The sequence below is a fragment of the Paramacrobiotus metropolitanus genome, unplaced genomic scaffold (genome assembly GCF_019649055.1).
Source record: "Paramacrobiotus metropolitanus isolate TYO unplaced genomic scaffold, Prichtersi_v1.0 Parri_scaffold0000027, whole genome shotgun sequence".
Classification (NCBI taxonomy): Eukaryota; Metazoa; Tardigrada; class Eutardigrada; order Parachela; family Macrobiotidae; genus Paramacrobiotus; species Paramacrobiotus metropolitanus.
The window spans coordinates 275,090-347,178 of NW_026570247.1; the positions used below are offsets into that span (position 1 = coordinate 275,090).

General features: G+C 48.2%; 1 protein-coding gene across 1 annotated transcript; it reads left to right on the forward strand.

The window, feature by feature from the left end:
• Window positions 1-20,336: 20,336 nt before the first annotated feature.
• On the forward strand, window positions 20,337-23,839 carry LOC129587942 (uncharacterized). The gene is made up of 2 exons (XM_055481919.1): window positions 20,337-22,713; window positions 22,790-23,839. Exons 1-2 carry the CDS (start codon window positions 21,051-21,053, stop codon window positions 23,749-23,751), a joined length of 2,625 nt encoding a protein of 874 aa, XP_055337894.1. The 5' UTR covers window positions 20,337-21,050; the 3' UTR covers window positions 23,752-23,839.
• Window positions 23,840-72,089: the final 48,250 nt, after the last annotated feature.

A 72,089-nucleotide genomic window follows, 5' to 3' on the forward strand; every position in this document is an offset into this window, starting at 1 on the left:
AGGTTCCTAATTGCTTAGTCAGGCGTTCGCTGTGAACCGAGCGTCGATATGCGCTTATTTTTCCAGTAAAGTCGTTTATGTAAAGTGCCGCTGCTGGAGCTGCGTCTCGACGTCCGACCACTGGGGTATGTTCACCCGAAAAGGTCGTTATACAATCCGCGCATGGGAGTCTGTTGCCCTGCGGAGTTCAGTTTTTCTGCACTGTTGGCAATCCCTGGTATACGCTTCCTTTCGCGGCTGTTAAAAAAAAAGTTAAACGACCCGTTTCTCGGATTTGTTTTATTCCGTTATTCCTATACGTTTACACTCTATAATTACTACGGTCGGGCCAGTTCGGTTCTTTAGCTGGTCCAAGGCACTTATGTGGTGCCTGTTGAGGTAGATGAGGACATTCTGTTGTGTCCATGGAAGAGGTCGGTGGTACTTATGCGGTACCTATGGAGGAAATAGGTTCTGCAACTTCTCCGATGCATTAAGCGTCTCCTCATTCCCGGGTGTTCGTGACCGTCGATTCCACTTGGTTAACCTGGAGAGAGTGGGTCGGCTCCCTTTGTTGCCCCGAGGTCGGTGCATGCTTCGGTAAGTGTCCGTATCGATGTGTTTGACGGATTAAAGGTCTCGAATCGTTCGCCTTCGCGAATCTTGTTGATGGCGAATCGTTTCTGGAAAAATCCCCTATTCAGGAAAAAGTCGAGGTCGTCACCGATTTGGTATACTTTTCCTTTCCATGACTTGGGGTCCCATTTGGGCATGTGCTTCGGATGGGTCAGCTGCGGTTGTTTGGCTGTCCATCTAAACTCGAACCGAGCCATGAATTGGTGTTGAATTTCTCCACGGGTCAGTCCTTTTGGATGCCACGTTATTAACGTACACGATTCAATGGCATGACCCAACTTTCGTAGGTTGTAGGGGCCGGATCTCGTTTCTCCGGTGGAAATTCGTAATACATCCGCTTGGTGCTGGTGTAAGTCCGTATAATTATACTCTCGTTGTATCCAAGGTTACAGTACCGTGCAACGTTGCTCTGGCTGAGTTATGTCCATCTTCCGCGGATATTCGCCTATCTTCCAATGTTTGAGAAGCTTAAATGCGATCTTCGGTGTGGCGAAATTCGGTCCACAAGTCGCAAGTGCCTTGAGGGCGGCGTATGTATACATCAAGCTTGGGTCGTATTCCGATACGTGGGGAGGTGGGTTCTGAGCCCGCATGATGGCTACCGTCGGGTATTTGACGTGTACCATCGGTAATCTCGGAATCTCATTCGGTAAGAGTTCCTGGGTGTACTCGTTCCATTCCGTAAGGAGTTGATTCGGGTCGGGATCACGTGTTATCCGTACTTGTTGACGGCACTATTGAGGGATGTAGACATCACCATTATCCTCTTCCATCGGTTCGTCAGCATCGTTGCTGTCCGTCTGTGGTCATTCTGACTATCAGATATCTCCGGTTCACCCTGCTGTTGTGGTGCCGAAGACGGTGGAGGTTGGCTACCGTCATCGTCATCATCCTCCGACCCCTCTCCTGGTGTCTGATAGTCCTCATCATCGTCATCTTCGTCTTCATCATCCACGTCCTCCTCCTCGGAGGGCGTTTTTTCTTTGTTCGGTGCCCGAGGTTCGGTTAGTCGGTAGTCGTTTCTGTGCATTTAAACCAGGTCGGAGGTCAGCCCCCACTTGGGACTGTACCGGCAACGACCACGCAAGTCGCAATGCCGTGACCTCCGCCGCTACAGCCAGCTCGAGTTCCTTTACCGACCGCCAGCCACCAAGAATCAGCGACGTCGGCGGAACTATACCGACTCAACGACATAGCCCGTACCAAAGTCAGCAACATGACACATGAACTGTCGGAGCTCTTACCAACGACTCCGCAGTACCAGCAACGGAGGCTGGCGCACTTGGATCATATCGCGGGCCTGCACAATTTTATGAATGACAATATCCAGATACTCAGCAAAAGGAAGAAGCAGACGGCCCAACCGATGACCGTCCCTTCAGCCCAACCGCCAACGGGAAACACATTAACAACGACCACACAAGTCGTAAGGTCAGTGCTAATGGCACTTGGACCGGTTTCACCGGCCTCGTCAACCACACTAACTGGTAGTCGGACACCGTATCCGGAGGTCGTGGAACGCAGAAGGCGAAGACAAGCTGAGTTAAAGCAAGCCAAACTGGACGAACTTAGACAGTGGCGGGACGACGCATGGAATCAGACGGTTGAATTGAGACAGAGACTACATAAGCTGTTTTTCGAACAACCGGACAACCGTACGGAATGGAACGCTGTCATGGATGAGCTGATGGGTTGGGACAACTACATGAGGGACATGGACGACCAGTTCCAGGCAGAAGAAACCCTGCCTACCCACCCTGCAGTCGTCCCGCTGACTCAGCCTATACAACCGGCTCAGCAGAACCTGAATTTACCAGTAACGGTCCCAAGTCTGCAACCAGTCAACGGATCCGACCCCGCAGGAGTTACAATATCTCCAGCGGGTGGCCGAAATCATGATAGCTCGAATCGACGCGATCGAACTTGACCGAAGACTCGAACATGACGAGGCGATTCGACTCGACAGAGACCGATGGACCATTAAAACGGCCAATGTCCAGATGAAAAAGGCGGAACCGGAAGGCCTACCGACAGAGCAAATGCCACTCCGGATATTCCGACGGCAGATGGCCGATCTTAAACGTCAAATATCCAGAACTAAGCCAGAACTTTGAAGCGGCAGAAGGGTTGTCCGGACGAATACGGAAACTCGACCCAGTCCTGGTCGCCTCCGCTCTTGCCGACGGAAGACGGCTTTGGAACATATGGACCATGGCTAACGTGACGGACATGGGTGACACGTTAGTTAATGGATAAAGGCTCACAGATCTTGGTAGAGCTCTCCACTCGGGAGAACGCCTTAGTGCACGTGGGCGAGCTGTTACGAATGACGAAGCCCAACGGCTCACTAAAATCGTAGAGCGGATCCAACAGATGGTCCGAGATGAACCCGCGATGTCGGAACAACAAGTCCCCCAACCAAAGACCACAGAATATTGCGCAATGGCGCTTCAAACCGAGGAAACCAAGCGAATCGACGAAGCTTGGAGAACCATCCTCGAGGGTAAAGAGACGCTTCGGTCGGGCTTATATACATTCAACGCCTACGGATTCGAACGTGATCAACGCGGCTCGTAAGAAGATCGACACCTGGGCTGCTCACTTAAAGCAGCCCCCGGAACTGTTTGATAAAGACGAGCCTAATGACATCGACAACTTAGGTCGGTTATTGACCGGATCACGCACATCCTCGACTCAAACCGTCACGTACACGGATCGCCAGGCCACCACCACCACGCAGGTCAACACCGACTACCACAGCGGTGATGACGTTGATACGGACGACACCGATATCAAACAGGCTGGGGCATACTGATACTATCAACCAGGCCATAGAGATGCAACGGTTTAGCCGAGGCCGGCCAAGACGGTTGGAAAATTTGGTCAGCCCCTCTAGCCGGCTGAGACTTCCAGCCGCGTTAAGTTAGCTGGCTAAATCCTTCTGCCGGCCGTCAGCTGAAAGGTCAGCCGTTTAGCCGGCCGTTGCCATCTATACCATGCCGGTTAAGATTTGGCCGAAATCTACAACTACCAGCTAGGTCGACCGATGTCACCAACGAAAGTGACCGACCTCGAACGAACTGATCGGGATCGAGCTGGGTTTCGCTGAAACACTTTGCGAATGGGAACTCCCACCACACGGCCTGAACCGAGTACGGTTGGAGGAAGCTCTTCGGTCGATAATTGACCATGTCAAAAAATACCAGCCGGTACCTACACAGGCACCAGCTGGAGAGGCAACGCCACATAAAACCGGAACCATCTCCAATCCCATCACCGGGACCTGACGCAGGGCTTGAATTCGCCGAAGACGCCAGAGACCAACAAGAGGTCAACCTGGACGAGATCAAAAATCAATATCAAGAAGCAGTTGATGTGCAGGAGAACCCAGCCAAACAGCTTCGCGACCTCAACCCTGCTGAAAAATCCGAAGAACGTCCAAGAGCACCATTGGAACATTGAAAGACCAGCTCAGGATCTACCAGATACGCGCCTCTGACCTCCGCAACAAAATCGACAAATTACGTCGACATGGCCTCCCGGAGATTATAGCGAAACAGCAACCGACCTCCACGAAAGAGGTGGTTCAGTCGAAACCACCAGTAGCTGGACCAGTCCAACCAAACATGGTCACGCTGCAGAGAGCCTTAACCTGTGCGGAGGAGATTGCTGTCAACCTGACGATACGGCTTGCCGGCATGGACGACAATGATCCAGCCATTCGGAAGGTCACCGAAGATCAATTGAAATCTTCGCAACAGCGCGGCCGCGCCATACGAGTGGAAATCGATTCCTTCCAGAGCCAAAAAGCTGCACCAACCTTGACGTCGCAACAACCGATGAACACGAGTCAGCCGACCTCAACGGTAGGACCGACCCAGCCAAAGCCAATGGACATTAGCGAACGACATATGTCCCGGATAACTTAAGCTCGGATAATGGCTGTTATACTTGATCCACGAACGATGCCAACAAGTGCACCGATCCACTTGGTTACCCTAGTAAACAGGTGACGGAACTCATCTCAGCAATGAGAGCCCGTCGAACCTTTTGCGAATCTAACAGCCAACTGGCGTACGACTTGGACCGTGATATTTTGGCCTTGGGAAACAGTGAAGTTCCTCCGCCGATTAGACCATCCAGACGCCCCGAAGACGCCCAGTATTGGACGACACATAATCGTTACCTCGTCAAGGTTAGAGACATGGGTCAGAGATTACATCGAGGAGCGGGACCGTAATCAACAAATCGGGAATACAAGCCAGTGTAGTACAACGGACCTCGGCTACTGACCGTCGATCTCGGATTACACAAATCCAGTCGACACGCAACCAGTTTGATCCCCTGATCCGACCTCCACATCCGTCGACATCGGCTTACCAGGACCCTTTCGCAGTCCCACAGTCTATACCGGGTGACGAAATCTAGCAGACCTTGCAGACTGCGGATCGATTAATTGGTGAAATCTACCAATTACGGGATTCAACCGACCCAAAGACACCGCAGTACTGCCAAACTGACATTAACCTGGGCCGCTTGGAGAAAAATGCCAAGGAGGTCCGGTTCAACCTAACAGAGAGACTTAAGAAGGGAACCTTGTCCACTGACGAGCAACAAGCACTCGGTCAGCGGACGTACGCCCTCACTCAGGACAGGGATAAGGCTTTACGCCGACTGATGTTTCTGAGGTGCGGAAGACAAGCGTTACGACAGCTTCCTTTAGATGCGGCTATCATAAAGCTAGTCCAACTTCTCCGACATTCTCGCATCAACCCGGCCGCTTACACTCTGGAAATCGCTCCTCAACAAGGACAGCCAGTCACTGACAAGATTTCGATGATTATGTCGGACGGCAGTGACGAGTCGAACCATGACTATAAAAAAGGCTCCCAGATCGAAGACGATCCGACCTACGATGACGATTCAACATGGCAGACCACCCTGCTAATAGACGCACGAACTAGCTCTAGGTCATCATATGGATCAAGACCGGCGGAAACAACGCCGAGACGGAGTAGATCACCTGTCAAACAGATTTCACCGAACCGGGCAACATCTCAACCGGCAACGATGCCGAGTCGACCTGCTAAGGAACACCCACGTAGGTTTACGCCCCGGAATACTCCGACTAACCCGAAACAGACTCCGGAGGAGATGAACACGACGTCTCCGACGGAAGCTTGAATGGGATCACATGCTAAATCGACCGCGGAATCTGTCAATTTGGTCATTGACGAAGCTTGAACAAACGAACCGCCAACAGCACCGGGCAAGAGAAGTAAGCAAAAGCAACAGCCGACTGACGACGTCTCACGCGAGTTCCACAATGATCCAGCCCTAAAGCATGTCCAAACCTGACTCGGTCGCAACAGAACGTAAGCGTTGACATCGCGTTTCCAGAGGACAAAGAGCTCTAGACCTCACTGAAGACACGTTGTGCCAACCTTGTTGGGAATACGGAAGAAGTCCGTAAGGAACATGAACGCCTTACCCAACGGATGGCAGAGGTCATGAAACGAATGGGAGAACGATATTGGGCGGAAAAGAACCGGCCAGCAGTACAACAGCAGGCGACGCCTAAGCCACCGGCCAAGCAATCGAAACCCTCGACGTCCAAAAAAACAGTCGAACAAGGAATCCGAACAACCTTCCGAACCCGACGATGAAATCTCCGACCACGGAGAAGCCGATCCATACGAAGGATTTAAGGGCGACCGTGAAGAAGAGTGGAGCCACGGACCAGACACGGATGCGTCCGAATGGCCAGCTCCTGACGACGTACGTCAGCGGTTACCCGATGCTCAACCTGACGATCGACCAGTCGGATTTCACACAGTACGACTCCACGTCGAACTGGTCCGGAGCATCAGAAACGCCCGAACGGAGCGCAGGGACGTCTATCAGTCCTTGGTGCGCGACTTGTCGACCAACCTACAAATCGCAGGTCGGACCACACCATGGTTAATACAGAAGCTGATGATGGCAATAGTGGCATGGGCCTTGGACTTCGGATTAGCCGTAGCTGTCCACCGACAATGGGGACGGATAGCCGAGCGGATTTCACCCAATATAATCCAGAAGCTCAAACGTGCCACGGCCAGGGCCCAAGACGACCTCCCAACGAGGGTGGTAAGATGCATCGGATACGCACGGAACCCCCTCGGATCTTCCCTACTTCACATTGCCCGTATATACAACGTTATGTACGAGAACAGCCAGGGAAATATCGATGCCATAATGAATGTCTTACAACCCGTCATCGACGCGATGGTTGCGGAATACACTCTCCACACGACCAACGCGGAACGTGTCTTACCACTTCGGTAAACTGTACCCAGGTTTATATCGGAGCATCAACGACGCGAATTTAACCTCCGGATATCCTTAGAAGATCCAAAACTAACACCAGAAACAGATAGGGCATCGGGAATACAACGGACAGATACTACGTACAGGGAATAAATACTACGTAGCAAATAAACGCTAGAACTTCAATGTAGAAAATTAATACCGGTAAAGTTGCAGCTCATAGTTGGCTAAGTTTGCTCACTGCGACTGGTCCCACATGCTGGCCCATGTTAACGAATTCTCCGGCCTTTAACTGCCAACCCATTTCGGAAGGCTATCCAAGCAGTAGCTTTGTTAACAGTTTTTCATTTCAGAAAGTATAACGTTGAGACTTCTGGTACTTAGTGGACTAAATTAAAGTTGCACTTTCCGGTTGAAAATATTTGTCCATCTTGATCAGGCAAAAATTATGCACCACGCAGCCACACTGATATTTTCCTCGAGGTCATTTTCAGGTTGCAGTCACTAAAATTGTTCCCAATAAAATGGTCCGTTAATTTTAATATTATAGCTATATTATAGCTATAGCTACTGACTGAACTGTGCTAATTGCTTAGTGTAAGCTTTTGTTCAAATCCGAGAAAATGTAGAGAAAATGCCAAACGCCATTTGGCTAGATTGTTAATCAGCATTTTCTCTGAGTGACCCAACGATTCCCAGAATTACGGTGCATCGACGTTACATTAATTACAAACTTAAGACAATCTGTTGAGGAATTTGCAGAGAAACTGAAAAGCATGTAGTAACTCGTACAAGATCGAAACGGCGAAGGTAGCACACCAATCCAATCACGGCGTACACACATATTCCAGGTCTGGTTATCCAGCCGTTATAGTTCGTAATCAAGGTAAAATTAAGCTCTATCGTAATCCGATTTATTGCCAGTCCATATGCCTGCCAGCTACCCGTCCCCTTCTCGTCAAGTGTAGCGGGCGTAGTTAGCCAGGCGGGCGCGCTGTTTCCCCGCAAAAGCCGGTTGTGTGGCCAGGAGAGCGCCCCAGCTGGCGGAGCGAAACGCGGATGTAGGCGCCGGTGGGGTCACCGTCTTCGTCACCGGCTGACTCAGGCGGGGCAGGTGGCGGAACATGGCGCGCAGACCCGGCTGGGGCGTCAGGAAGGCCATGAATCTCTATGCCAGCCAACACATGGCATTCAACATATGCTTACATTTCTGTGAAGTATGTAGAAAGTACGTAATAATAATATGTAGCTTTAATAAAACATGTTCACTGCAGCTTGGCCAACAGGATGAGTGAATGAGGAATAGGAACATCCGTACGTAGTAGGTAGTATTGCAACAAGAAGTGCTAGATTGTAAACAACAACGTACGAAGTACAACAATATCAGTAATCACGAGAATTCGTAAGTACACCACAATTTCCTATACAGCCACCGCAGTTTTCACTGTCGCGCACTGTTTTCTGGGAGGGGTTCCGTTGTCGTTCCAGCTAAACTATAGTACTATACATTTGCCTAAAAACTGTTTGTGCGCGGAATACCAACTTAAACTCGGGCGCATATATGTAATATGTATTTTACGATTTTCCATAAAAACGTAATAATATGTATCTTACGATGTATGTAATATGTAATATGTATCTTACGTTTTTATGTAATATGTATCTTACGATTTTCTACTGGGATAACCTAGGATTTAACCCGAATTACACGGAGGACCTATTCAGCCGGTCATTATGATAAAGTTTCCACTGACCTTCTTTGGCGGCTCAACGATCTCGCCAGACTCCTCAACATCTTTGCCACGCAGCGCCGCCATGGGTGCCGTGGCTGGCAACAGATCGTCCGCATCATTCCCACCGGGAAAATTCCATCCGGAATCTAACATCCCCATCGCGATGGAGTCACCTTCTCCAGCGGTCGCAGACCGGCAGTATGCCGTCACACACAACAGCCAAATTATAAAAAGGGACTTCATTGCACATTTGCCAAGGATAAGGAAACGGTTGGGAAGCGGCAGAAAGCGCAGATTCAGTGCCGTGATAAACGGAGACTCTGCATACTTGAGAGGCACTTGAGCACAGCGCCAGAAAAGCGGTGCAAATGCCGCTGGCGCGGGATTACGATGTCATGTGGCTGATGTGGGATCAGCCAACCGGTGACATGCTGTTAATGGACCTCTGACGCTCTTGTCAATGTCTCCGTGGCCATGATGCACCCGGCGGCGGCTGATGGGATGGTTCATGTGCAGGCACCGTTTGTGCGAAGTGAGTCATTTCCGAATAGCTACTTCTGCGCATAGCGCATAATTATAATACACAGACAGACAGATATTGCAAACCCATCTGCGGTAATTTTTGTAGCTTTTTCATCATGCACATTTAACATGCTCATTCATTTTTTGTAGTAGTTAGCGAAAGGAAATCCTAAAAACGTTTGGATAATCAAAGAGTTTTGCGGAGAACGGGAAATTAAAAAGAAGACAAATGTAGACAATATCGGACCCTAGAAAAATGACCCAGAAAAATGCAGTGTAACGGAATGTTCAGGACGAAACCCAGTAACTGCTAAGAACGTGTCAGATGGAACTGCGTAATCGCCGCTTCGCGGCAGCTTCCGCCTGCTAGTTTGGTGGGGAAAGGTTGTAAGGTCAGTGCGCACCAGTCTAGCTTTTATTGATTAACCGGAGCGGATATCTTGCACAAGAAATTGTGGATACTCAGAGTCAATAACAAAGCGTAACACGCTCTATATGAGTACAAGTAACCAGCAATATTGCTTGGTACCGCACCTATTTAGCGGCACCGTATCTCCAAATTTATTTATGTACAACGTATCCCGTGGCAGTATGTTCTGTGTTTCGTTATCGTTGCATTGTTTTGTCGAATATTTTTGTGCAACCAGCCAGCCACCCTCGGTAAGTGATTGGAGGGATGCATAACTGCATAAGTGACTGGCGCGGACAGCGCTACCGCCGGCCTCGATCGAGCCTGTTCACTGTTCAGCCGACCATTAAGTTCGTGCATTACGGTACCAGAGTAGTAATCGCTCGTTCGTGGTAACAGCATTGGAAAATTAATGGTATTTTGTTTCATATGTGTAGAGGGCAGAGAAAGGTTTGCGAGCTACTGTTTTACAAGCGAAAACCCGGCCAGCACTTTATTTCGGGTTCTTAAGCGATTGCCGCCACCGCGCACCACAAGGTGCGACGATCACAACGGGAACAGAGGATCATGGCGTCCTTAGCAGCGTTGCCGCCATTCCGAAGAATGTTGACTGCGGCGGATGGGCGCTCCTTTGGCTACCAGAACACGGTGGTGGTGCGGACTGACAGCGACGCTAAAACCTATTGGCTGGGATACATTCAGGACATCTCCGACGAGAGTGATTGTATTCTGGTTAACTTTGACTCCAAGCTGATGAATGCGCGTTGGATAGCAGCCAGTCGTGTGTGGCTGGCGTTGACGGCCGCCGGATTGTCCTCCGATGACAGCGTGGATCTGGAGGTGCCGGTACAAGTGGCGCTGCGGGGCGTGGATGAAGGACCCTTTCGCTTCAGAGCGGCGCTGGTCAAGGGCGTGGCCTGGGACAACCGCAGCCCTACTGGCATGTACTTTGTCCAGGCGCCACCTGCGGCGGTTAGCGACGGGGCAGCCGTTGACGGAGGATTCGAAGTGGTCGACCGTTGCCAGGTCATCCCGGAACTCCCATCGACCCACACACCTTGCGCCACCGCCAGCACTGTCTTGCATTATGTTAAGCACGTTATTTTTTTCCCCGGAGCGCCGTTCGTGCTGCAAGATGCCGCCGACCGATGCCGTTTCGTCCGGGATTTGCGTGCTGCTTTAAGGGATGACGCCCAGCTGAGGGAACTGAGTGACAGCTGTCGCTTCCACCTGTGCATCGGGACGGACAGCTGCACATTCATCGTGCTAAGCGCCCCGACGGAGGTGATGCCGGCGGAGTGGACCAACGACACGTTGTGGCAAGTATTGCGACACCATACCGCCGAACGGACGGAGAACAAGTCAATGCTGCGTATTTCACCGATGCCTTCAGGAATAGCTTGTGTATCGGCCGAACAAACGACCGGCATCGCTTGGCTGCCGTCCTTGCTGTTAACCGAGATCCTTCTGCAAATGGACCTGCAGGCGCAGGCAAGCGCCAAAAGGTCCGTTAGCACTTACTGGTCGATAAGCAAGCACCAGGAAATTAGTCAGTAATTTTTCCATGCTGGATAGGGTGTGTGTCTTGTGGCAGCAGATCCTCAGCGACCCGCGCAACACGCAGCACCTGATCTTCCGTTGCCAGTCCTGCGGAAACGGCGCCGCCCAGTGCAGTCTCTCCCGCGACCACGCCCTGCTGCTGCTGCTCTCCCGCGCCATCCGCGCCACAACGAAGAGCCTAACGATCGTCGGCCCGCGTAATAGCTGCCACGTGACATACGTGTGCTGCAAATTGTTCTGGGCCCGGAAGCCGCGTCTGCCGCTGCTGATTCTGCGCGACCACGATCTGACTTTCGGCGGCTGTCTCAGCGAACACTCTTACGCCATACAGGTGACCGTCTTTGGCGACTCCGCCCAGCGCATCATCGTCCGCAACTGGAGGCTCTGCGAGCTGTTCGGCCTCGCCATGCGCGCGTTGCTGGGCGAACTGCCGGTGGCGGAGAAGCAGCTAATGGTCTCATCAGGCTCCACGCTGGCCATCGACCGCATCCAAGTCCGTTTGGGCAACGTGGTTTTCCAGGGCGATATGGGCGAAGACGCTATCGCCAGCCATTTTATGTGGGCCGTCAACGCCCACTTTCCGCTGGTCAGCGACGACTTGTACGCCAAAGTGGCGGTTATCCACCAGCGCTGGGTACGCAGTCTGGCATATCCCGGGGAATGGGACGGAATTCGGGAGTATCTCAATGTGTAAGTACAGTTTGCTGTTCGTGAATCCAGCTGGCAGCTGCACGATAACCTTTAATCAACCCTTTAAAATCGACAGGTTTAGCCCATTTTTTGGCGACGGGAGAGCAGGATGGTGGGATAACGTGGACTTGCGGACGGTGGATGTTTATCAACTGAGCAAACTGGCGGTCCTGGGCATCAGCGAGGTCTTCCGCGTCTGATAGAAGAGTGGATCGGTACGGCAAGCGCGACTGCCTTTTCACTTTGACCGAAGTTGTACAGTATATTTATATATCTGTCCTAGCAAGTTAGCAACTGTCGAGCGAAGTATAACTGCGGACAAATTCGGGCATGTTCGTGTTTAACTGTTTGGTTATTCCACTTAACATCTACCACATTCAGGATATGCAGCATATGCTCCTGGACATGATGGAAGACGACCACGTTCGAAAATCGTTGCCTTTGTGTGTGCCTTAACAATCATGCTAAAAATGGGATCATATACATGATGGATGCTTAGACAATATATGATTATATCTAGTTGCATATTCATCGAACCTACTGTATGTTCTCTCGAGTCGATACGATGCGTTTCACGGATTAAACGGCCGTATTTCTCTTTGGCTGTCTTTTCAGCCTACTTAAAAAAACACCCTCAAGCGAAAAATATTGATTTCTCTAGCAGTGTTTTGAGAAAATTGACAGATTTGGACAGTATGATGCACTTGGCAAATGGCCAAGAAAATACAGTACAACCGCATAAGAAGAAGGACATAGACAAAGAGTACAATACTTCATAATTATGTAGTAACGTTATTAGAATAAAGAGGGTGATGCTGTTTCAGTGGCTAGAAAATCGTTTGTAGTTAAACGGCTATCCAGCGCGCTGAGGAATCTTCTAATTGGGGGGGATTGGAAAAGGTAAGGTCACCAATACTGGCTTTTAATTGGCAGTAAACGGCCCAGGAATCTTGCAGGACGAATGTACGTGATCACTACTGGTCAGAGTTTCATATCGAAGTGGATTTCATACGTTACGAGTACCGGAAGAATATCATAGAGCGATTTTGAGTTCTATAGTTAGGCATAAGTGATAAGATCTGAATTGAGAGATTTCTAGTCTTCTCTGTATCTCTTGGTACGCCGTTTTAATGTTTTTAGTGAGCGATCTAAGGCTTTGAAAGTTTCTTAATGTGGATGCTTATCCGATCGTAGGGCTATATAATCGCCAAGCTTGCAAATTTTAGATTGTCCTTTCTGATTTAGTCCACTGGAAGTCATCTAGCAGTCGCTTGAATTGTGTTTCGTAAATAAAGTCTCAAAATTCACTTCGAAATATCTAAGTTAGACTAGCTACGTACAGTGCTTGCGGCAGCACACTACGCTAGTGGAGTTATTAACGCAATACAGCAGACGGAAAAAATAGGGAGACCTTTTCGCTGCGGTAGGAGAGCGTGAGACTTCTCGTAATAAAGCGGACGGAGCGGGTCAGCCGCTACTGCGTGGCGTGGTCGTACCGAATGCGACTTTGTGGGCGCCATTGCTGCAGTCTGGGCTGTGCTGCGTATGGCGCGGGTGTCTAAAAACAGTTACCACAGTGCACATACTCTGCAGATGCGAAAGTCCATCCGCTATTGTACAGGCCGGCAGCGACTCGGGACCAGTGACCTTTTGGCGATGGTCTGCATGTGGGGATACAAGTGAAGGAGGATCGCGGTCCACATGGGAGGCGGCAGACAACGGATAACCGCACCCGCCTGACAGTAGAAAACAAGAAGTACCCGGAGAAATGGACGCTACTCACGCTAGTCAGCGTACTGGTGACAGGAATGGTTGCTCGAACTTGTTCCACCACCCTTTAATACCGTCTGTTTATACTTACTTTTATGTACCTTCTTACCTTTTATGTATGCACCTTTTATGTACCTGTACCTTTACCATTTATGTACGTGCAAATGATACGATCCCGAAAACCCTAACACCAATGCAAGACGAATATAAGGTATCATACCATTAGAATAATCCAAAACATTCGAAGCGGGACGTAGTACCTCGTATAACCCCATAACAATCGAACCAGTGCAGCAGCTTAATATACGTACGACTGGTGCGAGTTTTGATGGCAAAGCCCACTAAACTGTACATAGGTGGCCAATCTTTACAGTATACGGAATCTTTGATTTCTCCAGTGCCAACCTGAGTGCAGCCAACGCCCTCGTACGTTTAGACAACACCAAACATGAGTGGGCCCACGATGCACCACGTTATACTCCGAATACCGCGTCGATTCCGTAGATGGCCGCTCTGCTTAATGTCGCGACATTCACCAGTCGCAGATCAGCCGCGACCCACGTTTGTGGTGGGCCGTCGGGATCAAATGGGCTGAACCTGCGGATATCATACGGTTGCAGGGTTTCACAATTTGCACCACAGCACCATATGAAAACACTCAAAACCAGAGGACAGAGACGTATCGAAATACTTACAGTAGCAGATAATTGCGAATGGTCCGCCATTGATCCGGATAGTTTACAGTGCGCATCCAACGGGCATACACCGCCGTGACATTGTCTAGCATGTCGGTCGGGACCGGCGGGAAGTTGTCGTTCAAGGCCGACATGACGCGGCTGGCCATGCGCGCCCAGTGATCGACGTCCTCGCCACAGCGCAGCAACAGCCGCGGAATAGTGATTCGCAGTGTATCGATGGGCAGTTCTGGCGACTTTGTGAGATCCCTCATGAATGCCTGCTCATGAGCGGTAGCATATAAGCATCGCTGTTCCAGTATACACGACGCGTAAATACGATGCGCATTATGTCGCCAAAGAGATGGTCAACACTCCAGTTATGGAGTAGGAGCGAGTTGCAACTCCTTCGGTATAGTATCGCAACATAAGCGGCCGGATGTTGCGAATACGACTGCCTCTCGAACATGCGGTTTATCCGTCCGGGATCCGTGACAGTATGGTCCTTGACAACGATTAAGGGTAGTTTATTACGCAGGGGTGACAACAGGTAAGGTACGAAGTAAGGGTGATATGGATGGGATTCTCCCAGTAGGGTGAGACTTTTGCTCATGGAGCTGATGGTGCGACTTAGGAGGGTCGCCATGCGGAAGCAGTTATTACTATCGGAATGAATCCCGGAGCAGCTGTCCAAGGAGACACTGATGTGCTCGGTCAGGCGGTAATGGCTCAGCAGCAGCTGCCACAATGCACACACCTTGTCAAAGCAGCAAAACGTTCGGAAAGCCAGTAGAATACCAAGCCCATCCAGAATCACAGAAAGTACTATGTACAGCCTAGCACAAAAACATTTAGAAATTCGCCAGCCTGTCCATGGTTTAGACATTAACTGAATACTCGTACCAAAATATACCGTGTTCAACAGGAGCATATTTTAATGCACACAAACTGCCAGCACTGGGTTCAAACGGAGAATGCTACGTAATGACAAGATAGACAACGTGTACAACAGTCATTCGTACATCGACACCGTACATCGGCGTTGATGTATCCGGAAGTGTTCGGCACAACCCAATAATACTACTATACAGTAGCCGTCGTGTTCAACTGGCAGGCTGCCATTGGATAGTCTTTTAACGCTGCGCACAGTTTGCTCATATTTGCACAAACCGCTGTTGCGCAATCGGGGTACTTTGTTAGCTTGTACTCATTAAGATTGCCGGCACTCATCAAATCGAGCATGAAACAGCGCATATGGAGAGCCGGAAGGTTATGTTATTTAGCTAAGCTTCCGGAGATCAAGCACCGGTGACAGTAACTGCTGCCCTGGCGCGCTATCGAATTTTGTCAAACGGTGCATTGGTGGCTGTATTTGCATTTTGGTGATTTCACCGAAATGCATCAGCGCATTGGTTGTCTTACCGTTTGGCCCGCATTTGCGAATGTAGGTCCATGTGGGGAAATATCTCGCTGAAGAGCTCTGGTGGCAGATGACACAGACGAACAGCCGCGGAACATACCTTGATTTCCGCATCTAAAAAACAACGAAAGTCTCAGTCTAGGATTGCTACGATTGTAGGAATGCGTCCTCAATCCTGATAATGTGGCTCTACAGTGTCTCAGACCTCCTGCGAGCCGATTCCGCACAAAAATCACTGGCAGATGAACCCGGTTGGTCAGATGTGTCTCCAGCACCTGCAGCAACGCCGCTGCCCAGTGCTTCACTATCTCGGCATCCATTGCCAGACTCATGACAATAAACACACATTCCTCCCGTTCCATGCGCAGGTGAAAGCGACAGCAGTCAAACATGCGATAAAACACGCGAAAAAGCGCCCTATCCGAATATTTCCTTTGAAATTCCTGGCGATAGTGCGTGATGATGCGGAATGGATCCGCGGTATCACGGAGAACCATGTGAGCTCGCGGAAACGGTAGGACAAATTTGGTGCAGTGCAGACGTTGATTAGCGCTGCTGGCGTCCAGTAAGGGTAATTCGAGCAGTGAGGAGCCAATTGGCGGTAACTGCTGGCTAATCTGACAGTGGTGCACTAATGCGCGAGGCCCACTGCGTCGCCCGTAGTCTGTGGCGGCCGTATCGGTTAGGACCGGGAAGTTGACACACTGTTCACAGCCGCGTATCATTCCAATCGGGTGTGTCACCGGTCGGAAGCGAAACGGCCCGTCGTCTTCGTCACGGAGTGCGCATAGATGGGCCGACCGTCGGTATCCCGGGGTACCCAGTCGTCCCGGAGGAGGGGCAGCGGCCAGACGCGTCCCTTGTGGACCCAACGGTCCGTGACCTTTTTGGCGTCGAAGTGGATGAAGACCCGGTCGGCGTCCATATCCTGAATGTATCCCAACCACCAACTGTCGTCATCGTTGCGGACCGCCACCGTGTTCTGGTAACTCATCTGGTTGGCTGCGACCAAGAGCGGCCGGAACTGTGGCATCAGCAATGGCGCAAACTCCATGTTCTACTAGTGTTGCCAGATACTCTGAATGTTTTGTTGGGATGACCGTGCAGGCACCTAATTAATCCAGGCAAACTTAGCTTGGAGTAGATGTATGGTATCCCCGCGTCAGTAATCTGTGAAACTGATAAGCAGATTGCTCTATTTTTCCTTCTTGTTGTAGTAACTAACGATGCCAAGCTCTGACCATGAGATGCCCAATGTTCAGTACAAAAAACTGGGTGTGGTTGGCAACTTGATTCTGCAATAGAATCGCGTCAGAGAAGGTTTTGCTGAGTCAATATGCAGTAAAAATGCAGCGACAGATGCTATGACCTATGAGTCGCCTTTGCTTACCTGTTAAGAAGAAATCCTGTCGTTCAGTTTGTTCATCTTGCTCTGGGTATTCACTATTCGATCCGTTATTATTTTTATCCGCCTTTCTTGGCTTAGTATATCCTAATGGCTTTGGATTAATGCATTGCTGAGTATCTAAACCGAGCTGTTTTTGAAACAACTAGCCGAATAAAGCGATTGCAAAGTATGGCTGGGTTTTAGGCGCCGTACGGATCTACCGCCTTTCCTCTATTAATTTCTCTGCAGCATGCGAGTGTTAGAGCTGCCCTACTAACTAGCATAGCCAGCCTGCCCTATTCTGCGACGGCCTGCCGGTCTCCTAACGATTTCGTGGAGGACGGCGTACTTTCCTCGATTGCATTCGCGCAGAGAGCAAATCAGACGGGTGTTGAGATTTGTGTCTAGCATTTTGCCTTTAACACGCGGATCAGTATTAACAAGTTGTTCATTGACTGCTGAGTGTGACCTGCCGTGTTGTCGAATTGCATCGATATCGTTTATTAAAAAAAAACGTAATGCAAATGCAACGATTAGATCAGGTACGTTAGAAGTATCCGCGAAGTTACAACCCGACTGAATCCACCAGAATGAAATGCTAGCGATAAAATAACAATCTGCTGTTGTTGCGTACTAGGTCACAATGAACTCTGGGCTAATGCCTCCTTATGAGCGGCTGCTGGTGGATGCCGACCAACTGAGCTACCAGAGCACCGTGGCGGTGAGCAACGAGGACGGAGCATACTGGCTGGGCCACCTTCAGGACATCGTGGGGGACCGCGCTTTCATCCACTTTGCCTGCGGAAAGGTCCCCGCCAGTTGGATTCATGCGGGACGGGTATGGCCGTTAGAGTTCCCTGGGTATATCGGTAGGCTCGGTACGCCAGCACTAGCAGCGCTGCGCGACGAGCACGACGGGCCATTCCGCTTTTGCCCGGTCATTATACTGAATTTTATTGCCCATGACGTGCTGGTGGCGCACGACGCCAGAACGGCTACTCCCGACGCCCGGGCTGAGTCTCCCAGGACGCGGACTGAACTGGTGGATCGATGCCAAGTTGTCGCGCCGCACGCCTTTGCCGAGCCGGCGCTGTTGTACCGCCAGAGCCGGTGGATGTTCCGTAAGTATTTTGTCCCGTTTGCCAGGGCACGAGAACTTCTACGCGACGCCGCCGATAAGTGGCGTATCATCAAGCACTTTTACGGCGTTTTTCATGCGCTGCTCGGAACACAACATCTGCACAGTGACCGCTTCCATTGTCGCATTGAAGCGGACGGATGTTCCTTCGTCGTCAGCAGCAGCGGGGCAGATGAGCAGCAAACGGTGGCAGCACTGTTAAAAATGCTGCAGGCACATTTGGACTCCCGGGCTGATCTACTGCCGGTCGGTTTCGCCGATCTGTGCGACAGCAGCGCACCCTATGGTAAATGTCTGTAGGCGTTGTTCAAAACCAACTTGCTGAAATCGAAATCTAGCTAGTGCTAAAGCTGTCAGAGCATTAGTACTTGTGGACTCCGGCTGATTCCTATCTGTCTTTTTCAGATGTACAAATATACCCACCGTTTGATGCCACTGTGATTAGTCACCTGCCGCTTTCACTACTGTGCGAGATCTTTACGCATCTGGACCTGCATACGTGTATGAAACTTAAACGGTAATAACGAGTCTTAACAAAAGTTTGACTTATTTATATTGATGATTTTGGTGATTTTGGCATGTGCCTTCTGCGCAGAGTGTGTGCATTATGGGTGTTGCTGCTGGAGCGTCCTCAGGTGACTGAGCATGTCAGCATTTGCTTGACAACCTGCTCTCGTGGCAAGCAGTCACCCAATCCGAACATCTATAAAGCCGCGTCCCTCCTCAGCCGCACGGTCAACGCCGCCACCAAAAGCCTCACGATACTGCACCACTCCGACTTCCACTCCGATTTGTGCCGTCTTCTGGTAGCCATGGGAATCACGGTGCCGATGATCATCTTTAAAGACTACACGGTTACCGGCGGGTATGCTCCCGGTCCGATTCTGTACGAGGAGCCGTTTCGCTTTAACTGCACACTGGCCGAGCTGCCGGCTATCTTCAGCGACTGCTGTCAGCGTGTGGTGCTGTACAACTGGACAGTGTCCAAGATATTCGGCAGTGCCGCTTATGAGCTGCTGTTTTGTTCGCCGAACCTGAACACACTGTGGGAGTTTACGGCTCTGCCTCGCGGTGAAAAGAAGTGGATGACACGTTTGACGTACGAGTCGAAGACCAGCGTTCTCGCCGCTGATGCTCTGCATATCACGATTCCGCTGCTGATGCTGCACAGCCGTGATGGGCGACACCACATGATGCGGCGATTTATGTGGGGTTTGGACAAGAACTTCCCGCCCGTCACGGACGACATGTTGACCAAGGTCAAGGCCGTGCACGCTCGCTGGATACGCATTCTGCAGTATCCGCATCAATGGGATACGATTCGTGCTTATCTGACAGTGTAAGTGGTTGCGCTGGAGACTCCGCTAGCGTTATGTGTTGACGGTACTTAGCTGAATCTTGCGTAGAAATTCCCAACTGGATTTTGAGACTCTGGTTAACAAAACACCCTTTCAACGACTGCCTGATATAGACACGTACTGATAAACGCAACCACATTAAGTAGCTTCTTAAAACGTGGTATAAAGACCACTGGAAAAGTTTCCCAAAAGTGCAGAACAAATGGAAGTATAATTCCTCTGCGAAGGAGAAAAAGATATGGCCCTTCAACCAGCTGTGATTGGTCTCGTTATTGTCATTTAATGCTGAAAGCATTAAATGTCGTTAACGCAGAGCTCTCGTAATGCTTGGCAACCAGTGATATTTGTTAAGGTCACAAGCAGAGCGAGTATTAATACGTCGTATGAAGTACAGCAATATTATAATTTTAAGACCTTTAACCATTTTGCGCACTAAAAATGGGTCCTACAACGCGTTCTTCAACCAAACCTAAAAAGAAACGTGTTGGGGTGACAAAAAAGAAGCCATCCGAAGAAGTCAACCGAACCTCTCCCGATTCTCTCCATCTTGCTGCTATGGAGCAAACGATTTCCCAGTTGCAAAGTCAACTGGCTGCCTTAACAGTGCCCATGGCTTCGCCCACAGCAGGGACGAGTGTCGCTGATCTTCCTCGCCGGTCAATACAACCCCCTTTCATTGACCTATCCCAGCCATCAGGTGGGTCACAGCGTCCTCCGTCATATATGGGCTTGCCCGCACTGGATCCGACTCTATCCAAGCAGCTGGCTGATCGTCGCTCGTTTATCCAGTTGCATAAACTGCAGCCTATGCATCGTGGTATCGATACATCATCGGAACCCAGCACTTATATTGCTGATTCGGAGGGCAAGCTTATTCCTGCAGCTTCAACCGCCAGCCGCAGAAAAATCGACAGCTTCAGTTCCTGGCTGGAGGCATTTTTAATTTTCATCCGTTATCGCATCTTCCATCATCCAGACTTGGCCCCGGGTTTTCTGGCTTACATTGATATCATTAGAGGTTTAGCATTAACACGACCTTTATTGATTTGGTTAGATTACGACCGCCGGTTTCGTGAAAGGATGACCTTCCCTGATGTGAATGAAACAGCTTGGTTTTCCGAAGATTCGTCCATCATGGCGGATGTGTTGCGTTCCATCCCTACTTTTCCCGCGGTTTAACAGCCACCTCCGCAGAACTTAAGTTTTACCTCATCACTTCAATTGCCGCCGCATCCCAATGCCGCTTTTAATCCATCTGCAAAGCCGCCCTACGGATGCTTCGTCTGCCGCGATCCGAATCATTACGCGACCTTTTGTCCTCAACGTGCAAAGCCTGTTATGTCAAACGCTCCATCTCAGCCATCCGCCTCTCGTTTAACGCAGCCCTTTCGCGGGCCCCGCGTTGCCGTATGCAGGGACTACAACGCGGGAAAGTGCCAGTCCCCATGCCCCCATCGAAGAATACATGTGTGCGACCAGTGCTTCGAAACCAGTCATACTCGCGAGCACCATACCGGTCCCAGTAGCAGCTAACCCATTTACGCCACTCCGCCCTTTTAAGTTCCTGGGTTATTTGCGTGAGTATCCTAATCGGGCAGCAGTAAACAGTTTCATTGCAGGATTGTTGTACGGTTTCGTCATCGGGTTTACCGGTTCTCAGCACTCGCGTTACACTCCCAATGCCCTGACAGCTCGCAACCATCCTGAGATTGTACGAAAGTACCTTGCCAAAGAAATCAGTCTGCGTCATACGCTAGGACCTTTCGATTACATTCCGCTGCCACATTTCGTCATTTCTTCTCTCGGAGTCCGACCTAAAAAGACCGGCGGAGCGAGACTAATCATGGATCTGTCTCGTCCTTTCGGCGACTCTGTGAACGATTCGATTTGTCAAAAAACCTGTTCAATGAAATTCTGTTCTGTAGACGACGCTGTGAGAATCGTTACGCGGCTCGGCAAAGGCGCGTTAATGGCAAAGATGGACCTCAAGCACGCCTTCCGTTTAATCCCGGTACACCCGGATGATTGGCATCTCCTGGGGTATTCTTTCGACAATAAATACTACTTTGATGTTGTTTTGCCTTTTGGCTGCCGTTCGTCTCCGGCGATATTCGATCGCATGGCTTCGCTTGTGCACTGGATTATCGTTCACGTGGGAAAGTTTGCAGATGTTTTACACTACATGGACGATTTCTTCTTTGCTGGTGTTTCTAACTCTCCGATGTGTAGACTCGCCACGGAACTGATGGCCATTCTGTGTCAGGATCTCGGTGTTCCTTTAGCCCCGGAAAAGACGGAAGGTCCGTCTGCCCAGTTGACCTTTCTGGGCATTTGCATTGACTCCGAATCTCAAACGCTCTCGATTCCTGCATCAAAAGTCCAAGAGCTCCAAAACGAGTTCGTAGTTTTCTCGGCCAAAACATCCTGCTGTAAGCGTGACCTTTTGAGTCTGATCGGAAAACTCAGTTTTGCAACAAAATGTATACCTGCCGGGAGAATTTTTCTACGTCGAATGATCGACACTTCGCTGTCCGTTAAAGATCTGCGTCAACATGTAACTCTTTCCCGTGAATTCCACGCAGATCTTCAGTGGTGGATTCGGTTCTTACCTCTGTGGAATGGTACAACTTCTTTTATCGAACCAAATTGGACTGACTGTGCTTCTCTGCAGATATTCACCGATGCATGTGGCTCTGGCTGTGGTGCAATTTTCGGTTGCCGGTGGTTTTATATCTCTTGGCCGGACAGCATCTTATGCGTCCAGCCGCATATAACCTGGTTGGAAATGGCGCCGATATTCTTTGCTTGTTCTAACTGGGGATCGCAGTGGCATGGCAAGCGGTTGACCTTTTTCACCGACAACCAGGCAGTGTCTCAAGTCTGGGCAAAGCTTTCTTGTAAGCATTCGGGGGTGATGGATCTCGTTCGTGCGATTCATTTTGAAGCTGCTCGCCATAATTTTCACATACGAATTAAATACCTTCCTGGGTGCGAGAATTTAGCGGCCGATGCATTATCCCGGCATGAGATGGTCAAGTTTTTTGAAGCACATAAGACAGCTTCTGCAGAACCGGACATGTTTACGCCTGATTTCTCAGCATTTCTTCCTACCTTGATCGGTTCTCAACGTTCACGCCGAAAGTAGTACTCAGAGCGCATAACCATTGGTTGGGTTCACAACTAGTAATCAATATTATGTTGCAGGATGCCCGTTGATGAATCAAGCGCAGTTTAACTGCACTATTACTTCGCTACTGCACGCTCATTTAGCCCCCTCAAGCCGTCAGGCATACGGATCTGCACTACGTTGCTTCAACAGCTTTTGTTCTACTTTCAAGTACATACAGATGCCCACGGATTCTCATGTCCTTCAGAATTTTGTAGCATTCTTGTACCAGAAAGGTCTTTCGTGTGCAACTGCACGGGTATACCTTTCTGCCGTTATCACTCATCATCTTTTAAACGGCCATCGCGATCCCTTGCCGGATAAGCGGTTTGTGGCATTCATGTTTTCTGGATGGACGAGAATCCGTGGGCAATCTGTCCGTAAACGCGATGGAATTACTTTGGACAAACTAGTCTTTCTCCTTCGTTTTATTTCTTCTCTCCCCATTCCTTCTTACACTATTGCAATGCTTCGGGCTGCCGTTACTGTATCTTTCTATGGTTTTCTTCGTGTTTCCGAGTTCTGTGCTCCCAAACAGACAGCCATTTCCCTGTCAACTCTTCTCAGATCTGATGTGGCTGTTTCAGCGCATGGTCTTCTTCTGACTCTAAAAATTTCGAAGTCTTCTCAGTTTGCTCCTGTAACAGTTCTGCTTCCTCCTCTGCGCAGTGAAACTTGTCCAGTTCTTAACTTTCGTAATTACTTAATATTCCGAGATCGCTTTCATACTTCCGTGTCTCCTTTGTTTATGTTTCATGATGGAGTTTTCCTAACGCGTCAGTATCTGACTACATTATTCAAGAGATGCCTCGGTCCTGAATACTCATGCCATTCCATTCGAATTGGCGCTGCAACTACAGCTGCCATCGCCGGAATCCCAGCGGATCAGATTCGAATGCTTGGCCGTTGGTCAAGCGATGCAGTTAATCGTTACATTCAGTCTGACACTCTCCTTATTTCAAAATTGCTTACTAATATGTCATCTGTACTGGCGGTTTAGTTTTTTTCAGTAAAATTGCCGTTTGTGTTTGGTTCCGCTCCGGGTTGGGGGTTGCGTTCCGCTTTGGGGGTGTCCGGCGCGGTTTGTGTTTATTTGCCAAGCGACCTGCGGTTGCCTTCCGTCGTCAGTGCACCGCACGGACATCGTGCGGCATAGACTACAAGCCCTGGCATCCTTTAAGCGGCAAAAGATGTCACTTCCGAGAACTCGATAAGCGTTAAATTTCTTTTAACGGTCGACCATCCCTCTTTTGCGCAGACTGTGGTAGGTCACCGTAGGTGGCTTGTATGTTGGATGTACTACAATTTGTTTATGGAATGTTTTGCTACTGACTCTCAGACGCTTTGTGTATAAGTGCCGCCGGGAAGATGGAGATACTGATGAATCGACTTTAAAATTAATAGCAGCCATGTGTGTTGTGCGCCTCACAAAGTTAAATTGGGCAGGTGTTCTCCGTTATCCACGTTGACGGCTGTTCATTGCAGATTTAGCGGGTTCCATGCCGATGGGACACCAAAAGCATGGGACGAGGACGCGGTGGATCTGCGAATGGAGGATGTGCGTACGTGGAGTCGCATGGCGCTGTATGGGCTGAACGATTTATTTCGCATCTGACCAATGCTGTCCTGTTAAAGAATGGCGGTTTACGGGTGCCTCATTCTGTTCTTTTATTGGCGTTTCATGCTTAAATTGCAGTTGTTTGCTTAATTTCTATACGCGCACATTTCTTTGGAAACTATTGACACCAAGTTTGTGCTGTATTGTAGCGATAGAAGTTGTACAACCATAAGACCACCCAGTTATGATTCATCATTGCGTTATGAATTTCTGTCCATTTTACCGGTTAGCTGTTCTTCTTTACAATTTCTACAATTCATTCTTGTCTCAGCTTGCTACAACTTGCGTCAGCTTGTTCTGCTTGTTAAACTCTTGCCTAAACGTTGCACCTTGTCTTGAATTGTTCTTGTCATTAAACATGCCGTGAACGTCCGTTGTTACGTTCAGTAATTATGTTACGTCAGTAAGAGCGTACACGACCGCGCCGTTGCTGGTCGTGCCAACCTTTCATCCCAACAGCCCACACAACATCGTGGTACGGTCAACACGCCAACCCACTAGAACAGCAGCCAGATCGGCAACTGTTACAGTATCACGGACTGTGCTGTGTATGTGTCTTACGTGTGCTGCTTACTGTGCTGTGCTGGCAGTGCTGCGTAAGATTTGTTCACAATACAATATTATAGAACAATAGAACATTATTTTCAGTGAATTTAAAGTTTCTAGTTAATTTTACTGATTGAACGTGTGCCAGCTGCTCAGTGTAAGTTGTACACGTAGGTTATAACTGGGAAAATGCAGCAGAAAATGCCAACCGCCATCTTCCTAGATAGGTTCTGTGTTAGCATTTTTCTCTGAGTGACCCAACGTTAGAAGAAAGGACCATTCCGTGGAGGAAGGGTGTCCGAGAAAATAGCGGTGCCTGTTGTCCGTAACTCTGGCGTAGTGTACAGCTACAGTGCCGCTTGCGCCGAGTTTTGTAATACAGCGAAGTGACCGTGTGCGCACAGTTTTCCCTTTTCTTTGATTCGCTTTTCCCCTCCCTTTTTTTATTTTTTAAAATTTCCCCAATTTACTGTATATATTGCGAATTGTATAAAAACTACTGTATGATTTGTACAAGTTGTATAACCATAGCAGGTGAAACACAAACAGCGATCTCATCATCAAAGTTTATAAAAGTAATTGTCTCACTACTCATAGTTAAAAATGGGTCAACAGATATTTCTAGTCGTCTGCGAGTGTAGATGGTTTCCGAATCTTTTTCATTGACGGTATCGTACCATTGCAAGCGATCCATCCATTTCAAAATTCCAGATCATCTCCTCCAGCGTAATCCCATGATGCTTTGCAAACTGCAGACCGTGTTCGTCAATTGTTGGAGAATTATCTACAATCAATAGTTTTCGAACCGTGTAATACCAAAATACAGTTTTACCGCTTTCAGACTGATACGCCTTGACCCCTTCCAGGCCAGGGTAACTGTGTTCTACCAATCCTTCATCCATTATTTGTTATAAATGTTTTTATATTCCGATTAATAATAAAACATAAGGCCCTACATGTTCGAGAGGTATTCCAAACTAGCAACGATGTCAGCTTGTCTGTCAATGCTCCGACTAGCTAAGACCGTCACTAATTTGGGGCAACGCCCTCTTTTTTTCTACTTTTTTGTACATTTAAAATACTGCTACACTAAATATATAGAGATGAAATATAACTAAGATAAGTCCGATATGGTGCCACACATGGAATGGAAGGCTGCATAATCCATTGGAATTTTCTTGTCGCTGGGGAGGTGGATCCAGACTTTATCCCGTTTAAAACATAAACGAACTGGCTTCCGCTCATTATCTTTAATACGATAGCGCTGTTTTTTGCCGGTATATGCTGACCGTACGAATAGACGTACGGTATCATGATTCTCATGCATGCTAACAAGTTTAGCTACTACAGAGTTATCCAGTTCTGCCGCAATTCGACAAACTGCAAAGTTAGACACATTATCGATGATGTAACCCAGCAAAACATGGTCATCCACTTTGCGGTACCCCAGACGCATGTCCCCGTCTACCTGAAACCATGATATATGGTCAGATTCACACAGAAACTGCAGTTCTCAGGAAATTCTGGTAACGGTTCCATTTTTACTGCGCATTACATATTCATTGATACCTATCTACCTTAGTGTTATTAAGCATATATTTCTCGCTTGACTTCTGTCACGGCCTTAGTGCTACGCAACGTACGGATGATCGTAGACATCTGTCATGACCTTTACCTATTAGAAGATGTGCTTGGCAAGCTCGGCACAGATGCTAACGATCTGCTGGTAAGAAAACTCGAGTGACCACGTTTCACCCACAGCTTTGGTGATCCGGAACCAGTTGTTGGTTGGTGTTGCCCTCGTGTGGGATCGGAAATAATACGCGTCACGGTTCTTGTCGGTGACAAGCATACGAACTGGGCGTTTCTGCAGTAACGACTGAACAAGAAACCGCACAAACTCTCCCTCACTGTCCAACTGAACCAAACGGTTCACAAGGCGAGAGTCTAACTCATTGACACGCACATCGGTTTCCGTGCCATCTGGTTTGGTAGCAAAGCGAACAAAAGTGGCAGACTTATCAGCTTCATGATACCCCATACGACAGGTGTCACTAATGCCGTACCAGTAAACACCATTTTCATGCTTCAGTAAAGGTAAAGGCTGCGCTGCCCCAGGCTGTAATACCATCATGGACATCATTTTCATGCACTGTCATTGAAGCCTACAAGTAGTATTAAGGGTGTCATTGTGGATACCTAAGTGTACTTAAGCATACAGTTTCTCGTAGACTTCTGTCACATACCTTTTGCTACATCTGGATTGGTCCGTACCCGGTGATTCGGTACAGCTGCCGCCCCCGTAATAGTGAAGACATGTTTTGAAACATTTTATTAAACATGACATCGGGAATTAAGACAGGCTGACCAGAGTTTTGTAATATTAAGTTTATTTGAACGTAAATTTCAAAGCTCCACAGCGCTAGGCAAAGTACGGAGACTATGCTATAAAATATCAGGTCGCGTTTATCCATTGTGCGTCGAGTTATCAGTCAGCATCATCGTGTTTAGAAAAGCTTGGGTAACATCCTTGGAAGCCTTAATGTCAATTTCAGTAATATTTCTGGCCCCCGCCCACGTTGAATATATTTGCAACGTATAAAAACTTAACAGCAAGCCAAACATAATCACCCAAAAAATGGCGCTTATGACCTGCTTTTTATTAATGCTTGATAAGTCCATTTATAAAATTTCGATCTCTCACTCTAGTTCCCAAACTAAAAAACTTGTTAACGAATTTGCAAACAAATTTGTCGTTCATTCCTTTATGTTTGGTTAAGGCTGACATCACGTCGACGTACGAAAATCCATAGCTTCGTAATGTAACAAAGAACATACAATACTGTCCACATACAGTACTATCCTCGTTCTGTCGTTCTGTATTAGACATTGTAACAAAATCGTCTCCCATCCACTGTTTTATATGCGTTGAATATATGGCTGGGTTTTGTCCGTACGAGTCGAAAGCCTCAATCAGTCCTGGTGATATACAATAAAAAGCAACCCAGTGTTGCCCCGGCTTTCCTTCAGGCTCAGTATTTACAACATATGCACCGGGAAACTCCTTTTCAGGGATTTTGTCTGCTGAAAATACGCCAACAAAAACTTCGCGAATCTTAGGATCCTGACGCAGTGCGTTCTCAATTTGAAAGTTGTTCATGGTGCAAAATCGAAAATTACTTGACGGTTATTGTTTATTTCAATAACGTTGTCGTATATAAGCATTGCAATGCAAACCACGTTTTCTTCAAGTCCTTTCGCAAATTTCAAGTGTATATTTAAATTTCCATGCCGAGACAGTGACAATGCTCCTCGCCCTGTATGTCCACGTGTAAAATCAAATCCGTATAGACAGAAACCTCCCTTGTTGTAGTTTTCTCGATCAAATGGCAGCTCGCCTGCTCCTTCATTAAGACGTTCTAAGGTATCCAACAAGCCCTCGTATCCCTGAATTGAGCTTCCCTTCTCATAGTTTAAATTGTACCCTTGCGTGGGAAACAGTTGACCGTCAATTTCTGCTACTAAACTAGTTAAGTTGCAATGAATGAAATTGAACGGTGATGAGATTACTTCTCCGGCAAACGAACGACTGGGCACCATTCCAAATATCATTACTTTTGGAAGCTGACCAATCACAATATTAGACCAGACCGCTTGCTGCTGGCCTAACATTAACGTGTGTTCACGCATTACCACACGCTCAATGTGGTATTTCGCTGTCGTACTGAGTAATTGCTTACTCATCGCAGTCAAAAAGTCGGGCGAAGGTTCGTATTTACGTATTTTTAATCGGGGATTTCTAATTGCAACTGTTTTGGGTCCATTATTTTCGCCGTCTGCTATAAATGCCAATGCGTTTCTATTCCGCACAAGCTTTATGCTTAATTCTATCCCCGGAATTAGCGGCTTATCTTGCTGGAAAAGGTCACAATGCAGCTTTCCTGAAAGCTGTAAAGGTTTGAACTTTTGGATCCAGTTTCTTCGAGTGTTAGCACCGTCGCTATGGAAACGGTTGTGCTTTGGTTCTTCGGTCGGTGTGTAATGTATTTGGGTTTTGTCAAAGTTATTGTCCAATGTAAAACCTGACATTGTAAGTTGTGACTTTTGCGCCTGGGTTGTGAATCCCAGTAAAGTTTCCAAGTACGCTCGGTAATGGTACACTGTGCTGGTATCGGTTATATTTCTGCCACCAATTGTAATCGTTACCGAATGAAATAAGCTGTGCAAGGTATTGTTGATCGGCGCCAAACAATCAGCATCCTTGATTTCGGTTCCATCCTTATTAGTAACATGGAGATCACAGGTAAACCGTATGTCTGCAAGGCTAACGAGCTCGCTTAGTGACGGTGCAATAGTAAACACAATATCGTTCGCTTCATCGAAAGTAGCCTGCGCTGGTCCAGTATCATAATCTTTTGTGTTCCATCGTTCTGTTAGAGTTGCTGGTAGGTAAAATAAATGACTTTCCAAGAGCATTGATGGCTCCGATCCCGCTTCAATCATCGCCATTCTTAAAACCTATTGGCGATGGCGTCAATGGCTTTTTGACGTTTTGTTCGTTTTTTGCTTTTGCGTTTTACAGAGCGTTTCGACACTCGATGTAAATTACGACGCTTTGTCCGCCTGCGTCGACGTTTTCTCCGCCCTTAATGCCCATCTCACTGTCTTGAGATTGCCTCAGTTTTTTGTTGACTTTCTCTACTGCTTGGTCAATGACAGATTCTACTGCTTTAGAAGCCACTGTTTTCATATGTGGGTGAGCTTTTGTTACAAGGTTGGAGATATACGGTGCTGCCTTGCTAAATAGACCTTTTGCAAATCCTATGACGCGTCCCCAGAAGCTTCCTCCACTAATCGGCGCTCCTCTGTACCTTGGCATTCCAAAGCCATGTTGCTTGGCAAATAGCTCTGTATACCGCGTCTCGCTGAAGGAATGTTCTTTTAACACCATTCTTTAATGTTTTTTCGGTCTGAAATGTAACTTAATAACTGCCGTGCCTGCATGAAATCTGATTTCATCCCTCGATCATCCAACACTTCGATCGCTACTGTGCTAAATGTTTGTTTTAGAACAGGGACGTAATGAGGATTTTCAAAGCGCATTATTGTACTATCAAACGAACTGGCCGACGAGCATAATGTGCGTAAAACGGGCACCATTGCGTCCCCTAACAGACCATATTCGGCTAAGTCACAGTAGATGTGAAGTAGTCGGCAGTGTTGAGAGTGGCGTAGCGCAAACGGTTCCTCTTCTATACCGGAATAGGGGTATAAGTTGTACAGACCAAGTGTTCGCGTATATTCCGGTCCTTCATAGGTAAGTTGTGTATCGCGACGTACAACAAGTTGCGCAGATTCACCATTGATGCGTATTATACCAAACGGTAGCTTTTGAAACCGTTTTAATGCTTCCTCGCTTTCTTTCTCTGACTTTGGAAGAACCTCTTTAATAAGATCAAGGGTGCTAAACGGGAAGTCTACTGCACGGGATACTCGTGGGTTTACTACTAAGAGCTCGTTAACGCTACGTATAAGATCGTATTCGTCTCTGTAAGATATTCGGCTAGGAAGCACGCGGACTTCAGTCGTAGGCATCCAAGGTTTGCCAATCGCAACTTTAAGCTGGGTGTGGAAGCGCATTTCCATTGGTGGAAGAATAATTTCTGACAAACCGACTTCCCAAGATCCATCTAAATCAATTGGACGAGCTAATTGTGTAATAAAATTACCTGCTCTATTGTCAGGAAACAACTGATGTGATGCCGAACTCGGCAGTGACATATAAAAACTCATTTTAGATTATCTTTATCTTCCCAAGAATCATAAGCTGGCCCGTAGCCGTACCATCGGACAAGGTACTGCTCTCGTCCTTTATGCTTTCTTGTCTTCAATATCCGTGATATTTTATGCATCGGGCGCTCCGTCATAATAAATTTCGATAATTCACTTGCATAAAATAAACCATCTACCGGCTCTCCATTCAAATCAGCGACTTCATATAAGTATATCTTTCCCTTAGAGAAAACATTAATCACTTTAAATATTTCCTCTGTAAAATTTGTTTCATATCCTTTTTCAAACGTGAGTTTTTTCTTTGCAAGTCGTACATAGTCTCCTTGTGTAAATACTGGCTTGGTCTGCCGTTCAAGTTGTTGCTCGTCAATCATTTTCTGTCGAATAATACGTGCTTCGTCTAGTCCAACTTCACTAGGTGCAAAGCCTGTTGTTGAGTGTACAGAGTTATTGTACGACTCAATTACATTAGGAAGCACATCAATATACCTATAGGTTTGATTCTCGGTCATGTATACATGCAAACGCTCTTTGATAGTTCGATTTAGACGCTCGACCATAGCACACTTTATATCATCATTTTTGTAGTAAAGAAAATAACACCGTTTTCCTTAAAAAATGTCTGCACTTCCTTTCCAATAAATTCTTTCCGTTATCGCTCTGGCAGCGATTAGGCGGTCCTTTCTCCTTGTATACATCAATAAGTGCAGCAACTATGTCTTTAGGTTTTTGGACGCAACCGGTATTGCCCAAGCATACCGTGAAAAGCAATCGATGCATGTCAACAAGTACCGTACCCCATCGTTCTCTTTATGAAATTTCTGCATATCTGCAAGGTCGATCTGATGTTGAGCATTCACATCAACACATATAATCTTTCTTCTTTTAAATTTTGAGCGATACGGTCGGTGTTCCGTATACGTATCCTTTGACAGTAGATACCTTTTCACCTGCGCCCTTGTAAATCCATATTTACTGGCTTCATTGTACAGTCTTCCGACTCCACCCAAACTGCCTGGACTGGATGGATCCAGATACAGTTCATCCAGAGAAACCATTATGCATAAGATATCCAGCCAGCGCCGCTTTGGTTATTTGTTTTCAACTTTTTTAATGGTGGCTGATTCTTCTCTGACCGTTTGGATCGTTTAACAATCTCTTCAGGTTTATGTAATATTGCTGGTACAGCTGTTTTCTATGCGCAATTGATGGTGTCCATATGTTAAAGCTTCATAGTTAAAACTGCGCTGTTCGTATGTTAAAGCGTCGGTGCGCTGTAAACACTAGCGGTATGTTCTAAAGATGGTGTCGTTAAAGCTTTTCGGTTGCGCTGTTCGTATGTTAAAGCTGGTGTATGTCAAAGCGTTTTGGGAATTGGTGCGGTTAATCTAGGCTGTTCATATGTCAATGCCTGAGGTACATGCGACTGTGCATAAACAAGCGCTGGCGCAGTATTGCTATTGAGTAACTGCGGCTGGTGGTATGTTAGCGCTTGTGCTGCTACTGCAGGCTGCAGTGATAAATTTTGCGGTACGGCTGCTAGAGTGTGGACGGAATGCTCGTCATCGCTGTCTGGCCATTCTACTTGCGGAAGTGGCGCATTGTGAGCCAGCTCTAATGTTGGAGATGGGCTGCGTTTCTCCCAGTAAGGCAGTTCTGGCAACGGATTTTGATATGTGATTTGATTGAGTTGATGCGTCATATTCTCTACCGCTGGAACAGCGTTGCCAGTTCGAAAATTGCGCGGTGGTCTTGGTCTCACACGCACCGGTTTAACCACACCTTTCTTCTCTTTCGATTTGTACACGTGTTTCACAAGAGTTTTTCCCGGAACTGGAATGTAACTTGTTATCGGTACTGGGACAGGTACGTCTTTGTGACGTACTGAGTAATAGGATCGGATTGTATTACTATTGGTGGAGCGTCGACCTGAGCCTGGTGATCAAATGATTCGGTTTTGGTCTGTCTCTGTATTCAGTTATTGGCTGGGTATCTACTTGTACTCCGTGGTCTTGTGTTGGCCGCGACTGAAGTGGGTTGTCCGATACTGGTATACCCCGTTGTGGTGGTGCTGGTGGTGATGTAATCGATTCCGTAGGGATTTTAGCATGCGCCATACGGTTATCATTTTGTAAATGGCGTTCAACTTCGCTACGTATTTGATACGACTTTGTCCACGGAGTTGGACATGGTTTTATCACATTGTTATATTCAGCTTCTGGCACAAGCACATAAGTTTTCATTTTGAAATAAATGTGGATAATAATGTTCCAAGGATTGGAAGCAATGCACTTATAAAACCGCCCTTTGCTGTAAAATCTTTTGCTTTCTTTTACGTGGTATGTCACGGCTTGCCAGACGCTTAATGCTTGTTGCATACTTTTTGGCTAGTGTCAGTTGCGCTTTGCTTAACCCGGTAGGATTTTTCAAAAGATTCAAACACGCCTCTTCTATAGCAAGCAACTGTTTTGTCGTTGATTGTGCAAAATAATTCCTGCGTTGAAGAGGTGTCATAGCCTGCAAAGCCCTAACTACGTCAAAAATATCAGCAGGCTTCATTGCGTGTATATGCGTCTATGTGTAAACATATGCGATTGTAATCGTAAATTGTCCGGTGTTTCTGAGCGTAAATTAACAACTAAATAGCCAAATGGTTCCTTAATGGCCTTTCGGTATGCTTCTTCTAAGTGCTTCATTCCGAGTTGTCTTGCCAAAACACGAATTTGTTGTAGATCTCGCACAGATTTAAATAAAATTAAGTACTGAGCGTTCAGTGTTATATCGCGCATTGCTTTGCCTTGTTTGAAAAGATTTTGAGACGTAAATATTGCGGTTATATTCTTGTGGTGAACATCACGAGTAAAAAGAGTTGACGCTTTTACACTGCTTGATAATTCTTCCATTAAATCGTATAAGATTAGCAAGGTTGGTTTATTATAATCAAAAAATCCATCATCAAAAAGTTTATTAAAATCAGAAACTAATTCTATTGATGGAGGGAATTCCTTGAACTCATTTTGCCACGTTCCGTATGCGTAGACAATGCGCTTGGGGCACGGGTAGAAGTATTTTTCTGGAGTTTTCAATAGTTCTACTATTAAAGTGGATTTCCCTGACATGGTTGGACCACTTACGTAAACTGAACACGGTGTTTTAAATCTGAAATCAAAGCGGATACGTTCCATTTCTTCGCTTCCGTTTATTTTATCGACTATTCGAAAATATTCATTACGTTTTCCTCGCTAAATGAGCAAATGACCAAAACAGAAACGAGTTCAACCTGGCCGAAGACAAGTTAAACCCGCCACAGTTTTGGGGCATGGCCCTCTTTTTTTTGGAACAGTTTTAGAGTTTTTTATCTAATAAATCCAACCCAAAGAAAGTACAAAATTTTCTAGAAAGAAAATACAATTTTAACAACTGTTTGCATGGTAATGCTATACAATGAACGAAGAATTAATGTCTTGAAAACGGTTAAGAAAATCTCCGAAAACAACGGCGCCAATGATCTAAAAATGACAGTATAATTCTAAAAATGTAGGAGTTTTATCAAACCAATCAAACAAATCCATTTCCATGTTGTCTGTGCAAGCCGGACTCTGAACGATTTGTTCCACAGAACTAAGAGAATCGTCTGTTTGCAGCTCCTCCTTCGTAGCAGCTGCAGTGTCTTGACCTTTTCAAACCATTCAAATAAGTCTTCACTTTCACCAACGCAGGGCGGGCTTAGAACGATTTGGTCTACCCAGGCAAGAGGGTCGTCTGTCTGCGGCGTTTCTTTGGTATCGGCTACAGTGTCCTGGACTCTTTCAAACCAATCAAATAAATCCTCATCTTTTGCAGTACACATTGGGCTAAGAACAATTTCGTCCACCCACGCCAGGTAATCTTCAGTGGTGGTATTCACCTCAGTCTTACCCGGTTCGTTTAAGCAGTCTTTCGCAGACGAAATTTCATCGTCTAAAATTGTAATCCATTTATCCAAATCACTGTTGTCTTCCACTTTTATTAGTTGGGATGGCTCAGTTTCGGTTGGCTTTAAATCCGTTCGGTCTGGTTGAGTTGTACTTTGTGCGCTTGGAGGTGCCGTCTTCTGCTTAACCGGTCTCGAGCTATCTGGTTCTGATGCTTGTCTCTTACGTTTCCCTGTCTTTGCTTTGGCATGATTGACTGCCTTAGTTGTTTCGACCGGTTCAGATTCTAAAATCTCCTTATCGAAATCAACAAACCACTTCTCCCATTCATGCGTGTTCAACGATTTCCGATTTCTACGTGGTGGTGGTGGAGGCATTTCAGCTCCAGGAGGAGGCGGATGCGCTGGTAATGTAGCCTTGAGACGGGCAATGCATTCTTCCACAGCTTTTTCGGTCTTGGCGCCCATGATCACACATTTGCCGGTACTGAAAACTTTCACTGTGGTTCCAAGATCATCGTAACGCAATTGAACATTATCAATTCGCTCCGGTTCATACCATAGTTTGTTTGCGGATGCAAACTTAAACAGATTTATCGGAAATTCTTGCTGATGTGTAGCCATAATATTTGCGGTCTTCTTATCCAAGATGTTAGCAGAGTAACCCAAATGCGTTAAACGTGCCCGATAACGTTTGACAAGATTACGCACTTCCAGTTCATTTGATCCACCGTTAATGATCGCTTTTCCAGATCTAAAAACCTGAATGTAACTTCCGTCTTTGGATGTAAGAATAACTGCATTGAAATCTTTAACAGGACGAGAAGCTGTTGATCGAGCAATATGTCTCAAATCAAACTGGCAGTCGAACGTTAGGACAGTAATAATGTGGTGAATCATTTTAGCAAAAGATATTCAAAACTTTGAAACAGGAAAAGTTGAAACTAAAAGATAGGTTCGGTTTCGCGAAGCTACATGTACTTTTAGCAGTATTTTTCTTAAGGACTTCTGTCACTGCAAATTGACCACTGTCCAGACAAAAAGGCGTAAACATTTCACCCAACAGCCAATGAGTGTATCCCAAAACCGCAGTGCTTTCAGCCTGGCCGTAGACAAGCTAAGAGAAATGCAGATTTGGGGCAACGCCCTCTTTTTTTTTGGCTTTTCTATTTGTCTATACTAGATGCTGCTGTACAAATCTACCTAGTTGTATATTACCTGACAGTGAGAGAAAAAGGGGTATTTTTACTGCTTTCATGCTAACGGAATAGAAGAACTAATTATTTGAAATCAACTGAGAGAGAAGGTTGCACACGCTCCGAAAATTCCGATATGCAAAGTTACTGAGCGGCCTTCGTGGTTAAATGAAACCATTCGACCAAACATGCAGTGGTATGCCAGCTTCACATCAATGACATCATCTTTGGCGTTTCGGATTACCGTATGCGTATTTCGGTCTTCTACGGAGGCTTTATCGAGTAATTTGCGGATTTCTCCATTGTTAAGCAAGATGAGGAGATTATTGATGGCTGGTAAATCCAAAACGAAACCGCGATTCACCGCCTCAGAGTAAGCTTCCGGAGTTGGTGAGGTGCAGCGTGCAAAAAGGGCGGTCTTTGCATCTGTATCAAACCATACAAAACAGACTTTAGTGACTCTGTAACATTTAACCGTACCCGCCTGCGAAACGAATTCTAATTGAGGAAAATTATCCATTTTCTGGTGTTGATTAAGTTAATATCTAGCAATGATCATAGCTTTACAAACGAAAGTGAGCTTCCTTAACGTCTACAACATACATTTTCTGGTAGACTTCTGACCATACGATGTCAACTCGTTAGCGAGGAGGATGCATAAAACACGGACCATCGATAACGTCACCCGTTGGCCCTTCCTCCATGTTACAACGGCAATACCCGCCAAAACTGAAGACTTTACGATTCCAGCGTTTAAGTGTCCATTCACTGCAAGAATCTGCTGCTTCCAATACTCCGTTGATGAACTGTGTGTCAACAACTGTACGCAAATGATCGCAAAGTGGACGATTAAGTGCATGGTGAACATTGATGTCCTCAAAGGGAAGTAAGTCTTCCAAACCCAGACCGCAGGCATAACAGTAGATACGCCCCATACCCACACAATAAAAACCTGCTGCCGCTAACTCTGCTGGTTTCAGACCAGGAAAACTCGAAAAATGGCCAAAAAATGATGCGACGCGCTTATCGTTATTCTGCATGTTTAAATTGTAAATTAAAGTATAATCTTGATAATCATTTCGCAGCTCAGTAAACGTGGGTGTCAAATCACTTTCTGAAGCCATTTTAACAATACCTGTCAAATATTACACTGAATAAACGCGCGAGTGGCAAGCAGTTGTGATACCTGGTTACTTGCGTGACCGCTCCTTAGTGCAATAAACTATACTATTCTTCGTAGACTTCTGTCACAAAGTAAGAAAACCCAAACTGCAGCCAGACCAGATCGCCTTTATAGTACAATTTAGCACAACCGCAGATTGGGTTTTTTTCTTTTTCTTTTTTTTAAATATTTTTTCATTTTTTATTCATTTTTTAAGCATTTTTTCAGTTTATTTCAATTTTTTTTACCCCTTTTTTTATTTTTTCCAGTTTTTTTTTTTTTTTGCATTTTTTTCATTTTCGCTTTTTTTTCCATTTTTTAAAAAATATTTTAAGTACAACATGCTGTAAAAAAATAATCATGCAAATTATCAGATTTATTTACACAGCATCAGGAGAAGGACAGCAAAACGATTCCAGAGCGGCAAACATATCATGAAATTTCTTATGCGAAAATCTTACGGTCGTTCTATTTTTCTTTTGCTTAAAAAAGATACAACAAAATTTTCCAGCTTTAAAGGAAATATCAAGTTCGTCGTCGTCATTACCGTCGCCTTTAAGAATAAGATGCGTCGGTCTGTTCTTCAAAATGGCAGTATCCAAAAGGTCCTGGATAGTATGATTGGCAATGGCCTGGAAAATCTGACGAAGAATATGACTGGATAATTCCATAGCAGTATATACATAGCGTTGGTCTCCTTCTGTCGAAAATATGCGGCAAAAGGTGACAGCTTGCGTCTTCTTATGAAATCCAACATAACGATCGTCTTTAAAATTGAACCACTTTGTCGTAGCATCTTCGAGGAAAACTTTCATGGTTGTGGCCCGTTATCAAACACGCTCAAACTGGCAAACAGGAATCACTCGACCGGCTGAGACGCTGGCTGGGTTTGGTCTAACTACAGAACACAAGAACCAACAATGTAATGACTACTGCTTCATCCTAAGCGAGTATGCTTAACTGCTTCATGCTCTGCAACATATACTTTCTCGTAAACTTCTGTCACGTTAAAAGACTCAGCTGGCAATATATACGTACCACGCTTTTCAAACCAAAGGGGCGGTACGAAAATCATCCAAAAGGATCCGCTTATCATAGACCAGTCGCAAGTGCTTGGTAAGCTTCACCGTACAGATCTCTTGTGTTTTCACATTACGGGTTATGTGTTGCGGATACACAATCTGCAAAAACAAAATTAGTGAAATAATGCCTCTGCAGTATTAAACCACATAACAAGAACGTGCAATAAACTTGTATTAACCTTCATTGAATTTCGGTCTTTGAGCAGTGTCTCCAATGCGTCGAAGTTCAACTCGCGACCGGTTCGGACCATTTCTTCGTCCAAGATGTCTTCCGTGTATCCATTCTGGGTAAGCCCTTCACTTTCAATTCAACGCGACCTGTGTCGGTCTCGTAGCTGTAAACTTTGGGACCGCAAGAAACGAATCGGACAATATGAGATTCCCGGGCTTAAGCTCATTCGTCCATTTTCCAAGACCACATCCTGACTCGGGGAGCCAATCACCGTCTTTATGAACGAAGATAACGGAATCCGTGTCGTAATATAACAACCGCTCACCAAGACGATTCATAGTCTCAAGAAGCTTTAAGCGAGCATGGCTGGTCGTAAAGCAGCGATGGCGACATTCACACCGTCACTGCCTTCGTTATATTCATCCCGCTTTGCGTAGGTGACCATCATACAGTTCGGTGTCACAGCGTGTATGCTGAAGATGTCAAAGGCTTCGGATCGCAATAAATCGTGAAATTCCTTCGGTGAATAGATAAAACGCGTTTGATGTAGATTATCTCTTTGTCCAAATTTCCCCAGAAAGAATTGAGCATAAGCTTTGCTACGGCACGGCGGGCAGGGTTATCCTCAACTTTGTGGTAATCTAGACGGATTCCATCACGCTTAAAACTTCTTCGATGTAGGCGCGCTTCTGTTCTTCTGTACTACAGTCAACGGGAAGCCGCTCGCTTCAATCTTTTCCTTCAAAAACATGTTCACGTAGTCTTCGAATAATCCGGATCGTCTTTCCGGCCAATGCCATACTTCATACGTTTCAACCACTTTGTATCCTTTTGCTATCGCGTAGTTGAGTTCTGGGGTACACCAGACGCCATCAATACATCGTTCCTGGTCTGTGTGGACAGTAATCATTCCTGCACTGCTTGGCGCACTCGCCGCATAAAGCGAACATCAACTTGCCGTTTATCGTCGTTGGCAGCACAGGATAGCGCAGTCGTTCAGGTGGAAGAACTTTACAGTGAACAAACCCAAAGTACTCCGTGACTGGTTTAAAATTAGACACGATGATATCAGGATGGCCAATAGGATACTCTGCCGTCTTGTTCACAAAAGGATACAACGAAACGATATCGTAATGCAGTATCTTTTCTCCTTCTTCGACCACTTTGTATAGTCGCAGTTGGTGCGACCGCCCTTAAAGGCATTTCTTGGTTGCAGGGATCACGCAAATTCTGATTGAGGATAAACTGCGCAATGTCCGGATCCTTTCTCTCTTTCAACCATTCACAGGACCACTTGACTTCGACTTTGAGCTTACGGCTTTTCAGGTATGCTTCCTTCTCTTTCCACTCTTCATAAACTTCCCGCATAGTTTTGTTTGAATATGGAGCACGATCTTCCTCTTCTGTGCATTCCGGATGTCCATGATGAACACAGCCGTTATATTCGTAAACCGTTTTTGCTGGTTTATCGTGGCCATCCACAAAATATCGACCAACCTAGCTTCTTTTCCAGTACGACCATGCTCTATGCCGGGGTGATCCATCTTTTCCCATTCCAACCATTGCGTAGCTTCCATACTTGTTCTCCGGTTTGCCTGATAGCCGTTCCCGGAAATTACAGCGATTTCATTTGGCTTCAGAAGTTGGGTTTGATAATATTTCTTGCAGGCAGATGCTATCGTAACACTGGCAAAGGGGTCGATTTTTGTCATATTAAGGAAGTTCTGACGGAATCTTAGTGCGCATTTCCTTAATATGGTGACATCCTGAGAGCAATACGATGCCATTTCTTGCCGAAAATCGAACAAACCTAAGAATTTAAAAAAAATTAAAGGATTTGAACGTTTTGTTTTGTAAAAGAAATTAGATATTTTCTAAAACCTTACCGTTTTTCGTTGTTTTTCTTCGGCGTGCCACTGTTCAAATTCTCTTCGGGACTTCCTGTTGAGCCCTTCATACATGTACTTGTCCGTATTCGGAAACGGAACGACTTTGTCGAAATTTTCAGGATGACTGAGCCCATGGGAAACGTTCCTTTTCTTCGCACTCATCCAAACCAACAGCCTTCGGAAAAGCCGACAACTTTGTCATCACGAAATTCAGCGTATCACGAGCGTTCATATCCAACGCCGGGTATCTGATGTCCAGAAGCTGACTTCCCCGCCGTATTACTTCCACACCTTTTAAGTTGTTCTCCAGAAGGTATGATAGTAAGAAATGTCCGTCATAGCCACGCAGATTTTGTGCAATGAGTGTGAAACCCCGGTGCTTTTCAGAGTAAACCCACTGGCCAAATTCTTTTTGCACATCGTAACCTTCCATTGGTGTCCCGTCAGGTGGGAACCGAAACTCCTGCCCGTCCACATACTGGGCAACAACATAGCACGGTCTATGCACGCCATCCTCATCCTGGTAAGTTTCGTAATCAAAATATATGTGCTGCGGTGTCGATGGATATACTCGACTTTCGATTGGCTTCATGAAGCAGCGGTGCGATTGCAGCACCCACTCTTTACAGATTCCGCAATACATCTCATCGCATACATGCTTCTGGCCAGGTCGTCGCAGTAGACTAACGAACTTACAGGTTACAGGACCCACAAACAAAAAGCTATTCGCAAAAGGTCAGCTGGTTTTTTCGAGGCTTTTCATGTAGTTCAAGACATTTCCGGTTGTTAAAGGTGCGGCCACAGTTGTTACAAATAACCTTCTCCTCTTCAGCACATTCATCTTTACTGCGATAACAGCCATTGCAAATGTTTTGGCACCTGTGACGCTCTTTGTGGTCGTGTGGGAGGTCACAATCGTGACAGTAGTACCCGCGTCTGTGAAATCCTGACGGTTTCGTAATAAGGTCGAAATGGTCGTTCTCATGTAAGATATAGATTATCTTACGATTGCCACGCTCTTCAGGATGGCGGGCAATCACTTGGTTCAAGGTGGAAGCGGAAACCACCTTAACCTGGAAGTTCTTCAGTGCTGTGGCATGAAACCGCGGGATATCGGCAATCCCAAACTTATCTCCGACCGTAAGACCAGCATCTTTCACTAATTTTTCCGCTTCATTTTGCAAGCGTTTGCAACGACTGTCAGTTAGAACTTTCCAAGCTTTCTTATCTTTGTGGACAGCGTTGTGGTATTTGCCAAGAATAAGGCAGGCGGGCAGGCACAAATTCTTGTTTACTTTCACCTGCACAATGGACTTACTCCATTTTTTCCGATCAAAGGAAGAATGGATATGCTTGCGTGGCTTTGCGCCACCTCTTGGAAGCGCCACATGTGTAACGCGAACAAAAAAACTTTCGTCAATGCAAAGCTTATCTCCGGAATTCACCAATGAAACAATCTGCATTATATCATCAACGCGTAAATTTTCCAGTTTTCGGATAGGGACGCAAATAGCGCGTTTTTCAGATTGGAACACGGAACTGCTAATCTCCAATCCGACTTTGTCATCTTTATGGAAACCTTCGGTGCATAAACGCAAAATTTCTTCCAACGCGTCCGGCAGAACGAGAATCGACGTAGGACCGTCAAATTGAGCCGGTAAGTTTTGAAAATGCGTCCTCCAATAAACCTTCGACTGGCCCCATTGTCGGTTGGCCGCTCTACCATCCCTATGCAACTCGAACACGTTGCTCCAGTCATACTTGGGAACTGCTGCTGGAGCTATCAAATTTGGCGTTGTCTGGTCGACGATCGGTGCATACCCGTTGAGATCTTCCGTAACCAGATCTCCTTCCTCGACATTTGGCTGCTCTGCAGTCGAGGTCGCACCGCCATCTTGATCAATTTCCATGGGCACTATCTCCTGACTCTGGGCAATGGGCAGCGGTTGCACGATTATGGGGACGAGTTCTGCGTTTGGCACCGCTTCGCTGTTCTGGGTAACTTGAGCCGCGAGGACATCTGGATCTATTGTATCCCAATCCATTCCACCGGTTGGAAAATCCAAATCCTCCGGTGCGGCAACGGAAGATGGCGGCGACTCATACATGTCAAAGTTGAATCCGTCGTTTGCAAAAGGATCCATTCCTTTACAAGTTTCTCCGGTATTATTTTCCTAAAAAGTTGGCTAGATGTAAAACAGCAGTATAAATTAGCTTAAGTTCTGACTTACCTGTTCTTAGTCATGAAATCCATCAGCCGATCCGACATAAGGTTCATCAAGTAGCTCCCACCCATGTATTTCTGCACAAGATCAGCTACGTTGTCCAATTCTTCTCTGTTTTTCGGCTTGTTGAGTCGGAATGCGTCGTCCACAGTGTAGTCGCTAGCCTTTTTTTAGCAGCAGGTCCATGTTCTGTTCGCTGTCAAACTGGAAGAAAATAAATTAAAACTTATTCAGCAGTTGTACTAGTGCGCACCTAATAGAAATAACCTACGTTGTGCAGGAAGTTGGTTATAAAGAGACGCGACAGGCAATAGCAAGAATCTTGCAGGTAATCGCCATCTTGCTGGAGGTTATAACTGTTCAACGGCTTTGGCGGTCGGTCTTCCCATCGGTCATCACCAAAACGATCAAACAAATCTGGATGTTTGCGCGCTTTTTTACGGACAGCTTGAAGCAGAGCACTGACAATCACTTCGTGTCCGGGGCTTTCGCCACAAGAGTCAAAAACGAAACATTTGACTTTGGCGTCTGCAAACGCATTACAAACTGTTTTACATCATCAAATTAGGTTCTTAAAAAACTTAAGCCTTACACGTAGCAACGATGCATAAGACACACATATGGCTGAACTGATCGCGCTGCGATGCTGTACAGATAACAAGAGGAATGACGAGAACATTCGACCGCGACAGTTCCACAAGAAACTCTCTCAAGGTAAGCCCCATACTCTTGGTCAGCAATTTCAAATTCCATTCGTCGGTATATTGGCGGCTCTTGTAATCGACATTATACTTGAACGCATCGTGAGCCTTGGCTAAACGCACACCGAGCGTTTTGGCTAGTGCGTTATGGAATCCATCTTCAAAGTGCATGAACTCCAATGGGGGACACTGGAAGCGTGATAAGGCCAGGTATGCCTTCTCTGTGGTGGCTTTGTCCTTTGCGTGAAACTGTTCGAGCTGATCGCGCGCGAATGGGCAGCCGTTGAAAAGGTGTGATGGAAGGCGGGATGGTTCGACAACGAGCTGACAGCATGGGCATTTTGGTAGCAGCGAGAGTAGGACGGGCTCTGGCAGCGACTTCTGGACTAGAGGCTTCTTCTTTCGGATTCCGGTAGCCGGAACCTTTTTCCGGTCCATCGTTCTAAACATAGGAAGCATATGCATTCTGAGTATATAGGTGTATGCAAACTGGTGCTTATTAAAGCGTAGAAGAGGGGGACAGAGTGGCATGGCGCTGAGTAGTGCCTTCACAGTGTACACATAGTGCGGTTAGCACAACCGTTGATGGTGTTGATGAAGCCGCAGAGTTTTGATCACTACTGCATATTGCGGGTACGGTGTGGGATCGTGCAAACGATGTAAGGCAGCGTTCAAATATTACGTAACGCGATTTTTCCGTTTTTTTCACCACCCCCTACCCCTTGTAACAACGCGTAACAAATTTTTGTACCCCCTACAGCCGTACGTAACGGGTTCGGTACCCCCCACCCCCCATAATTCGAAAAAATTTTCCTACAAATTTTATAGAAAAATCACGAACAGTAGCTTCTGCATGACTGCATCGTCATTTGAGTACTTCGAATACTGCCTTATATGGGCTCCCCTTGTATTACTCTCCCCTTATCTGGGCTCCCGAGCAATATGAGCAACCCTCTACATGGGCGGTTACGTCATTACTCACACTTTCGCAGCTGTTACCAGTGTTATTACGGACTCAAAAGTCTGATTTATTTAAAATCTTATTTTACCAGCCATAAAGCCTAGTGAAATTTAGGTACGCTAAAGAGTTTGAGTCAATCCGTTTGAAAAATATATATAAATAATATATATAATTAATATGAATATAATTCGGATGTGAAATTTCGGAATTCTTTGGTTTGCTCACTGGTAAATCCGGTTGAAAAGAAGTAGAAAAGGGTTCTGCTATAAATCCGATAAATATAATTTGACGGGTATTGCTAACTAGCCGGGAGCCCAGATAAGGGAGAGTAATACAAGGGGAGCCCATATAAGGCAGTATTCGAAGTAGTCATCGTCATTTCATTTTAAATACAGTTCAGTGGGCAAGATACTCATAAGAAAATATTGCTAACATATCGGGGAACGTGTGGGAAGAATACACTTGGTAAATTTGCGTGTTTTGTACGCTCCAGAAGTAATAAGATAAAACATTTCAGCTTTATCTTTAGTGGTGCAAAAATGTAACGTAACATGCTCGTCACCCACCCCCTACCTATGTAACAAAGCCGTAACGCTTCGGCCAGACCACCCCCCCACCCATGGCCGTTACGTAATATTTGAACGCTGCCTAATGGTACATATACAGTATATTACTGTGATAAATATGCCGTATTACGCTGTTACCGCACGCAGGGGGGGGGGGCCTCCTGGCTGGTGTGCAGTTACCTAACACTATTTACATAGCTTGGTTAGTGTCACATCATAGTTGCAAACGACGCGTGGCGAGAACCACCATCAGACACAGTACGTGTGTCGTATACAATGCCGCCGATATTTGTTATGCACATTTTGTTTAGTATCACCGTGGACGTCTCGGATGCAGCGCTGGTGTGTGGTAAGCACCAACAGACGCGATGCGACAATGCCGTACAGTGTGGTACAGTAGATTGGTACCGGCTTGGACGTGGCGCATGCAGCTGCAGCTAGCGGCCGGCGCGTGATTGTCATATGCAGGATGGTACAGTGTGATTAGCACCACCAGCGAGTGCAACCGGCAGCCGGTGTGCGAATACCGTCCACGGTGCGTGGACGTCGTGGGTGTAGCAGCCGGGGTTGTGTGGGGATGCCGTGCACGGTGTGGCAAATGCAAACACCGCATTGGACGCCACGGGCGGGTGTGAGGTGTGCACATGCCGTGCACGGCTTGTGTGGTGCAGTCGGTAGCCGGTGTGTGTGGTTTTCGCAACGTCCACAGTGCGTCGCGGTTGTAGCCGGCGTCTGGGGTGTGTTGAGTTCATGCCGTGCACGGCGTGTCTGCTGTTAACACAACCGTGGACGTCGCCTGTGCAGCCAGCGTGTGGCTATTGCGAAAGCCGCCGTGGACGTCGCGGGGCGGGTGTGTGGTGTGGGCATGCCGTGCACGGCGTGTCTGATATTAACACCACCGTGGACGTCGCGGGGTGGGTGTGTGGTGTGGGCATGCCGTGCACGGCGTGCCTACTATTAACATTACCGTGGACGTCGCGGGGCGGGTGTGTGATGAGGGCGTGCCGTGCACGGTGTGTATACTGTCAACACCACCGTTGACACTCTGAATGCTGTCAGCGTGTAGCTATTGCGAAAACGCCGTGGACGTCGCCGGGCAGGTGTGTGGGGCGGACGTCCACGTCCAAGTTGGGTGAATGTCGCGTGTGCAGCAGCCGGTGTTGTGTGGTGTGCTGTGCACAGTGGCGCAAATGCGTACACCACCGTGGACGACGCGGGCGGGTGTGTTGTATGGGTGTGTGGTACGGGCATGCCGTGCACGGCGTGTCTATCATTAGCACGACCGTGGACGCTCTGAGCGCAGCCAGCGTGTGGCTATTGCGAACACCGTTGTGGAAGTCGCCGGGCAGGTGTGTGGGCGGACGTCCACGTCCAAGTTGGGTGAATGTCGCGTGTGCAGCAGCCGGTGTTGTGTGGTGTGCTGTGCACAATGGCGCAAATGCGTACACCACCGTGGACGACGCGGGCGGGTGTGTTGTATGGGTGTGTGGTACGGGCATGCCGTGCACGGCGTGTCTATCATTAGCACGACCGTGGACGCTCTGAGCGCAGCCAGCGTGTGGCTATTGCGAACACCGTTGTGGAAGTCGCCGGGCAGGTGTGTGGGGCGGACGTCCACGTCCAAGTTGGGTGAATGTCGCGTGTGCAGCAGCCGGTGTTGTGTGGTGTGCTGTGCACAGTGGCGCAAATGCGTACACCACCGTGGACGACGCGGGCGGGTGTGTTGTATGGGTGTGTGGTACGGGCATGCCGTGCACGGCGTGTCTATCATTAGCACGACCGTGGACGCTCTGAGCGCAGCCAGCGTGTGGCTATTGCGAACACCGTTGTGGAAGTCGCCGGGCGGGTGTGTGGGGCGGCCGTCGTCGTCCACGTTGGGCGGATGTTGCGGGTGCAGCAGCCGGTGCTGTGTGGGGTGCCGTGCACGGTGGCGCTACTGCGCACACCGCCGTGGACGTTGCGGGGCGGGTGTGTGTATGTGTGGTGTGCGGATGCCATCCACGATGGGTGGACGTTGTGTTTGTGCGGTTAGTTCATAAGATTGTTGTGGTAAGTACCACGTTGGACATCGCAGTACCAGCCGGTACGTAATGGACACCACCGGTCGTGGCACATGGAGGACATGTACATTGTCGTAGAACGTGCTCAGTACCACACCCGCAAGGTTCACCGACTAACGGGTGCAGTGCAGCGATGTCACGGAAACCAGCATGCAGACTGTGTATCGCCATGTTTATACACAGTATTATTGATGCCACCTTAACAATCATTTTGATGGTGGACTGTGGTAGGCATCCACCACGCGCGGTAGCGTAATACCTGTGCCTGTGTAATAGTATACAGTTGTTGGTGCTATTCCGCGCAGTATGCAACTGTCAACCTTGCGTCACGTGGCAGCGGAACGCTGTAATCTATATCGTAATTAATGTAATGGATGGTACCGTAAACCCGTCGTAAAAGACACGGTGCACGTTGAAAAACGTCACCCGCCGTAAAAGTGCAGCTATAAGTAATAACGGGGTAGTGCGCTGTTGTTAGCAGTGATGAGCGTTGTGCAGTCAGCTGATATGTATTATATATACCTACGTTGCGGTAATGACTTATTTTGGTTTTGTTTTTTCATGTAATTTTTATATACAGTGGTCAAAAATAGAAAAATCGGGCAGGGGTTCGCCCTATTTTATTGAATTTTCCATTTTCCCTGGGGTGCCAACATTAACTGCCAGTGCAAGTTAAGTGATGGCAGGGAAAAATCGTGGGCTTCATCATCGTTTGGCCGCCTTTATCACTGTGAATATCAATAACGCGAGTAACTATACATACCTAAAAGTACAGTATGTACTTAATACATACGAGGTTCTTTGTGTTGAATAGGACTAAACTAACACGCAGAATTGACATTGACAATAAAAAAACTGAATTTATTATGTATTGCTGCAACGCAGAAATGATGTAAGGGAATAATAAAAATGGCGTTTGGACGCCGTTCTGGCATTTATTCTTGCGATGCAGTGCATGTTAGAGACGGAGGTAGACACAGGCCAGAGAGGCGGGCTGGGCGGGCAGTTCAGTGCGCGCACTTTTCACAGAGAGCTGTGCGCCCCCTATTTCTTAAAGCTAGCGTCCTAACGCCATGATTGCATGAGCATATGCAATACCTATCAACATGATTACCAAACTATGTACTGCCAAACTATTCATGCAAACATTATCTGTGCACTACACAACAGTTTCCATTTGCTTCATCCCAGCCTTATTTGCTGTCGCATAAACAGGTATAAATTACTTCCCTATAAGTATGCATATATCTATTGGTTATAAATATGTACTTCTACTATATCATATTTCTGTGTATTAGAATGGCACCACCGGTGAAGAGACAAAAGACAGAAATCAGTGAGGTCGAACGCTTACAGCGCGATCTGGGCGCTGCTCGCATCAGGATCCGTGAGTTGGAGGAACAGCTAGCGAAATCCACACGCGAATATGATGGATGTGTACGCCGTTTACAGGCTGAGCGCCACTTTACAGCAATGTTGCGGTTGAAAGATGTCGTCGCCACCACGGACGAAACTATCGACCACGCGACGGACAAGTGCACGTTTGGGCAACGCATTGTAGAATATTCTACTAACATAATTAAATGCCAGCATGATGCCGTGCGCGCCCGCGAGTACAAAAAAAAATATCGATAACGTTTTGTTATCGTATTCAGAGAGAAAAATTCCAGATAACTTGCCCCGTAATTTAAAAGACGGGATCAAGCCAGCTGCTAGCCAGCGTTATCCCAATCCCAAAAACCGGGAACGGGATGAGGCGCTCGAGGGCGCTTTGTGGGAGTACCGCGTCAGCGCCGCCCAACATGAGCTTGCCGACGCGAAACACAAAATTGCTCAGTTGAAAGAGCGTGAGGAAGACGAGCTGCAAAAGGTGGCTGATGCGCACGGGATAGCCCGTGCCAATCAGCTGAAGTTGGCCTGCGCACAGCGCTATGCCGACTTGAAGTATGACCGGAAACTGAACCGGTTTCTCACCTACTTATCGGTGACGGTGCCCAGTGCAGCTATCTCCGACAATATGCAGGCCACGTTGGGCACCGACGGTATTCTCACGGGTTAATGGCGACGGCGGCAGTGGTCAGCATGGGCGGCGGCGGTGGCCGTGTTGGTGTTAGTGGTGGTGGGTGTTTGTGTTATGTAGTTATTATATTCTTATACCGTACTGCAGCTTATGTTGTGTTCGTATTGCAGACCATGCTTATGGTTATCGTTTTACTTGTTGTCTTATCGCTCTTATGTACAGTACTTGTTAATTATTTTTATATTATTTTTTTTTATGTTCATAATATTGTTAATTCTTAATAAAAGAAAGTGGGAAGGCGGTAGTGTTGTCTTGTGTAAAGTACGAGTACTTACTACATATATAAATATCTGTGCGCAAGCGGCACTGTAGCTGTACACTACGCCAGAGTTACGGACAACAGGCACTTTCCGCTATTTTCTCGGACACGGTCCGCTATTTTCTCGGACACCCTTCCTCCACGGAATGGTCCCTTCTTCTAACGTTTCCAAAAATTACGGCGTATCGGAAGGTCAAGACTTCCAGGGCACAAGGTGCTGCAAACTGAAATAACGTAATAACTTGCAAGCTACGAACAGCGAAGGCAGCACACCAATCAGAACTCGGCATATAATCATAATCTGGGTTTGGGGTATCCAGCCGTCCTAGCTCGTAATCAAGGTAAAATGACACTCTGTCGTAAGCCGACTGCAGCTCCATATGCCCGCCCGCCACCCGTCCCCTCCTGTCATGTGTAGCGGGCGTAGTTAGTCAGGCGGGCGCGCTTCGTCCCCGCAAAAGCCGACTGCGTGGCCAGGAGAGCGCCCCAGCTGGCGGGGCGGAACGCGGATGTGGGCGCCGGTGGGGTCATCGTCAGCGGCTGGCTGAGGCGGGGCAGGTGGCGGAACATGGCGCGCAGACCCGGCTGGGGCGTCAGGAAGGCCATGAATCTCTATGCCAGCCAACACAACATATACAGGAGGGAAAACCATTGTACTCGAACTGTTTGCTTGTATTGCTGCCGTCACCCGCCTGGAGTGTGACGTTGCGGTAATATACATGGTAAGATCTGGATTCTGGCGCGCTAAGATCCGGATTCTGGCTGGTACATAAGCGCTATGTTTAGCCCCAACGTACACCTCCAGCCAGGTGACGGCAGCAGTACAGGGAAACGGTTCCAGTAGAATGGTTTTTTCTCTTATATAATACCATTTCCCATTCACTCAACGAAGCTTTTACGGTAAATGTTTTTCTGCAGCCGAAAACATTTGCAAGGACAACCTCTACCGTAGCTTCAGAACCAGGTTCGTGCGCGCGATACGATTACTAATCTTTAATCTGGCACTGTGCAGTGTGTAATATGCACCGCACCATATTCCATAAATTGACCTATCATAAGCTCGTCACAATTACACGGTGCACATAATCAGCCACTTCCTGCGCCATGCCGCAGTGAGACGCTGAGCGACCTTTTTCGGCGGTTCAGGTATCTCGAAAAGCGACGCCATTGCACGTAGAACGAAACTGTTGGAATGCGGCAAAAAAATGCACAGACAACGCCGAGGTGAGTAGCCACTCTGGAAATCGGCACTGAAATGCGCCGTGCGCGAAGCGGCAGAACTTCGGTGCCAGTGCCTTGCTGGGGGATTAGATACGATGTCACTCGGGATAATCTCACCCGCGGCCAACATTTATTGGATCGCTGGCATTCATGTCAACTGCTCCTTGACAGTAATGCGTTCATCAGCAGATGGATGATTATTACACAAATTGTAGGATGAGCGAGAAATCATTCAAAAGTACTGGAGAATTACATGTTATAATTGTTTTATTATTGTACTAATAAAACGCAGCATTTCATGGATTAAACGGCCGTATTTCTTTCTGACTGTTTTTTTAGCCTCATGGAACAAACACTCTACCGCCAAAAACATTACTTTAATAATCAAACATTTTCTGAGAAAGAGACAGCTGTGGACAGTATCCAGCACTTGGCAAATGGGGATGAAACAAAACAGTAAAAGCGCATATAAAGAATTGACGTAGCAGAGAATATAATACTGTAGTAACGCGACCATAATAAAGCGGGCGAAGCTGTCTGACGCGCTAGAAAAGTAGAATTAACCTTACAAAGGGCCATATTCAATGCTGTTATCGTGGTTTTTTTTGCAGTCAGAACGGCAGTAAGATGTAAGGATGGCTAACGTGTAATCAAAGGATTCTAAGGACGTTGAAATGTCGTACCATAGTTGTTTAATTCATATCTACGCCAAGAAAACATGTCGAAACGGTTCGCGTAAGTATGCGAACTCCTTGTCACACACGGAAGACCTCGCCGATACCCAGAACCGCCAGTTTGCTCAGCTGACGAGCATCCGCCGTCCGCAAGTCCACGTCATCCCACCACTGCACTGAGCCGTCGCCGTGGAATCCGCTGAACCTACCAGAAGCACCGGGATATGACATATAAAATCCGTTTTGCAACGGGCTAGCGCAGATGGCGCACAGTCTTACACAGTGTTATTGCACACACTTACACGTTGAGATATTTCCGAATTCCTGCCCATTGCTCGGGATAGGTCAGGCTGTTAATCCAACGCTGGTGCACCTGCGTCGCTTTAGCGTAAAGGTCATCGCTGACCGGCGGACAGTGGGCGTTGACGGCCCACATGAAACGACTGGCCATGGCGGCGTCGTCCGCGTCGCAATGGAAATCCACCTGGGCTAGGCTGATTTGCATTCGGTCGATAGCCAGCGTGGATGCCGTCGGATTCACTGCAACCATCCACCGCCTCTCTTCCTGCGGCAGTACCGGCCTGAGCACTTCGTTTATGACGCGGCCGAACAGATCGCACAGCGTCCAGTTGCGGATGATGATGCGCTGGCAGAAATCGCGCCATCGGATGACTTTGCGGGCAAAGTTGTGCACCTGGTCGCAGCCGCCGAAATTCAGGTGGAAATCCTGCAGGATGATCAGCGATGGATACGGTTTCCATGCGCAGAACAGGCTGCAGCAGACGAAGGATAATCTGCAGTCCGGATGGGGACTGACCAGCGTCAGGCTCTGCTTGTGGGAGTGGATGGCGCGAATAAGAAGACACAGCGTTGCACGGTCCCGGGTGCTGTTGCATTCGGCAGCGCCACGACTGCAGAATGGGCAGCGGAGGATAAGATTTCGCGTAGTGTGGGGATCGCTGAGGATGTGGTTCCACAATGCACACACCCTAACCAAGGCAAACACCATCCGTAAAGTTTGAACTGTTCTTTTAGTGACTTTAGTTTAGTGACCTTTTAATGGTGGCCTGTGCATGTAGGTCCAGGTGCACTAGGACTTCGCTCCACAGTATAGACGGCAGCAGCCTCATGGCGGTCATCTGTGGGGCCGACGTAGTCGCTGCTCGTCAAGACAACACATGAAAACTGGTTACGAACATTACGAAAATTTCCAAGTCTTACGCTGCACTGAAGTTTCGCCGTCACCAGCCATGCGGCGCTGGCGCGCTGCAATAGCCTCCTTCGCCGCAAAGCATACCTGGTCGGCGTAGTGCTCGTTCATCACCTTCCACAGCGTGGCGGCAGTCCGTTCCACCGGCATGACCTCCGTCGGAGCGCTGAGGACGATGAAGGTGCAGCTGCGCGTTCCGATGCGCAGGTGGAAGCGACAGCTGTCACTCAACCGATTCAGCTGGGCATGGCCCTTCATGGCATCGCGGAGGGACTGAACGAGGCGGCACCGGTCAGCGGCTGTTTGGAGGACGGACAACGCCCCGGGAAATGGAATTACGTGTTTGGCATAATGAACACTACTGCCGACGTTGGCACGGGGTGTTTGCGCCGACGGTAATTCAGCGATAACCTGGCACCGGTCGACCACATGGAAGCTCCCGTCAGCGCTATCCGCCGTGGAGAGCAGCGTCCGAACAAAAAGCATACTGACATGAGTGCCGGTGTCGCAGACGCTGCCTTTTATGACCGCTGTGCGGAAGCGGAAGGGCTCGTCGTCCTCATCCCGCAGCGCCACCTGCACCGGCGTCTCGCTCTGCCAACTGGTGCTGGAGAGAATATCGGCCACCGGCGCCAGCCAAACACGACTGGTTTCAATCCAACCCGCATCCACCCGTTTCGAGTCAAAGTCAACTTGAACGTGAGCGCCGTCGTCGGAGATGTCCTGGATGTATCCCAGCCAGTAGACATCAGCGTCGTTGGCAGTCCGCACCACCACCGTATTCTGGTAGCCAAAGGACAGTCCATCCGCCGCTGTCAGCATTCGCCGGAATGGCGACCAAGCCATGACCCTGTTCACGTTGTGTTAGCCGAATCCAGTGTACTTGCGTGCTGTGGTTGAATAAATCCGACTCGATTTCTTATGCTGAAGTAACGCGCTGTGCTGGCAAGCGGTTGTAGTTTCTATGGCGCCACTCGGATCGATTGCCTTTCCTCTATCGCCGCGAAATGTGGCAGCCAGTTCAAGCCATCTGTCTCGCAGCGCATCGCTTGTCTCTTCTCTGCATGCGAGCGTTGGAACTGTCCTACTTCACCAGCTTATCCAACCGGCCCTGTTCTTTGATGGCCTGTCTGTCTCCTTTCGCTTTTAATGTAGGATGGCCTACTTTCCTCGTCTGCATTAGCGCAGACGAAATAATGGATTTGTGTTGAAATGTGCTTAGCATGTTGTCTTTAGCACACGAATCAGTATTTAGAACCTGTTCCTTGAAGCTATCAAAACGCATCGATAAAGTTTATACAAACACATAAATGCAAGTCCAACGGTTAGAGTTGCAGGAACGTTAGAAGAAAACCCGGCTAAATCCCCCAAAATATTGTACTGGAGTAGATGAATCTGCTGTTCTTGCGTATCAGGCCACAATGGACTCGTGGCCGATGTCCCCGTATGAGCGGCTCCTGACGGAACCCAACCAACTGAGTTACCAGAACACCGTGGCGGTCCGCAACGACGAAGGGGTGTATTGGCTGGGACACATTCAGGATATCGCCGGGGAGCGCGTCTTCATCCACTTTGCCTGTAAGAAGATTGCCGCCAGCTGGATCCATGCCGGGCGGGTGTGGCCGTTGGCATTACCACAGTATCATGGTCACAGTACGCCCGTGTTGGCGGCTTTCCGGGACGAGGACGACGGACCACTCCGCTTTCGGCGCGTCGCTGTACTAGGTTTTGTCGGACACGACGTGGTGGTGGTGGACAACGCGGAAACGGATACTGCCGACGCCTGGAGGGAGCCTCCAAGGCCTCGGAAAGAACTGGTGGACAGGTGTCAAATTGTCAATGAGGAGGGTTTTGCCGAGCCGGTGCTGCTGTCCCGCAGCAGCGGATTAATGTACCGCAAGTACTTCATTACGTTGGCCGGGCGTCGAAGGTTCTGCACGACGCCGCCGACAAGTATCGTATTGTTGACCAAGTTCGGGACGTTTTTCGTCTGGACAACATTGGCAGGGATTACTGGAATAACGACCGATTCTACCTTCGCGTGGACGAATCGGATGTACATTCATTGTCAGCAGCCCGACAACAGACGAAGAAACGGAACAGCGGACGAGGGAAGCACTGTCCCGAACTCTACAGGCCCATCTAGACACCCGGGCTGATCTGGTGCCGTTACATGATGGTGACCTTTGCGGCAGTAGTGGGACAGGTTTGTAGTGTTACCACAGTTATACACTACGTGGTCTGTTTTACGTTTATCCCGCTTTGCTCCTGAGGTATTCGAGCGAAACTACGTTCTGAAGACGGGTCCATCGATCATCTGCCGATTCAGCTCCTCTGTGAGATCTTTACCCATTTGGACTTGCATTCGTGTATGAAGCTTAAACGGTAAACAATTAAACGCGCATTAGTAAAATTGAGCGCTGGTCTTACCAGTTAACCTGGCTCCCAGAATGCTTTGATTCCCGTTAATAATATAACATGCAAGGTCATTATTCCCCAGCTTCGAGAATTTCTGGTATCGTTCGTTATTAAAGTGTTTTCTTTTTTTTTTCAATATGTATAAGGCGAGCTTCGCTCAATAAATGATCAAATGAAGAATTTGTCCCAATTAACACGGGAAGGGACTGTGCACAATACACTCATAGCATTACCACGCATAATCTCCAAACTTAAACGTTGAAACAAAAACTGTTAACTTAATTAAAGTGTTAACTTAATTTTATGCAAAGTGTGCGCTTTATGGATGTTGTTGCTGAACAGTCGGCAGTTGACTGAACACCTCAGTATCTGCCTGACATCCTGCTCTTATGCCACAAGTCTCAAAACACCCTACAACTTCAACGGCTATAAAGCAGCATCTCTCCTCAGCCGCACGGTCAACACCGCGACGAAAAGCCTGACGATAGTGCAGCACTTTGATTGCCACCCTGAATTAAGTGCCGCTAATAATTTTTAAAGATTTCACGGTAACCAGCCGTGGATGGCCGAGACTGTGGAAGAGCGGATTTTGTCTGAATTACACGCTGGCGGCGTTGACGGCCATCTTCGACAAGTGCTGTCAGCTTGTGCTGCTCTACAACTGGACAGTGCATACCGTTTTCGGCAGCGCCGTCTTTAAGCTGTTCTTCTGTCCACGCCCCATGCATGACCACGATATTGTTCCGCTTCCAGCGAATGAAAAGGAGTGGATGACACCGTTGACGTACAAGTCGCGGGTCAGAGTGTTGGCGGCCGACGCCCTGCACATCCCTATCCGGCAGCTGATGCTGCACAGCAGCGATGGGCGACGCCATATGAAACGGCGATTTATGAGGGCTTTGGACAACGACTTCCCGCCCGTGCCCGACGCCATGTTGACTAAGGTCACGGCGGTGCATGCTCGCTGGGTGCGCAATCTGCAGTATCCGCGCGAATGGGATACGATCCGAGCTTACCTGTCACTGTAAGTTGTTTCACTAAAAGACCGCAAACCTTGGCGCTTATATACTGTAGCCACGTGCCGATAAAATCCTATAGCTTTTGAAAACATAAAAAAAAGCTAACGGTCACAAATACTCTGCGTATATAGTGTGACAAGGAAGAATACGATTATCATGAAACAACGTCTTCATTATATGTAGCAGCCACGTTTGTTGTGTGCCCCAGGAAGCGAAACTGGGGACATTAGCAGACTTACTGCGTCAATCAAATTGAGGGTTGCTCTATGCAGATTCAGCGGGTTTTACCCCGACGGCACACCGAAAGCGTGGGACGCAGTGGATGTGCGAACTGAAGATGTGCGTCAATGGAGCCGCATGGCGCTGTTTGGCATCAACGATTTATTCCGTATCTGACCAATATTGTTCTGTTAAGAGATAGCGATTTACTGACGCTTAATCTGTTACTGTTTGCATTTTATGCTTAAATTTCAATTGCAATGATTTACACTTTTATACGCGCACAAGTTTCACAGGAAGTTATTGTACCTATGTGCTGCGTTATTTTACATAAAACGAGAGCTTTGAATTTAAACCCACGGACCTATGGCAAACATCCATCGACGTCTCCATCGACACCACGACCGTGCTCAGGTAGCCGATACCATTCGCGCCAATCAAGCGTCGTCATGAAGACGGCGCCGCACTTGTTAAAGTCATCGTGACAGAATACGAAATACAGATACGCTTCCTCCACAAGTTCTGTATACGAGCCAGAAGATTAGTAATTTTCCTGCGTAAAGGTTCAGGTAGTATCTGTACGCCTAAGCTGGCAGTTAGCCAACAGCCACTACCCTGCAATATGCTACAGTTATCGCAATGAGGAATATAATTCTACAATGAATTAAGGCAAATAAAAAATCCGACTCACCAATCCAGTTTAAACTTTGCAATCAGTATCTATTATTATCTAAGTTTTCATTGGATTCTGTGTCGCTGTGCAGGTTACAGCGCACTGCTTCACGACCACTTGCGATACAAGCACTGTACCTGCATATACGAGTACAGATCATGCCATCAGGCGCGTCTGAGTGCTTAATTTGATCGGGACAGGCTTAGTACCCTTCGTGTACTTCTATGCACACAGGAAAGACTAGAAGCAGTTCATTTCTCCAGAGAGAGCTCTTAGTCTGGCAGAGGCATTACTATAGGGTGATGCAATCCTTTATTGCTTTCGTTTAATCACAACCAGGTGTATAACAGGCCAGCAGGATGAGCCAAGGGTTTGAGAAGTTTTATCAGTTCATATATCTCACCACACGCAAGGCCTCGCTTTCCCACTTGATGCCATACTGTTTCTATAGTGGGATATACAATAGGTACAACGTCTACTTATTAACTACTGCGCTTCCGCTTTAAAATCTTTGATTTTGATTCATCTTGTGACCACAAGCCCGGCCAGGCGGAGCCCAGTCCGAACATTAAAGAGTTATGTCTTCCATGTCAGCATTGCCGCTGTTTCGGCGGATGCTAATAGCGGCGGATGGGCGCTCCTTTGGCTACCAGAACACGGTGGTGGTGCGGACCGGCGAGAAGGCCGATGCCTATTGGCTGGGATATATTCAGGACATATCCGATGACGGCGCTTATATTCTCGTTGATTTTGACTCACAGCGGATGGATGCTTGCTGGATAGTCGCCAGTCGGGTGTGGCTGGCATTGTCGGCGGGCGATATCTCGGATGACGGCGCCTGGTGCGGTAAAGCGCCGGTGCAGGTGGCGCTGCGCGATGAGACGGTGCGCCCTTCCGCTTCCGCGCTGTGGTTATAAAGGAGCGGATCATGGAATTCCAACCGTGCGTTGACATCAGCATGTTTTTTGTCCTGACGCCACCCGCGGCGGGTGGCGTTGACGAAGCTTCGAAGTGGTCGACCGTTGCCAGGTCATCGCCCAACTGCCCTCGCCCTCAACACCTCACGCCAATGCCAGCAGCGGCCTCCACTATGCTAAGCACATAATACCCTTTCCTGGAGCAGCGTCCCTCCTTCAAGTACCGACTGACCGCTGTCGCCTCGTTCAGCGTGTCCGCACTGCCCTAAATAGTCACGCCCAAATGAAGCAATTGAGCGACTGCTGTCGCTTCCACCTGCGCGTCGGGACGGACAGCTGCACTTTCATCGTGCTAAGCGCCCCGATCAGGGTCATGCCGGCGGAATGGACATTCGCCGCGTTGCTGCAGGTGCTGCACGGGCATCGCGCAGATCAGGCGTTTTTCGCGGCGCAACTGACCAGTCTCTCTTTCCTGGAGCGACGGATCCCTGAAAACAGGAAGCAATGCCATGGAGAGAATGCAGAAGAGCGTAAGTGGACCCACTGACCAGGGACAACCTTGTACCAGCCGGGCGAAGCTTTCTTGCGTAAAAATACAAGGGTTGCGTACGTTGGCGCTTAGACAGCATCATCGGTAGTTACGATAAATTAATTCAGTTGATAAATTCTTCGATTGCACGATTAAATTAGTGGTATGTTTCGACGATATCAAGCATCTGGATGCAACAGCCGTGCTAAATGCAGGCGACGCGTAAAGAGCGTGGCGTGGCGGACCGTGGTATGAAGCTTAGTATAACCCGTGAATCTGTATTTTTCGCTGTTTCTTTACGCCAGAAATGAAATCGCCCGGCTTAGACAAACCGCTTGAACGGGTACTGTAGTTGTTGCTGCAGCTGATTTATCGGACACCGGCTTCGTTAGTCTGCCGCTTGTGCTGTGCACCGCTGTTCTTCTTCACCTGGACCTTCACCAGCAGACGGCCGTCAAAAGGACAGTCATTGCTCGTCTGCGCGTACGAAATCCTCATACGTATGATGTTTCAGCTTGACTTGTGGCAGGGTGTGTGCGCTGTGGCAGGAGATCCTCAGCCGGCCGCCCAGCACGCAGCACATCATCTTCCGCTGCCAGGACTGCAGTAACGGCGCCGCACAATGCCGCAGTATACGGCGCGACCACGCAGCGCTGATGTTGTTAGCCCGCTCCATCCGTTCCCGCACGAAAAGCCTGACGCTCATCGGACCCTTCAACAACTGCGATCTACCAGCCATCTTACTCGACCTGCTCGGCTCTTGCAAAGCCCGGCTGCCGCTGCTGAACCTGCGCGACGGCAACCACATTTGCAGCGTATGGGACTGCCAGGACCGTTTCATTGCCATGGAAATCATCCGCTTTCGCCCCTACTGCCAACGCATCATCCTCCGCAACTGGACGCTGTGGGAGTTGTTTGGCTGTGCTATGTGCGCGTTGCTCGCCAATCCCCGGACTCCCGGAAATGCCTTGCCGTTCGAGGAGCAGCAGCTGATGGTCCCCCTGAGCCTGGCGAGATCCACACTGGCCATCGACCGCATGCCAATTACCGTGTATAGCGTGGCCTTCTCCTCTGACACGGACGACGACGCCATGGCCAGCCGCTTCATGTGGGCCGTCAACGCCCACTGTCCACCGGTCAGCGATGACCTTTACGCCAAAGTGGCGCAAGTGCACCAGCGTTGGGTGCACAGGATGTTCTATCCCGGGCAATCGCACGGGATTCGGGGATATCTCAATATGTAAGGCATGATGCAAATGGGTGAACGAAACAGAACAGATTCCGTGTCTGCGATGGGATCGTGTTTCCTGTGCTTAAACTGGCGGATCATGAGTTGTGGTATTTCGATTTTGCATTATGCTATTCGGTATTACTGTAATTCTCCTTGACGTCATTCGCTCCACTAAGAATCTGCCAATGAAGGCTTTTGGTGTCCTCCAGGTTTGATTCGGCAGTGAATATGTGGCGCAAGCCGTCAGGAACTGCATGACGATATTGTTAGGTTGTTTAATGTTTGTATCTAATTCCATGTGTAAGTAGCGGAATTGATTCCGTGCGGAATTGCTCTGTGCCGAATACCAGCTGTTATCGTTAATCAGCGTCTTGTGAATTGGCAGGTTCAGCGGATTCTATGACGATGGGACAGCGCGCTATTGGAATGACGTGGACCTGCGGACGGTGGTCGTGCACCAGCTGAGCAAACTGGCAGTGCTGGGCATCAGCGAGGTCTTCCGCGTCTGAGGGACACGGTAAACGTCAAAACATCAACCGTGCTGTGCGTGCTTCCTGACGTATTATGGGTAACTCTCCGCAGTTTCCACAACCGCTGTCCTTGTGGTTTTTCCTCACTTTTCTTGTGTAATGAATTGTCTGTTAAATGGGAATCTGGGTATGGATTACTGAGCAACATTAGAATATTTTTAATTATCAGTTCGCAGCATCACTGTCTGATAATCTTGGTAGTCGGGCTTGCGAATAAATGTGGTTCATAAAGTGTGGTAAATAAAAAATGTCCTGCAAAGCTGGAAGGACGATACATCAAGCTGGCCTACAAGGCTCCAATTGTTGAGTTGGAGAATGTTTACGAGGTGATGTCAACTGTCAGGTGGTCAACAATTACGCACAGGCCACCTGAAGACGCTTGCCTGTACTTTTCGCACTCGTTGCCAGTTCCGCACAATATTGCGCAAACGCCGACTTGATGATAGATCTCCCGTCATTGACCAAAATCGAACTGGAGAGAAATTGGACGACAGCAGTAAACTGTGAGACAGTAAAACTAAAACTAAAAATTAAATAAAATCAGCCGTAAATAAACAGATGTATGAGAATAGACCTGTTGTTTCATTTAAATTATTGTCATTAATCTATATAAGAAACGGCCTGTCCACTCTAGCTGATGTAGAAGCCCAACGGAATTCGATGTAATAATGTGAACAGGAAGAAATCGCAATAAAGGTTGATTTTTTTTCATCGTACTACGAAGCATGGCTTAAATGCTATTAAGTCTAACTGCTGTCGCAAACTGTTGCAAACTGTTGAAGCTCGACCATACTGTTTGGTACTAGTGCGTGCGTTTTTTATCTTTGTCCAATTTCCAAAATTTGTCCTCTGAACTGTCGCGTGCTGGATCGTTTAGGTTGCGGCAATCCACACGAAGAATTGTCTGCCAATGGCGGTGTCACATCGGCTGAATAATGGAACCAGTGGGCTGTCTACGAGGAACAGTTTTCCTTGAGGTTGAGGTTCTCTGCTGACTTTCGTAAATAATCAGCTTTATAATGGATCTGAAAGTAATTCCCCAGCGCCGCGATTCTTTTCGTAGTACGGGCCTACTAAGCGGCAGATCCACAGTTGTCGCTGGAATATAACGGCCGTGTACGAAATCCCCTGTCTCACGGGGTCGCCGCCTGATACCGGCACGAAAAGATGTTTACGTATTTACCCAATTTTAGAAACACTGTGTTGTTTAACGTTTAACTGTCGGTTTGCACTACAGTTACAGTGCATCTGCAGATGTGATTATGCAATATGCACAGTTAATAATAATTTTTAAATATAGCGGTGCAGATGGCGCCACTTGCCCTGTACTGAATAACTCACATCTGGCTCGGAATGGTACTCTTGCGTTGGGTCAGTGTCATGCAAATTTAATCCGGACAGAGAACTGCCCCGAAATTTTTTAATACTGATTATACTGTTTTACTGAATATTGATATTTTAGGCAAATCCTTTCCAAAAAGATTTTTATGACTGTTCCACAAACCATTTGCGGCTTATTGTGACAACCAGGATTCTTAATTTCTTCTGATTCTTAGGCTTTATCTATCAGTCCTTGACGAAAACGCGGAGTTGCTCGCATTCACCCTTGCCAGTTTTGAGTAAGTCGGCTTTCTGGTATATCGCAGTACCCACCAATAAACACTGATTCATTAGGTTTAGGTCACAATGAACTCTGGACCGACGCCCCGCTATGAACGGCTTTTGGTGGAACCCAACCAACTGAGTTACCAAAACACCGTGGCGGTCCGCACCGATGACGGTGCGGACTGGCTGGGCCACATTCAGGATATTGACGGGGACTACACTCTCATTCACTTTGCCTCTAAAAAGGTTGCAGCCCGCTGGATCCATGCTGGACAGGTGTGGCCTTTGGCGTTTCCGCGGTATGACGACGGGCTCGATACACCCGTCATGGCGGCGCTCCGCGACGAGGACGACGGACCACTCCGCTTTCGGCGCGTCACTCTCGTCGGTTTTATCCAGTGGGACGCGCTGGTGATGGACAACGCTCGTACACAACTGGTGGACCGCTGCCAAATTGTCAATGAGCAGGTCTTCACCGAGCCGGCGCTGCTGCATCGCAACAGCGGGTTAACGTTTCGCAAATACTTTATCCCATTTACCAGGGCACCAGAGGTTCTGCGCGACACAGCCGACAACTACCGTATCATCCAGCAATTCCGGGGCATTTTCCAACAAGATGAAGTACTTAGAGATTTTAAGAACAGCGACCGCTTCCATCTGCGCGTTGACGAGAAGGGATGCACGTTCATCATCAACAGCCGGACAGCAGACCGGGAGACGGAGCAGCGGACGGTGGCCGCACTGTCTAAAATACTGCAGGCCCATTTGGAAACCCCGGCCGGGCGGAGGCCGTTCTATTACGGCGACCTATGGGGCAGTAACAGCGTCTCCAGTGATACCGGTTCGTAATGCCGCTACGACGAAAACATGCACTATAAATTATATGTGTTGATGAAATTTTTATTCAGCAGAAGCCAGTACACATACTGTACTGGCTTCTGCTGAGATGAACAGTGATGATGAACCGTAACCAAACTTGTACGATGGGTCTGTATTACGGAATTCATTGTCTGCTCCTTAGTTATACGGGCGGATCCACGGTGTGAAGACGCTGCTCTCCATCATCTGCCGACTCCACTCTTCCGCGAAATCTTTACTTATTTGGACTTGCATTCGTGTATGAAGCTTAAACGGTAAGGATTATCATACGTCCGCACAGTCATCAGCAAAATCGAGCGCTAGCCTCAACGCGCCGCCTAATGGCCGTTTCGTGGCGCGTCCCAAACGTGACCCATTTTGTTGCAATGAAAATACCGTTTCTACTCGTATAATGCTATCCACTTTTTTAGACAGAAAAAGTTTGAAATTTTATTGGAAGCGCGCTATGATTTATATTAGTTATATTATATACTGCACATAAGTTATGCTTTACTAACTTCGAAATGCTCTGATAACGCGGAAATTGCTATTTGTGCAGAGTATGCGCTTTATGGATGTTGCTGCTGAACAGCGGTTCTGTAACCGAGCACATCCGCATCATCCTGCCATCCTGCTCCCGGGCCAACCAACTGTACACTCTGAACACGTATAAAGCATCCGTTCTCCTCAGCCGCACGGTCAACTCCGCGACGAAAAGCCTGACGGTTCTACAGCACTTCGGTTACCATCCTCAGTTGTGCCATATTCTAGTCGCCATGGGAATCATCGTGCCGATGATCATTCTCAGCGATATCACGGTGACCAACCGTGGATTTCCGATCCTGTGGGAGGGACGCTTTGGCTTGAACTACACGTTGGCGGCGCTGCCGGCCCTCTTCGACAAATGCTGCCAGCGTGTGGTGCTGCACAACTGGACGGTGCACGCCGTTTTCGGCTGCGCCGTCTTCGAGCTGTTCTTCCATCCACACCGGGTGCAGAGCCAGGATTTCGTTTCGCTTCCCCCGGATGAAAAGAAGTGTTGGTACCGTTGACGTACGAGTCTAAAGTCGGCGTTCTCGCCGTCGACGCCCTGCGCATCACGATTCCGCAGCTGCTGCTGCACAGCAGCGATGGGCAACATCATATGATGCGGCGATTTATGTGGGGTTTGAACAAGAACTTCCCGCCCGTCAGGGACGACATGCTGGCAAAGGTCACGGCGATGCATGCGCGCTGGGTGCGCAGTCTGCAGTATCCGGACGAATGGGATGCGATTCGAGCGTATTTGGTGCTGTAAGTTCATTAACTTGTTACGCAGACTCAAATAATACTTGGAGCTCTCCACAGTGACGGTTGTTCATTGCAGATTCAGTGGGTTCCACGCCGACGGCTCGCCGAAAGCGTGGGACGAGGTGGATCTGCGAATTCAGGACGTGCGTACATGGAGTCGAATGGCGCTGTTTGGAATCAACGATTTATTTTGCATCTAACTAATGTTGTTATGTTAGAAACTGACGCTTAATCTTTTGCTGCTCGCAGTTTTTGACACCTACATACATTTGTTGTACGCGCAAATTGCACCTGAAACTCTGAAAGCATTAATTTCCACGACATGTGTATCTTTACTCTACTATCTAAGTTTCCATGGAATATTCGGATTTTGATTCGTTTGACGTCACCGTATGAAAAAACTAGCAACATACTAATTGCCGACATGAAATTGCTAAATTCTCCAAGATGATCGCTGCACAGCAGCGATGGGCAGCATCACATGATGCGGCGAATTATGTGGGCTTTGGACAAGAACTTCCCGCCCGTCACGCTGTCCACTTATAAGATTTCTTCTGCATACACCGAGTATACCAGGTCAGATGATACTCTAGTATTTTAATAATTGTCAGTCCGGCATCGTAAACCCGCCCTTATCCCTGCCGTTAGCCGGTAGCAAAGTTCTCCAAACACCTATAGCTTAATACGATGCTGGTGTTCACGTGCACTGTGCAGTCTGTGCTTAAACTCTAACTATTACTACGCAGATATTAAAACAATAACATTTTTTCCTTCTGCGGCTTTCGGCTTTCTTCCCTCCTTCCCAGACTTGTCACGAGCATGGCTGGTTGAAGTACAGCTTGTATGGACAGTCATACTGTGATGTGGTTTGTAACGGAAGGAAGTGGCCACGAAAGTGTCAGCCAGTTAGTAATGTGTTAATTATACTTCGATGTCTCATAAAACCATCAATAAAATGTTGACTCATGGTTTGTCTGTGAGTGCCTGTGAGTTAAAGCGTGTTCTCTCATCTCTCGTACTTTTGGATCTGAATTCACTGTTGAGTGCTTGAGGGAGAAGAGTTCCTTATGAATGAAGTAATGTCATCTTGCATGGCTAGCAGCTCTGGAATATCTGGTCTTAGAAAGTGTTCTCAGGAATGTCTTCTGATCCTGGATGTTGTTGCACTGGTAGTCTGAATGAGTTTATATAAAGGTCAACGTTAGCAGAACATTTGTGCACCGTCGTGTCTGTAGTCGTTAGTCAGTAAAGGTCATTCACCACCATGAACCATCAGTAGCTTTACGATGTCTGACAGATTGTGTCTGTAAAATACTGCCCGTCTCTCTGTTCCGCTCAGTTCCAGATACGACTCGGCTGTCTGTTCAGTTGGACTGTGTCAAAGACCACCATCAGACTCGACTAAAACACCATCACATTTTCAAGAGCCACAAAGCACAGACCAGCTGCAGTCACTCAAATGGAGCAGTCCCAAGTTTTATTTGACCCCGTTTTCTCCAACAGAACAGTCCAAAACTGAATTTGACCCCGTTTTCGTTTCTGTCTAGATCGTGTGCGATTAGGGCTAGAGCTGGGCTGACAATCAGAATAAGGAGAATATTTCATGGCCTGATCCCAGAAACTCGACGAGGAATTAAGAAGCCGACCAGTTTTCTAATTTCTCCTTCTGCGCCATACGTAATTACGTGTATCCAGTCGGACTTCTCGCCGCCGAATTTCTTGATAGCACACGTGAGCAACGAAGTCCGCGACAAGAAGAACGTCAAACTGAATCATGACCCCTAAAGCAGCGTTACCGCAGTTTCGGCGGATGTTGACGGCTGTGGATGGGCGTTCTTTTGGCTATCAGAACACAGTGGTGGTGCGATCTGACAAAGATGCAGATACTTATTGGCTGGGATACATTCAAAATATCTCCGACGACGGAGATTCGGTTCTCGTTGACTTTGACTCGCAGCGGATCGATGCGTGCTGGATTCAAACCAGCCGAGTGTGGCTGATACAGTTTCCGGACGATCATTTGCGCTCAGTAAACAGCTGGCGTCGTGACTCGCCGGTGCAAGTGGCTCTGCGGGATGAGGACGACGGGCCGCTGCGCTTCCGAGCGGGGATTATACGGGGTAGCGTCTGGGAGAAACCCCACAGCATGTTTTTTATCAGCACACCTCCCGCGTTTGTCGATGCGATGGATGTTATCATCGGCAGCATCGAAGTGGTGGATCGTTGCCAAGTCATCGCCGAACTACCGTCAGCCTAGACACCGCGCGTGGACATCAGCCCTGGCTTTCATTACGCCAAGCACATTATTCCATTTCCTGGAGCGCCTTCCGTTCTTCAAGTTGTCGCTGATCGCTGCCGTCTCGTTCAGCGGCTCCGAGATGCCTTAAGCAGCCACGCCCAGCTGAGAGTGCTGTACGACAGCTGTCGCTTCCATTTGCGCATCGGAACGCACAGCTGCACTTTCATCGTTCTCATCGCCCCGACGGAAGTCATGCCGGCCGAGTGGACGCGCACCGCGTTGCTGCAGGTGCTGCGGCAACATTGCGCGGACCAGCCTAGGCTCGCCGCGCAACTGACTCCTCTACCGATACCAGTGCGGGGGGAGTTCTGACGGAACGAAGAAGAGCCGGTGCGCGAATGAATGTGAGCAAAAATCACTGTACTGTCGTTTTTCTTAACGGTTGTTTATACGTGTAATCGTTACGTCGACCGATTTGCCAGGCGCCGACTTCGGCCATCTGCCGCCTCCGCTGTGGATTGCGATCCTCCTGCAGCTGGACCTTCACATGCAAGCGACCGCCAAAAGGTCAGTAGTGAGCAACGGTTGCGCGCACGGACTGAACATAACAAGTTGCTATTAATATCACCGCTAACAGGGTGTGCGCGCTGTGGCAGCAGATTCTCAGCAATCCCCGCAACATGCGTACGTCATCTTCCGCTGCCGGTCCTGCAGCAACGGCGCCGCGCAATGCCGCAGCAAAAGTGACCATTCCGCGCTGCTGCTGTTAGCCCGCTCCATCCGTCCCACCACGAAAAGCCTGACGATCAGTGCTGCACGCAAAGCGTATTTTTCCTACTCGTAGTTATATTAGCGTGGGATCAAAGAATTGACTATAAAAATGCTGTACTCCGGCAGGAGAAGTTAAGAACGTCCTCTGTCAGCATAACTGGAATGGATCGCTACAGTGCTAGTACCTCTGTACAACTGAGTGATCTGGCGTTTCGTTGACGGAAAATTCGCCGGCCATCACTAACTCGTACAGCCACGATGTCGACCGGTCACTGATATTCTTAACCGGCGAGTCGCTAGCCGGGTATCTCTTGCATGGCCGTTTACGCCTTGCTAAAAAATAAAATGGCGCAGGTTATTTATGGTGTCATAATTCCGCTTCACACTACGTTCCCTTGTTGCTCACAATGTTTGCGGTGAAAATGTTACTATCCCACACTTCCAGCGTAGTGGGTCGAGTCGTTCTATTTCAGCAATTCTTCCTTCATATCGGTCTTCTGCTTAATCTTTAAAGGCGGTATACATAGCATAGCACGTTTAGAGATGTGCAAAGCGTGATAGATTGTAACTCGTACGAGTAACTAAGACTGCTTAACTTGTCTCCGCGACAGTCACGTTAACATAAATACGGTAAGCGCGCAATGAAGCTCGAATTCTCCCAAAGGTAAAAGAAGGCATTGTAGCAGTTATTCGAAATGAATTCGGGTGCCAACTCAAGCAGAGACGAACAAGGAAACGCGAAGTGCCAACATACAATAAATGACGGAAAAAATCGCTGAGGTGGAAACAATTACAAGAGTCATCGTTAGCTCCGCCAAGGCAGCATTAATTGCGGCTGACGTATGTGTCCGTCAGAGGCGGAGGACCTCGCTGATGCCCAGCACCGCCAACTTGCTCAGCTGCCGCACATCCACCGTTCGCCAGTCCACGTTGTCCCAGTTCCGCGCTGTCCCGTCGCCATGAAATCCACTGAACCTGCAAAAATGATCAACCTTCAAACGCTGACTAACCATAAGAACCGTGTGGCACGGGAATAACGGAATTGGTCTGTATGTGTCAAGAAGGCCAATTCGGGAAAATTTGCAACCGCTTTCCTAACACGGCAAACACGGTTCTCGATTTCCATAAACAACCAAAACCATTGGCACCCTCATTCATACGTGGATTAAATACAAGGAATACACAGAGCGTTGTGCAGTGTCACTAATTGTAGACGACATACCAGTTGAGATATTCTCGAATTCCGTACCATTGCCCGGGATAGGCCAGGCTGCCCACCCAGCGCTGGTATATCTGCGCCACGTGAGCGTAAAGGTCATCGCTAATCGGCGGACAGCTGGCGTTGAGCGCCCACATGAAACGACTGTACAGTGCATCGTAGTCGTCGAAGTTGTCGTGGTCGATGGTGCTGCAGTTAAACACCACGATAGGCAAAGTGAGGGCCTGCGTTGACGGTCTCCTGGCCACCTCCGTTGCCGCCAATGGCCGCGCACTGTTGGGCTGACCGAGCGAAGAGAACAGCTTTTCCATGAGTTCACTCCCGAACAGCTCGCGCAGCTTCCAGTTGCGGACGATGATGCACGAGCAGTATTTACTGAACTTGATGACATCCCTGGCAAAGTCGTAGTCGTGCCCGATCCAGCCACTAAAATTCAGGTCGTAGTCGCGAAGAATGAGCAGCGGTAAGCGGGGCTGCAAGACGGTGAACCAGTTCTCCAAAAGAACAGACAAATGGCAGTGGTACCGGGAGCCGCAGATTGTCAGGCTCTTGGTGGTGGGACGCAGGGAGCGGGATAACAGGAGCAACTCTTCACGGCCGTAGTCGCCTTTGCCGCGGCAAGGGGCGGCAGCGCTGCTGCAGATGCGGCAGCGGAAGATGATGTGCTCCGTGTTGCGGGGGTCAAGGAGGATCTGCTTGAATAATGCGCACACCCTGCCAAAAACGGAAGGTTGACCGTATTCGTGTGCGCAGTGAGCAGTAGCTACTGACCTTTTAGCCAGCGCCTGCATCTGTAGGTCCAGCTGCAGAAGGATCGCGGTCCACAGCGGAGGTGGCAGATCAGCAAACCCGGCGTCTGACCGAACGTCCGCAGCAACAACTACCCATACAAACACAGTTCAGTAGCGTTAACTGCATTAAAATGGTTACTTAATTACAGTTTCCTGCGTTATCACAGCTGCTTTTCTGTTCACCTTCGCGGCTCCATTGCTCAGTCAACACCGGGTTGATCAGTTGCGCGAGAAACCCCGCCTGATCGGCCCGATGCTGGTGCAACGCCTGCAGCAACATGCCGATCGTCGCCTCGCTCGTCATGCCCTTTACCACGGCGCCGAAGATAATGAAGGTGCAGCTGTCCGTCCCCATACGCAGGTGGAAGCGACAGCCGTCGCGCAGCTCTTCCGGCTTGGCAGGACGGCTCATGGCATCACTGATGCGCTCGACAAATCGGATCCGGTCTCCCGATTCTCTGAGGACGAACGACGCTCCAGGATATGGAACAACATGCTTTACATAATGGAAGTCTCTGCCTATGTTGGTGTCGAGAGTTTGGGCCGGCGGTAATTCGGCGATGACCTGGCAGTGGTCGACGATTTCCAAGTTCTCTTCTGTGTCGATGTCTAGTGAATCACCCTGGGCTATAGAAGGCGTACTGACGAAAAACATGCTAATGCGGGGATATCTGTGGCCCAGTGCTCGGCCCCGTGTAACCGCCGCTCGGAAGCGGAACGGCCCATCGTTCTCATCGCGCAGCGCCACCTGCACCAGGGACTGCCGAAACCAGTTGACGTCGGCGGGATTATCGCCGGCATGCAGCGCCAGCCACACGCGACTACCCTCGATCCAGCTCGCCTCCATCCGCTGCGAGTCAAAATCAACGAGGACATGATGGCCGTCGTCGGAGATGTCCAAAGCGTATCCCAGCCAATAGGAACTCGCGCCTTTGTCACTGCGCACCACCACCGTGTTCTGGTAGCCGAATGACCGCCCATCCGCCGCCGTCAGCATCCGCCGAAACGGCGGCAGCCTTGCTAAGGAAAACATGGGTGTCTTGCCCATTGCGATTTCTGCGCGTTGTATAGCTCGTGCGTGTCAGTCAAAAAAAGGAGACTCAAAAAATGATGTGGCTCCGCTACCTCGGCAATGGGATGGTAGTATATAACACAGCGCTTAACCAGTTACCAGACATTAGCCACCTGTCCGCCACATCAAATACAGATAAGAAAACGGCGTTATGAAATTGTAGATTACTCCATGAAGCCGAAGGTTATGTCTGTTCAGAGGCTGCTATACTTTGGGTGTTCTAATCCAGTCTGACGCCGGCCTGAACCGCGTAGTTGAGCTGAATGGTCTGGTCGCTCAAAAGCTGCGTTCTCGGCCTACCCTGGTTCTGTGGATAAGGACAAGGGAGGCTACTCTAGCAGACGGAGCCGGCTCAGCACACGTGCTCATCAGCTGCGCAGTTAAAACATTTTGGTCACATTCCAATCTACCACTGTCTCCGTACCGAAAGTAACACGACAGGCCGAAACACAGAGTCCCCACTATTGACCAAAGTTGGGCAGACCGGCGCCAAACTGCCTGACAATTTGGTCTGAAACTCTGAACAGCCACAGCGTTGAATAGACTGAAAGGAACAGTCCACAATTCTGCTGTTGGTCTTGCTCTGTATCGTATCGTAATTGGCATACTGAGCTTTTCGTCGTCGGCAGTATGATTTCCATCTCACTAAGCACACGCACCGAGCTGTTTCGAAGGAACTATTAGCCAAATAATAATTATTACTAGTAGGCAGTAGTAGCTGTAGTTTTACAGTCCGACGTCTAGATACCGATTATTTCAGCACTGAAATCTCCTTGACTATCCTTTGCCATACAGGCACGAGCAGGCCAAGGCGCGCCAACAGAAACGCCCATCAAAATCATGTCTTCCTCAGCAGCGTTGCCGCCGTTTCAGCGGATGTTGACGGCGGCAGATGGGCGTTCCTTTGGCTACCAGAACACGGTGGTGGTACGGACTGGCGGTGGTGCTGATGAATATTGGCTGGGATACATCCAGGATATCTCCGACGACGGCGACGACGTTTTGGTCGACTTTAACGCGAAAGGTATGGATGCGTGCTGGATAAAGGCCAGTGGCGTGTGGCTGGCTTCTTCTGTAGCCGACAAACTGACCGATAACAGCAGTTGGTTTCCAAAGGCAGCGGTGCAGGTGGCGCTGCGGGATGAGGACGACGGGCCCTTCCGCTTCCGAGCGGCGGTCATCAAGGAGAGCGTCTGGGATACCTGGACCCACATCAGTGCAATTTTTGTCGAGACGCTACCACACGCGGCAGATAGTGAGGCGGCGAGCGTTACGGTGCGATTCCACGTAGTTGACCGATGTCAGGTCATCGCCGAATTACCGTCCCCCCAAACCCCTATGGCTAACGCCAACAGTTACCTCCATTACGCCAAGCACGTTATTCCATTTTCCGGGGCGGGGACCGTCCTCCAAGCAGCTTCTGACCGGTGCCGTCTCGTCCAGCGGCTCCGTGATGCCTTCTGCGCCCACCCGCAGTTATCTCAGTTGAGCGACAGTTGTCGTTTCCACCTGCGTGTCGGGACGGACAACTGCACCTTCGTCGTGTTGAGCGCCGCGACGCAGGTCATGCCGGCCGAGTGGACGTCCACCACGCTGCTGCAGGTGTTGCAGCGACATTGGGCCGAAAAGGCAGAGATCGCGGCGAAATTGACCGATCCCGATCTCAGTAAGTAACTGATTCATTGCTAGGTTCTGTGCTAGTGTCACACTGCAATACAACGTAAGATTAAGAAATTATCAACATGCTTTAACCCGCTGACGCCCATTGGTGTTGGGGCGCAACAGGGTCTTTAAGATGTTTTTCTTAATGCACAACAGCAATTAATCGATATCAGTTAGCGTAATTAGCGTTGCGAGACCTTGCAGCAGCAATAAAAACACAAACCAAACTGGAATCTTAAGTCCCTCAGGAACCACGAGTTCCCAAAAGTCGCTTATTTGGAACTTTCTAACCTTCAAGAGTTCCTCGTAATTAACTAATTAGTCACTGAGTTAATTAATCTGAAATAATTCAGTAATGTACTTTCAGTGATGCTTAATTAGGTAGTAACAAGCATCGGTTCCGAAAGTTAAACAGTAGATGGCCACAGTCCATCGAAAACTCGTGTTGCGTACAGACACCATTGGGCATGTATGGTCCTGGAGTATGGGCGGGTGCAATTTCGACACTGTTATAATTATGTAAGTCGGATAAGGGATTGTTGGCTCTGACTTCTAACGTGCTCGACGTGGTTCTGTTTGCCGGAACGCTTCCAAAAACGATTCAGTTAAGCGGCACCCTGGGCGGTCGGCCATAGCCTCAAACGAACGAATCAGTGGTCGTTTCCGGGCAGCGAAACCTTCAAGATAACCGAGCGAGGCAGCCATGTTTCGTAACCTGCAATAGTGCAATACCACTAATCGGCATGACAACCCTGCAGTCGGTCTTGCGCCTTTTTCGATCTACACCAACCGAACGTTACAAGGTTATAGGCGAGCAGAAAAGAAGTACGCCAACCTTTAGTAGCCATAGATGATAACAACTTCAATAAACCCATGACCGGTAGTGAGCAGTGACCTTTGCGCCAGTTTCTTAGTAATATTCGGCCGATGCTGCGTGTGTGATGGCGGCTGCTGCTTCCAGAACTTC

What these genes read in the sequence shown, in the direction of transcription:
- LOC129587942 (XM_055481919.1), top strand. Translation starts at nt 21,051, where the DNA reads ATGTGTGCGACCAGTGCTTCGAAACCAGTCATACTCGCGAGCACCATA. An exon ending in TACCTTGATCGGTTCTCAAC is followed by an intron (nt 22,714 to 22,789) that starts GTTCACGCCGAA and finishes ATTATGTTGCAG; the next exon opens with GATGCCCGTTGATGAATCAA.